Raw genomic sequence first — 70,863 nt, 5'->3', positions numbered from 1 at the left:
GACAGTGTCTTGTGGTTTTGAGCTGGGACATCCAGGTGGATGTGTCCTAGAGGCCATGGGATTTGTGGGGGATGGAAATAAATTTGGGGGTTGTCAGGGAAGAGGTAATATTAAAACAATGAGAAGCCTAAGGAAAGAACCCAAGGCACATTCAATGCATGGGACCAATACTGCAAAATTCCCTCACTCCAGAAGGTAGTCTTGAGACTCTATATATTGCACACACACACACACACACACACACACACACACACCTTGACAGCAGAGGCCTGGGCAAGGTCCATAGGAAGATGCACATGGCATGCTCAGAGAAGTAGGAAAGGCCAGGGAGACAGCGATTTCCTGGAAACCAAGAAGACAGTATTAAAAGGCAGGGCTTTCCACGGGATCAAATGCCACAAGAAGATGATGAATAGGGACTAGAAATGGGTAGATGGCAAAGAAATACAGGGCAAGCTCTGCCCTGACTAGCTGGTATTCTGGAGCCAGCCCCCTGGCCTCAACTACCTCCTACAGCAGGTAAATGAGCTGAGCCCTCGGAAATGCCTGGTACGTGCTGAGGAAATGCCGGTGCGTGCCTTATTGGTTATGGTTGTTCTCTTTTCACCTTCCCTAAGCTTCCTTGACTGCTTCAGCCTGTGCAAACCACCCCCATCTTGGACCTCCCTCCCTCCCTCCCTCTCCAAGCATCCCACGTGACTGGAGATCTCCTTGAAGACTTCGGGGGTGCCCCTGGGTCTCTCATTCAGACCTTATCTCCCCAGTCTCCACTCTGCCTATCATTCTGAAGGTAGAGATGGCCTAGAGGAGCAGATGGGAATAGGAAGTCGCCAAAGCCCAGAGTGCTCCCTGATTGGTCAGTGGCCAGTGGGCAGGGCCGTTGTCTAAGCCACGCCCTTAGCATGAGCTGCCCCTCCCCCAGCCTTCCCAGTTTGCCGGATTTTCCCCAGGGTCCTTGTGTTCTGAGCTCTTCTGGAGCTCTTCTGGAGCCAAAACTTTTCAAAATGCCCCCATGGATTAGGAGAAGCAAACAGTGTTTCCTGTTTGGAGCAGGCATTGGCAAAGATACGTCTAAAATCCTGAATCCTGCACACTTCCGAGTCTCCGTGCCTCAGGAGACTCCGATCCACGTGTCCTGGGCAAAAGAGTTCAATTAGCCGGGAATGGGGGGAAAGTGGCCAGGGGGAGAGCCACAAAGGGGCGCACTGTGTGGACTGGAGGTTGGCTGGCGTCTGCAAGCTGATTTCCTCTGGCTGGGCTAGAGGAACCAAATGCTCATGTCTTCCAGAAGAGGGTCTGCTTTCCTTTCTCCCTAGTCCAAAGGGGAGGGAGACGGGGAGGATTGTCTCCGGGAGGACTTTCTCGCTGCCCTGGGACCAACATCATCCTCCACAACCCCAGGCTCCTCACACATTCTGAGACCCCAGTGAGCACCGAAAGCGGTTCTATCTCGTATGTAGTAGCCCCGCTTTGCCCCTATTTCCAGCTCAGCAGTTGGGCAAAGGAAGGTTCAGGGCAGCCAGGCTGAAGCCACCACAGCCTAGCCACTGGGGAGAGAGGAGTTCTTTTTCAGTCCTTTTGACCCTCCTGGATTAGGCCCAGGAGAAGTCTGGGATTGTTGCAAACACTCGCCCCAAGAGAGCCTCACACCCGCCCCAAGAGAGCCTGGGGGTTTCTAGCTCCAAAGCCCTGGGCTGCCCTAGCTGAGGTGCTAACAACATAGGGATATTTGAATGCCGTTTCTTCTTAGAATTAACTTCTTTCTCTGTTTGCAGTTAGGATATAAACTTTTCCTTTTATGTGCTTTAAGTAACATTAAAGAGAAAGGATTAAAAGTTCAGGTGGACGCGGTGAAGGCAAAAAGTGTGCAGTGGGTCCGTGATAACTCCATTCGGGGAGCCCCCCGAGTGAGGGGCGGAGAATGGGGTTCAGAGAGGCTGGGGCTTCCCGGGAAGGAGCTGGGGGTGGGGTGGTTTGCACCACCCACGCAGCTACAAAATGGAGGCCTAGCTGCGCAGTGACTCCAGGGACCTGAAGCTTCCGAGGCAGATCCCCTGGCGGGTCGGAATCAATTAAAAGCCCCCAGTTCCACTTTCCTGCCTGCTCGCCCCTATACCCCATGCCTCCTAGGGCTGAGGGCTTTGTTTCTTCCTGGCTTGGATGGGAGCCTCCCTACACACACACACACACACACACACACACACACACACACACCCTCTCCCCATCTTCCCCTCCCCTTCTCTCCCTAGGCTGTGAGGCCCCTCCGGGAGCCCCTTTGTAAGGTAATTGGATTTCTCCCCTTGTTAGTTTGCAATGAAAATGTCATCTATTCCAGGCCACCGCCGCCGAGGAGGGGCCAAGCCACCATTCAGCTAGCCTGGCTGAGCTGTGAAGCTATTCAGGAACTCCCTGCCTCCCAGTCGGGCAGCTGGCTGCTTCCCTGACAATGCCCCCCTTCCCCTCCACCCCTACCAGTGTACCCAGCCCACCAGGGAGTGGCCTTGACAGGGCCAGGGCTTGGGACGCTACAGTCTGAGGTTCCTAGGTCACCACCACCCACTTCCAGCAAGTAGGCACTGGAGGAATTTGATTTTAAGCGTATTCTCCACCCTTAAGTGTGGGCACTTGGGAGGGGGCAAGAGAGAGGGAAAGGGCTAGGGGGAAAATTCCAGAAGTTCGACAGACCAGGCCAGAGCCGACCAATCCAAAGGCCACCGTGGAGCTACCTGACCTCAACTGGAAGTTCCTGGGACACAGTGCTCACTCCTTGCCCTCAGGGCTCCTAGTTGGAAACATAAGCAGGGGAAATAGCTCACACCCCATCCAGGCACCTGCCAGTCCTTCCCCCAGAGCTTGCGGACAAAGTGAAAAACCAGACGGAAATGAGATGCAAAGGCAGTCATGTGAATCTGTAACCTGTTCCCCCAAAGGAAGAGAGATAAATCCCCCACCCTCACCGTCACTGTTAAGTGTGGAAACCGAGGTCCATACTGCCTGAGTAACGTGCTCAAAAGGGCACAGACGACAAATGGCAGAGAGGGGTTCAAACCTGCATCTGTCCCATTTTTAAGCCTACTGTTTAAAAAGCAAACCCAATTTTGGATGGCATTGACCTTCCCTTCCCCATCCCAGGAGCCACACTGCCCCTTTCATCAGGTCATGCCGGGACTATTGTTGGGGGGAGGGGTGGCAACAATAGAGACCTGACCGGTCACCCTCCTGCTTCAAAAGCCATCAGTGGTTCCCATCACCCTCCAGTGCAAATTCCAAGGAGTGACCTAGCCCTGCGTCCTGCTCCAGCCTGTCCACTGTCGCCCCTTCCTTCCATCCTATGCCTCAACCACCCACAAACTCTGAATATGTTCTAGTATTTCTTTTTTTTAATTTTTTTTAATGTTTATTTATTTTTGAGAGAGAGAAAGACAGAGTGTGAAAATGGGGGAGGGGCAGAGAGACAGGGAGACACAGAATCCGAAGCAGGCTCCAGGCTCCGAGCTGTCAGCACAGAGCCCGACGCGGGGCTTGAACCCACAAACCATGAGATCATGACCTGAGCTGAAGTCGGATGCTCACTGACTGAGCCACCCAGACTCCCCTGTCCTGGCATTTCTCACTGTCTGCTGTGCTGGAGTGTTCCTTCTCTGCCCAGCCCACTCGTTCTCCTGAAAGATGCCTGCTCAGTGGTCTAGTGAAACTCTCCCAGACTCCCTTCTCTGTCTGAGCAGTGACCTTGGAAGTTATCTGTAGCTCTGACACTTGCTAACTGTGGCTCGGGCAGTTTATTTTCCCTTTCTCTATGTCTCAGTCTCCTCATCTGTAAAGTGGGGCTAACAATAGCTGTTACCTCAAAGGGATTGTTGGAGGATCCAATGAGTTGATGGTAGCTCGTCTCCCAAGATAGCTGCCGATGATCCATGTTCTAGGCAGTCTCCCCCAACATTGAACCTGGGCTGGCCTGGGACTAACAGAACATGGAAGGAGTGTTTCTGTGCCAGTTCTGAGCCTAGTCTTCAAGGTAACTAGCAGCCCCTGCTTTTTCCTTCTTGCAAGGCGTGGCTGTGAGCTGCCACGGAAGAGGTCTAGATGTCCTGATGGAGCAGAGGCCACCTGACCAGGTCATTGAGAAGAAGTCCTAAGACTTCATGGAGAAGGAGTGAGGACCAGCCATGCCAACATTCAAGAGCTGCACTCCAAACGACCTCAGGTCCAGCTGTCACTTGATAGCACCTGCATGAGACACTCCAAGGAAGACCAGAAGGAGAACTGTCCAGCTGAGCCTGCTCATCCCATGGAACCGTGAAGGATCATTAAGCCACTAAATTCTCAGATGGTTTGTCACACAGCTGAAAAGAACCAAAGCAGAGTTAAGCAAGCAGTGTGCTGAGAACGGCATCTGGCCCACAGTAAGCACCGAACGTGTTGGTTCATTGCCACTTATCCTAGAATCCTCATGGCTGTCATCTACACCATGTGTGCTCTTGGGGACAGGTGCAAGAAGCCAAAAGAAGAGAAATGTGGAATCGGAAAATGTACCCTGGTGAAGGTGGTTCTCTTGATATGGGTTTGGCTGGAGAGTGGATGCCTTGATGCTAGATGCCAAACAGCTGGAGTTATCTTCTTCCAAAGTGGAAGCTGGTTTCAAGGTCATTCCCACCCTCACTGGCTACCATGATGCCCTGAGCTTCCCATAATTTCCCTTTCTGAGCCCAGTCCACCATACTCACGTAAGCTCAAGACTTTCTCCTCTGGGGACCATATGCTGGGTATCTCTAGGCCTGGATCCTGTGGGACATGTGCCATGCCAGGCTCATGGGGAAAATAGAAGCCCTTACATCATACCAGATATTCTATTTTATCGGCTGGAGTAAGCTTAGAAAGCAGTAGTTCCTTTCATTTATTATTTGGTTACTCCATGGTAGTATTCGTATAAGAAAATTGCTATAAATGCTTGATTGTTTCCATTGATTGATCAGGCTTTAAGACAGTGAATTGCTTTTCTGTCATCCTTCAAAAGAAACCAATTAAGTGTGTGGGCTTTGTTGTTGTTGTTGTTGTTGTTCAGTATCATTATGAACTTATGGGTCAAACATCCAATAGATCACAATCCATTATCATTATCAACTTCACTGAAACTCAGATTGTCCCATTTTGGCCAGTGGAGGCCTCTCTCAGCTGGCTCTTGGGTCCCTTTGACATAACCTTAGCAGCTTGATAAATTTCTCTCTATCTAATATAGCAAGATGTTCCAGACTCATCTGAGCCGCTTCCTGTCCCAAACTAGGAATCTTCTATTTCTCCAAAACCCTGGTTTCTTTTCACGGGAAGTAGGAAAGATAGTGTAATCTGGGCCCTAGGAATAGTCATTGCTGCTGGTTAGCCATTGTTCCCAGACGTTTTCAGTGGACAGAGATAGAAAATGTAAATGAGAAATACGTAAATACTTTAAGATCAAATACTGCAACCGTTTCATACTGGGTCTTCCAAATCCAAATCCAATATTACAGAGCTGTTATTTTAGCCTCTACTGTATTACACCTGTGTCTCCTTTTTCCATATCAAGATTCCTAGTTCCCAGTACTTGGGAGACAAAGAATTAGAATATCCCATAAACATTTGCTTTACCACACTCTCATATACAACAGTATCAGAATAGTGATACTTATGTTACCATCACCCATATGATTATTGAAAGTGGTTTAAAATATCTCTGCATATGGGGCGCCTGGGTGGCGCCGTCGGTTAAGCGTCCGACTTCAGCCAGGTCACGATCTCGCGGTCCGTGAGTTCGAGCCCCGCGTCGGGCTCTGGGCTGATGGCTCGGAGCCTGGAGCCTGTTTCCGATTCTGTGTCTCCCTCTCTCTCTGCCCCTCCCCCGTTCATGCTCTGTCTCTCTCTGTCCCAAAAATAAATAAAAAACGTTGAAAAAAAAAAAATTAAAAAAAAAAAAAATATCTCTGCATACGCGCTCATATTTCTCCCCCTGCCCCGTAATCTGTGGTGGACGGTGGAGACACAGGATGGAAGGGACATGCAACTTCAAGTTCCAGTGGGAGGCAGCCACCCACCAATGAGGGGCGTCTGTTGGAGTCTCTGTGTGAGTAAAACATAGACTCCTATTGTGTTCAGCCCCTGGGATTTAAGGAGGGAGGTTACAACAGGTAGTATTGCTTTTAATCTTGTAATTAACAGTCAAATTATCCTTTTTTAAGTTTTACCTTTTTAAATTTATTTTTAGAGAGAGAGAGCACAAGCGAGGGAGGGGCAGAGAGAGGGGGAGAGAGAGAATCCCAAGCAGGCTGACAGTGTGGAGCCCCATGTGGTGCCCGAAGTCACAGACTGTGAGATCATGACCTGAGCCGAAATCAAGAGTTGGACACTTAATCGACTGAGCCACCCAGGAGCCCCAACAGTAAAATTATCTTGATCTGATGCATTTCTAATCATACATCTTTTAATAGCTTTTTTTAAAGTTTTTATTTTTAAGCAATCTCTACACCCAATGTGGGGCTCGAACTCACAGCCCCGAAATCAAGAGTTTCATGCTCCTCCGATTGAGCCAGGCAGGTGCCCCTAAGAGCTTTATTGAGATGTAATTCACACACTATACAAATCACTCATCTAAAGTGCACGGTTCAGTTGTATTCTGTATAGTCACAGGGGCAACCATTATCTCAGTCAATTTAGAACATGGGCAACCATTATCTCAGTCAATTTAGAACATGTTTCTCACCTCATAAAGAAACCTCCTACCCCTTAGCTATCACGCCCCTAATTCCTCTGCCCTCACCCCTAATTCTCAGCAACGATTAATCTACTTTCTGTCTGTATAGATTTTCCTATTCTGGACATTCCATATTAATCAAATCACATAATTATGTGGTCTTCTGGGACTGGCTTCTTTCATTTATTTATTTATTTTTAATGTTTACTTATTTATTTTTGAGGAGGAGGAGGGGCAGAGAGCGAGGGAGAGAGAATCCCAAGCAGGCTTCGTGCTGTCAGCGCAGAGCCCGACGCAAGGCTTAAACTCATCAATCGGGAGATTGTGACCTGAGCCAAAATCAGGAGTCCGATGCTCAACCGACGGAGCCACTCAGGTGCCCCTGGCTTCTTTCATTTAATGTGATGCTTTAAAGGTTTATCCATACTGTAGCCTGCGCCAGAATTTCATTATGTTTTGTGGCCAAATAACATTCTATCGCATGGCTGTAACACATTTTATTCATCCATTCATCCACTGATGGGCATTTGGGGTGTTTCCACCTGTTGGCCATTAGGAATAGCGCTGCCGTAAATATTCGTGTACAAGTTTTTGCGTAGACATATGTTTTCATTTCTCTTGGGTTCATGCGTGGAGTAGCATTGCTGGGTCATATGGTAACTCTGTTTAATCATGCGAGGGGAACTGCCACACTATTTTCCAAAGTGGCCGAAGCATTTTATACCCCCACCAGGAGTGCGTACATGTTCCAGTTTCTCCATATCCTCGCCAACACTGAGCCACCCAGGTGTCCCTTGGCCATTTTTAAATTAGATGATTTATCTTTTTATTATTGAGTTGTGCTAAGTCATAGATCTTCATTACCTTTTAATCTTGCGTATTGTTATGGGTCTATTTAATTTGGGGGAGGGGATGAGTTGGGTGATTTATCTTCTAAAAAACTATGCGTTTCTCTAGTTCTTTAAATTTATTGCCATACAGTTGTGGATCATATTCACTTGTAATTCTTTTCGTCTCTTTCATGTGTGTGGTTCTATCACCTTTCTTGCTCCTAATATGCGTTTGAGCTTCTCCCCCAATCTGAGTCAGGCTTGGTAGAGGTTAGCTTTTTTATCTTTGTTAAAAGCTAAAGTTTTGGGGCGCCTGGGTGGCGCAGTCGGTTAAGCGTCCGACTTCAGCCAGGTCACGATCTCGCGGTCCGTGAGTTCGAGCCCCGCGTCGGGCTCTGGGCTGATGGCTCAGAGCCTGGAGCCTGTTTCCGATTCTGTGTCTCCCTCTCTCTCTGCCCCTCCCCCGTTCATGCTCTGTCTCTCTCTGTCCCAAAAATAAATAAACATTGAAAAAAAATTAAAAAAAAAAAAAGCTAAAGTTTTGTTTCATTAATTGTTTACTGTTTTTCTTCTTACTTATTTATTCCCTCTTGACTTTGTAGATATCCCCAATCCTGCCTTTCTATTTTAGTTCTTTTATGGTTATGTATCTTGTTTTAAGTCTTTTATTCTGAAAAACAAAAATGTGAAGGCTATGCATTTTCTCTTGTGAAGAGTCTTGAATGTGTCTGGTAAGTGTTATATAATTTGTTAATAATTTAAATTTTGAGTTTTGATTTCGTCTTTGACACAGTGTTTATTTTAAAAGTGATTGGGAGCATCTAGGTGGCTTGGTCAGTTGGGCCTCTGACTCCTGATTTCAGCTCAGGTCGTGATCCCAGGGTCGTGAGACTGAGCCCCACGTCAGGGTCTGTGCTGAGGATAAAGCCTGTTTAAGATTCTCTCTCTCTCTCCCTCTCTCCCTCCCTCCCTCCCTTCTTTCTCCCTCGCCTTCTCTCTGGGGGCGCCTGGGTGGTTCAGTCAGTTGAGCGTCTGACTTCAGCTCAGGTCATGATCTCACAGTTGGTGAGTTCGAACCCTGGATTGGGCTCGTTGCTGTCAGGCACAGCCCGCTTCGGATCCTCTGTGCCCCTCTCTCTACCCCCTCTACCCGCTCATGCTCTCTCAAAAATGAATAAACATTAAAAAAAATTACAATAATCTTTCCGTTTTTGAGACACCTGGCTGACTCAGTGGAGCATATGACTCTTGATCTCAGGGTTGCGAGTTCAAGTCCCACATTGGATGTGAAAATTACTTCTTAAAAATTCTTAAAAACATTTTTTTAATAAAAATAATCTTTTCATCGTTTAATTATCATCCAAACGAATTTAGATCACGTGAATTTGGCCTATAAAATCTCTACTTTTGGAAATTTATTGTGTATCTTTGTGACCAAGTAAGGAATACATTTTTGTTAGTGTTTCGTATAGTTTTACGCGAGACACAATAATGCGAGATGCATATATATGTACATATGAGGTGCATTTATATATGATCTTGGTGTTTTAATTATTCAGACCCTCCACTTCCTTGCCTAGTTGTGTCTACTGAATTGTCCAATTCCAAAAGCTTTGTATTTGGATCACCAGTGTGACTGTGGGGCCTTGTCAGTTCCTTATTTTTCAGTTCTGTTTGTATCTCTAGAAGTTTTTGCTGTGCTTATTTAACTGCTTTGTGGTTCAGCACATAAAGGTTTCCAACTGTTTTACGTTCTTCATGAGAAAGGAATTTCTCTTTTAGAAGTGCGTGTTGAATTTGATCTGCTGACACGTGGGAACGGAATCTCCTAACACCGGACCATCAAGTGAAGCCATCTTGAACCCTGATACATGAGCTTTGGTTCCTTCCTGTTGAGTGCCCTGTGGTACATATCCCACAGCAGGAAGACATCATCAGGTGTCCTCTCCCTGTCTCGTGGTGGACACCTAGGAGTTTTCCCATTTTCACTATTACAAACTGTGCTGCAAGGAATATCCTTGTAACCACTCCCAGAGCACCTATGTGAGTGTCTCCAGGGCTCACCCACGTGTTGTGAGCAGACCACTGGCCTTTGAGATGCTGGTGCCTGAAGCCCAGCACCTGGGTGTCCTTACTCTTTACTCAGGAAACTCATAAATATTATCACTATTAATATTGAAGAAGAAACACTGAAGAGAACTGGGAAGAATTGTCATAAGGCTTACACATTTGTTTTAACTATTTATTTTCAAGAGAGAGAGAGAGAGAGCACCAGTGGGAGAAGGGCAGAGAGACGGGAAGAGAGGGGGGACAGAGAATCCCAAGCAGGCTCCGCACTGTCAGCATGGAGCCCGATGAGGGGCGCAAGCTCACAAACCGTGAGATGGTGACCTGAGCCGAAGTCCGGAGCTTAACTTACTGAGCCACCGAGGTGCCCCAAGGCTTACACATTTTTAACTCTATTGGATTTTTTTCTTTTTTCAATGAAGAGTTTACTTCTTTCATAACTTTACTGCCTATCTCCTTTTCCCAACTGTGTGTGTGCACATGCATGTGTTATGTGTATGTGTGCGTGTGTGCATCTGGTGGAAGGCAGGGAATGCCTGTCGCACGGGTGAGCCTTCTGTGGCCCTCAGCTTGTCTGTTCTCGGTGAAGCTGCTGCCCTTATGCTTTTCCTTTGCATCCTGGAAATGTTTCTCCATTTGTATCTTTCAGTGGAAATTTACACTTTCCGTTCAACTCTCTATTGCCTCCGAGGGGAAGGTACATCAGCCACTGTATTTTTTGTTCATCGCTGTCTCTTACCATGAATTGCCCTTCTTTCATAGAAGCAATGTGTAGTAGGAACCTACTATGTGTTTGTGAGGTGCTACAGCGACGGTGATCACGAGATGCGGCCCTCGCCCTCGTGTCCTCCTTCCCCCTTTGCTGCACTGTTCCCCACTGGCCCATACTTATCTCCCGAGGACCCCTCCTCTCATGAAGAGTTCCTTCTCTGGCCCTTTGTCGGATGCACGGATTGCCACAGCGTCCGCATAGAACCCTCAGCTCCGATGGAATCTTCCTCACGGACCTAAGGTGGAAGACGTTGGGGTATGTGGTACTCGGCCAGGCCCTGGCCAGTATTCTTCACATGCTGGCTCCCCTTCCGGGTGTGAGACCCTGTGCTAATCCTCCAGGCAACAGGGGCCACGGGCCGTTGGGTGGGATCTGTCTCCTGCTCCTACCGCCCCCCTCTCTGACTGGGCAGCTCTCCTTGTTGGAGTTCTGAGACCCACGTTTGCTGCCACAGGGTCCACATGGGCCTGAAGGGACCTCTCCTGCCTTGCTCCGGAGGCCCCCCGGCATCGCCCAGGTCAGCGTCAGGAGGACAGCCAAGCCAGTCATAGAACCCCATCGGGGACGCCCAGCCCCCACCCGCCCCTCACCAACAGCATCTTAGTCTGGGCCCTTGCTAGAAGCTGCCGCAAGATCTGCCCCGACACAGGCTTGGTCTCTGAAGCTGATACAGATACTGTTCTTATTTGCGGCAAACCCAGGTTTTTCAAGAGATATGGGGAAGGGGAAAGGCAGCCATGACACGTTTACTTTAGAGACGGAGGAAGGGATACAGGAGCGGGGAGTGTCCGGGGACAGCGCGGCCATTGGCAGGGTATTAAAGAGCATGCTTACATCTGGCATGGCTGCTCCCCGAGCCACCACATGTGGAAACCCTTAGGATGTTCCCTCTGGAGAGGAGAGAGAAGCCCTAAGGGGGACATGGCTTTGACCAGGCTGACAGCCCTTGGCCCTTTGGGGCTCGTGGGTGGAATGCCATGCGCCCACTGAGTCCCAGGGGAGCTCCTGGCCATTTCCATCCCCTCAGTCAGCACCTCCTAAGGAGCACCCACCAGGACCAGGCACCATTAGCTTAGCACTGGGGGCGACAGAAGCGCATGAAGCCAAATCAGATGAGGAGACTGAAAACACTCAGATCAGTAAAAGAGGCAATACGCTCAGTGACTGCTATGTTCCGAACGTTGCTTGTTAGCATGGCCTGCTAGGTGCAAGGGGCAGGGGGTGGGGTGGGGTGGGGTGGGGTGTTGAGCCCTCACAGGACCATGGCTCTACACAGTGGTCTCAGTCACCCCCCGCCCAACCCAGTGACCTGGCCAGCTGAGGGTGCTTGTCCTTTTTTCACAGACCAAGAAACTGCCCTCCAGAGCCCAGGTGCCAGCACAGTCTCATTCTGACAGGTAAGTCCCCGCCACCCTCCCCTGGCACATTCCAGGCCCCTCCGTGGCCGTGGAAAGGTGGAGGCTTTGCAGTTGCTGGATGCCGTGGGTGCTAAGGCCGGGCCGCCCGAGCGGGGGAGGGGCCCTTCACCCGGGGTCCTGTTTGGGGTGGGGGAGGGGAGGCACCGGAACTAACTGGCGACCCTGTTCAGATGCAGGCCGCTCCAAGCCCCGGTTCTTCCCTTCATTCCTCTAACTGGCCTCTCCAAGCCCCGGGGTCCTCACCTGCAAAACGCGCATAAGGGAGCACCTGCCTCATTGCTCAAGTGACAGCTAAACAAGATGGAGAAGAAAATACACTAAGCACGGTGGATAGCAATAGTGTTGGCATCTGGCCTCAGCTTCCTAGTCTATAAAGTCGGGTCGGAAAGTGTCGTCTACGCCAGCTTCATAGAATGGTCACTGGTTTAACGACCATTTATTGAGCGCCTACATATGCAGGCATTTGTGGTGTTTTGGGCTCCCTCACCCTGTGTCTCACTCCTAGGGGGTAGGGGGTGGGAGGCTCACTGCAACTGCAGCCCCAGCACCCCAGACGCGGGGGAGGGGGGGGGGAGGGGGCAGGCTCGGAGGGGAGGAGAGGGTGGAGGTGGCGTGCTGGACTCCAATCAGCGGTCCACAGCGCCACCTAGTGGCGACATACAGCCATGCCAGAAGACTTGTGCCTTCTGTCTTTCCGGGCTCTCAAAGACGACAACCAGGCTCCCTTCAAGGGCTCACAGGCTGTGGGGAGCCAGGACTCGGTGCCAGAGCCAGCGACCCCATAATATTTCTGGGCGCTTCCCAGGCTCCAGGAGGGTGGCAGGCAGAGCAGGGGCTTGGAAGGAGCCAGGCTCTGGGGTTGCTGGCAGGGCTTCTTGGCATACAACTTACCAACTAGTCTGGTCTTGGTTTCCTTCCTCTGCGAAATGCGTGATAGTAAAATACGTCCCTCCACACCCAGAATGGAAGCGAGGCCAGGAGGAGATGGGAAAGGGAAACGTGGAAGAGTTGGCTACATCTTTCTCATGAGATGATGGGTAGTACCGTGTGAGCTAGGAATGAACTGGGTAAGTCCAGGGACCTACTGACTGAGCCAGGGTCCAGGGGTGAGGTTGGAGCCGTCGATAGGCCTTCCAGGGCCAGGCTGGCACAATGTGTGGGAGCAGGGGCTGCTTGGGGCTGATTTCCCCACAGAGCGTATCTCACCAGCTCATCCTTTCTTGCCCTTCATTCAACCAGTCTGAGCTGCTCCTGTGTGTCAGGCACTGGGCTGGGTGCTGGGAACACAGAGGGGACCAGACACCTCTATGCTGCATTCTGTCCAGGACTGCCTTACCTCCAGCCTGCCCTGGGCTCCTCTGAGGCCGAGGGTCCGAAATGCCTGTTTTTGAAACAGCCATAAAAAGCGGTGGGGGGGGGGGGGGGGGCACCTGTCTGGCTCATTCAGTAGAGCGTTGCAATTCTTGATTTAGAGTTGTGAGTTTGAGTCCCACATTGGGTGGGGTTTTTTATTAAAAAAAAATAAAATAAAAACTTTAGAAAAGGGGGGCGTGCATCTGGGTGGCTCAGTCGGTTAAGCGTTCAACTTTTGATTTGGGTTCAGGTCAGGATCTCATGGTTGGGATCTCAATGTGGGATTGAGCCCCACATTGGGCTTCTCGCCGAGTGTGGAGCCTGCTTGAGATTCTCTCTCTCCTTCCTTCTCTCTCCTCCTCCCCCGCTCATAAGAATGTCTCTCAATAAATAGATAAACATTTTTTAAAAAGACACAGGGGGGGCGCCTGGGTGGCGCAGTCGGTTGAGCGTCCGACTTCAGCCAGGTCACGATCTCGTGGTCCGTGAGTTCGAGCCCCGCGTCGGGCTCTGGGCTGATGGCTCAGAGCCTGGAGCCTGTTTCCGATTCTGTGTCTCCCTCTCTCTCTGCCCCTCCCCTGTTCATGCTCTGTCTCTCTCTGTCCCAAAAATAAACGTTGAAAAAAAAAAATTTTTTTTTTAAAAAATAAAAAGACACAGGGAACAGATTGGTGGTTGGCCAAGAGGAAGGTGGGAGTGGGCAAAATGGGTGCAGAGGATCAAAAGGTATAAACTCCAGTTAAAACGAGTAAGTCCTAGGGACGTCCTGTAGAGCACAGTGACGACAGTTAACGGTACTGTATTGCATATTTGAAAGTTGCTAAAAGAGTAGATCTTAAAAGTTCCCATTACAAGAAAAAAAAAATGTAACTACGTGTTGTGATGGATGTTAACTGGACTTACTGAGGTGATCATTTTGCGATATGTACAAATAGCGAATCATCTTGTACCTCTGAAAATAATGTTGTGTACTGCTATTTGTATACATGGAATAAATGTTATGTGCCAATTATATCTCATTTTCAAAAAAGATAAGTAAGTGGTGATGGACGTGTTAGTGAACTCAACGGTGGGGATCCTTTCACAGTGTGTATCGTCACATTGTACACTTCAAACACATAATTTTGTCAGTGAAGTGAAGTGAAGTTATTAATAGAATGAAAAAATAATTAAGTGAATCTGAAAAGAAAGAGTGAATCAGAGGAGAGGAATCAGAGACAGAGTATGGACACTCTTTCAAAATGGTTGCAGTGGAAGGAAGGCAAGATATCGGGTGGGGGGCAGGAGGCTATGGAGAAAGTAGGATCAAGAGAGGAGCGCTTGTTTGTTTCCAGATAGGAATAGCAAAGCTTGTTTGTATCCTCATGAGAATGACCCAGCTGGTTCTTTGAAGGGATCAATACAATTGCTAACGCCCTGGCCAGACTCAGTAGCAAAAATAGAGAAAAGTCAAATTACCAATATCAGGAATAAGAAAAATGTGATCAGTACACATTTTGCAGATATTAAAAGGATTATAAGAGAAAGTTCTGAGCAATTTTGTGCCCATAAGTTTGACATTTTGGTGAAATGGATAAATGCCTTGAAGGACTAAGCTGCTAAGCTCTCAAGAAGAAAGAGCCTGATTAGCCTAATATTCAGTAAAGAAATTGGAATTATTGTGCAAAATCTTCCTACAAAGAAACCTCCAAGTCCAAGTAGCTCCACTGGTGAATCCTATCAAACTTTTAGGGAAGAAATTACAACTCCACACAAACTCTCCCAGAAAATTGAAAAGGAAGGAATACTTCCCAATGAATTCTGTGAAGCCAAGACATTACAAGAAAACTACAGCCCCAAATCCCTCCTGAACATTAGTGCAAACATTCTAAACAAAATTCTAGCAAATCAAACCCAACAAATTATTGTTAAAAAAAAAAAAAGTGAGGGGCACCTGGACGGCTCTGTCAGTTGAATGTCCGACTCTTGATTTCAGCTCAGGTCATGGTCCCAGGGCTGTGAGGTGGAGCCCCATGTCAGGCATCATGTCAGGCTTGAGATTCTCCCTCTCTCTCCCCCCGTCCCTCTGCCCCTCTCCCCTGCTACACGCATCCTCTCTCTCTCTCAAAAATAAAAACAAAATGAGTGGAGCTTATTTGAGGAACGTGAGGTTGACTTAACACTTGAAAATCAATCAATGTAATTAGCCATGTTTAGAAATTTTAAAAGATGTAGAGAAAGCATTTAACAAAACCCAACATCCATTCTTGATAAAAATTCTCAGTTAAGTAGAAACACAACAGAACTTCCTCAAACTGATAAAGGACATCAATGAAAAACGCACATCTAACATTATATTTAAGGATGAAAGACTGAATGCTTTCCACACGAGATCAGAAGTAAGCTAAGGACAAGGTGCCTGGGTGGCTCAGTCAGTTAGGCATCCAACTTCAGCTCAGGTCATGATCTTGCGGTTTGTGAGTTCGAGCCCCACATCGGGCTCTGTGCTGACAGGCCAGAGTCTGGAGCCTACTTTGGAATCTGTGTCTCCCTCTTTCTGTCTGCCCCTCCCCTGCTCATGCTCTGTCTCTCTCTTTCAATAATAAATAAATGTTAATTTTTTTTTTTTAAAAAAGAAGTAAGCCAAAGGCATCTATTCTCACACTTTCTGTTCAACATTGAATGAAACAGAATAGAAAATCCAGAATAAACTCACACGTATGTGAACAACTGATTTTCAGCAAAGGCGCAAAGGCAAGTTAGTGGAGAAAGAGCTGTCTCTCAACAAATGATGCAAGTGCAACCGGATATTCATTTACAAAATAACCGAATTTCGATCCCTACCTCACACCATACAAAAAAAAAATTAACTCAAAATGGGCCATTGCCCTAAATGGAAAAGGCTTACATCATTATAAAGCTTCAAAAAGAGGGGCGCCTGGGTGGCGCAGTCGGTTGAGCGTCCGACTTCAGCCAGGTCACGATCTCGCGGTCCGTGAGTTCGAGCCCCATGTCAGGCTCTGGGCTGATGGCTCAGAGCCTGGAGCCTGTTTCCGATTCTGTGTCTCCCTCTCTCTCTGCCCCTCCCCCGTTCATGCTCTGTCTCTCTCTGTCCCAAAAATAAATAAATGTTGAAAAAAAAAATTTAAAAAAATAAAAAAATAAAAAAAAATAAAGCTTCAAAAAGAAAATAAAAGAGAAAACCTTGCAGCCCAAGGGTTTCTTAAATGGGATACCAAAAACACAACGCACAAAAGAAAAAAAGTGATAAACCAGCTTTCGAGTTAAAATCTTCTGCTTTGTGAAAAACACCGGTGAGAGAATGGAAAGACAAGCCATAGATGGGGAGAAAAGACTTGGAAATCCGATATGTGATAAAGGACGTATATCTAGACTATGGGAAGAATTCTCAAGCCTCAGTAAGAAAATGAGCAAGACAATTTTTTGAGAAAGATTTGAACAGATACTTCACAGAAATTAGTGTGTGGTGAACACAGCCGTGAAAAGGTATCCAACATAGTTAATTATTGAGGAAGTGCAAAGTAAAACCACAATGAGGTATCACCACACACCCACACCAAATCCTGGCAAGGACATGGAAGAACGTGGGGGACCCTACATGGCTGGTGGAGGTGTAGAATCATGCAACCACTTGGGGAAATACGCTGGCAGTTTCTTATAAAGCTGAACATACACTTACAGCTTTCCACCCCCGAGTATTTGCCCTGGAGAAATGCAAGTGTGTGTCCATATGAAGGCATGTACATGAATGTTCATAGCGGCTTTGTTTGTAATAACAACAACAGAAACCTGGAAGTAAGACGAGCGTCCATCAGTAGGTGAATGGATAAGTAAGCTATGGTATATCCATTCAGAGGAATATCGCTGAGCAGTAAAAAGGAACGTGCTACTGATACATGCTACAAAATGAGCAAACCTCAAATTAATCATGTTGAATGAAAGCAGCCCAACAAAAAGAAGAGTACATGCTGTATAAACCCATGGATATAAAATGTTAGAAAATACAAAGTCATGTATAGAAATGGACAGCAGATTCACGGTTGCCTGGAGATGGAGCAGGGGTGTGGCGGGGAGGCCGGTAAAGAAGGGATTCCCAAGGCAGGGTGCCTGGGTGGCTCAGTGGGTTAAGCGGCTGACTTCAGCTCAGGTCATGATCTCGCGGTTCACGGGTCTGAGCCCTGCGTTGGGCTCTGTGCTGATGGCTCAGAGCCTGGAGTCTGCTTCAGATTCTGTGTCTCTGTCTCTCTCTCTGCCCCTCCCCTGTTCACACTCTGTCTCTGTCTCTGTCTCTCTCTCAAAAATACGTTTTAAAAAAACATTAAGGAGGGATTCCCAAGGGGCAAGAGGAAATTTTTTCTTAGCATGATGGAAATGTTCATTATCCTGATTGTGGTGATGGTTTCCTTAGTGATGTTTGACACTTTAAATAGGTGTGAGCCCCCCACCCCCACCCCGGGTGGCTCAGTCTGTTAAGCGTCTGACTCTTGATTTCCACCCAGGTCCTGACCTCACAGCTCATGAAACTGAGCCCCATGTCAGACTCTGCCCTGACAGCACGGAGCCTGCTTGGGACTCTCTCTCCCCCTCTCTCTCTGCCCCTTCCTCTCCCTCTCAAAATAAACAAATAAACTTAAAAAAACACGTGGTTTATCTTACCTCAAGTACACCTCAATAAACTGTTAAAAAATAAGTTTGGCGGATATCGTATTTGGAATTTGTATTCCAAGTCAGTCTTCTGGGACACGTGATTGTTTTGTTTCTCTTGGGATTATAGAACAACAACAAAAATCCCAACATTAAAGCCTACACACCTCTCCCCGTTCCGCAGCTATTGCGGGCTGCAATCACAAGGTCATTTTCTTTTCTTTTTTTTTTTTTTCAATGTTTATTTATTTTTGGGACAGAGAGAGACAGAGCATGAACGGGGGAGGGGCAGAGAGAGAGGGAGACACAGAATCGGAAACAGGCTCCAGGCTCCGAGCCATCAGCCCAGAGCCCGACGCGGGGCTCGAACTCACGGACCGCGAGATCGTGACCTGGCTGAAGTCGGACGCTTAACCGACTGCGCCACCCAGGCGCCCCACAAGGTCATTTTCTGTATGTGCCGCGGTGAGGCAACAGGATTAGTCTTGAAGGTCATGCTGCCATTCTTGTGAGATGAGGGGCCGAGAGGATGTTGTCGCTTTGAGCACCAAAAGAGGGCAAGAGCAGAAGCATCCCAACCTCAGGACTGAAAAAGTCCCTCCTTGTGTCCCGTTTTGCTTTCTAGAGAGGTGAGTGGCTGCGGTTTGGAAGGAAAAGAAGAGTGAAGTGTCAGCTGGAGCTCAGCCCTCTGTGGCCACCCACCCCGCCCCTGGTCCCCGTGAGCGGCAGTGTCACGTAGAGGGGCGTCTTTGCGCCTGCGCGTGGTGGCAGAGAGAAGGAAGACAAGGTGACCAGAGGTTTTCAGGTTACAGGGTACTATGACTTTGGATAGACACACTCAGGGGGAGTCCCAAACTCGCTCAGTGCCTCTGCCGTCTTGCTGCCCCAAAGACAGCTGCCTCCCACTCAGCACAGAGAGAATCCTCAGAGAATAGCCAGAGCCAGGAGGCCACCAGCCAGATGCAGGGGGTGACCTGGCCTTGCACGCGTAGGTCAAGATGGGGACCGGGTGGAGGTTCCAGCAACAGCTGCTGTGACCACCCCTTGGGGACAGCTGCAGTATCGGCCATCCGTGCTTTGCACACCCAGGACCATGCATGCGTCTACACCGCGGGGGAGATTGTACCTGGCCTCACATCACGGCTTGGTCACTTACCAGCCCTGTGCTTTGGGCAAGTTACTTGACATGCCCCAGGCTCTCCATCAATAAAATGGAGACAACACAGTTGCAAGACTTAAAGGAGCTAGTAGCTGCCCAAGGTCTAGACGGGCTCCCGACACAGGGCATGCTTGCTGACGCGTTTGCTATTGTTGCGTTATTCTTTTTACACACCCCTCTCCTGCCCTTTTCTACACCCATCGGAACTCAGGCCCGTGTACGTGGCCGACCAGACATCCGACCGCTTCACTTCTGGGTGTGGCGGGCAGTTCCCTAACACACTTAGACCGAGTTCTTCAGGTCTGGGGCTCTTGCTGTTTATATCTACCGCTCTAGCTACTAAGAACGGCACAGGAAACCTGGAACCCACGTCTTGGGGCCGGGAGGCCTGGGCGGGCTGATCCGTGCAGGTCCTGCCATCTCCAGCAGGGGGCGATCGGCACCAAGCTTTGCTGGACATCGAGCGTTGTTCCTCCCGACCCGGGGGGGGGGGGGGGGGGGGGGGGAGGGGTGCCGGGAACGACTCGCTGATTACTGTTGGAGGGAGAGCGGCTCAGGTTCGAAAGCTGCGGGTGGATTTGGGGGCACAGCGCCTCCCCAGACCCCTGGCTTTCCTAGTTCCCATCTGTCCCCGCTTTCTGGAGGAGGAGCCTCTTGCCATAGGTGGCTTTGCCTCAGTTTCCCAGTGTGTAAAACAGGGGTTGTCATCTCTGCCTCCTCCGAGGTTTCCCGCAGGTGAATGAATCGCTAGCAGGAAGGGCAGGTCCGGGAGGCTCCGGGGGCAGTCCACAAACACAGCTGGGAAAAGAAAAGCTATTTCCGTAAGAAGCAACACCAGAGAATGGGAGAGGCTGTCCCAAACCCGGAGCAGGCGGCCTCCAGCCAGCTGCTGATGCACCAGCTGCAGTGTCCCCAACTGTCCCAGATCTTGGCCCCATAGTGCCCTGCCCTTCCCCGCGCGCCCCACCCCACCCCCTTCCCCCGCGTCAATCCTTGCACCAAGGAGGGGCTTTTAAGCCCGAGTTGAGGACTTCCCCACCCCCTCCTGATCCAAACAGCACAAATGAAACACCAAAAAAAAAAAAAAAAATCAAATTTTTATTGTTTGATTAATAAACTGGATTGGAGGGGCAAAAGTGGGGTGTGTGGGGACACACCCAGCTTTGATTAGTCAGAAACTCCTGTTAACTGTGTACAAAATGTTACAAAAATCACGTAAAAAAGAGGGTCAGCAAAGCAGCAGCCTTAGGGAGGGCTCAAGGTTCCTGGGAGGCTGAGAAATGGGCCCAGCCTGGCCTCCGGGGTGTGGCTGTGGGGCTGGGGGCGACTGGGGGCCACCCGCCCTCTCCACCACCAGGCACCCATGCTCTCCTCCCTCCTCGCGTACAAATTGCTACGAAATCGCCTTCAAATGGGCATAAACACCACAGGCCAAGGCACTGCCAGAAATGCCACGGGCCCTGAGCTGGGCGCTGGGCACCCCCTTGCCCGGTGGCCCAGGCCTGGAGAAGGGACGCTCTTGTTGTCCGCCCCTAGAGTGCGGGCAGGCACGGGACCCCGGCGCTGGGGAGGGCCTCCGCTCCCCAGAGAGGCAGCGGCCGTGGGAGGTCCGAGCAGGCCGCCAGAGCAAAACACAGCCGGGGCTTTGGACAGTGCCAAGTCTGCGGAGAGGACCCACGGTCCTGTCCGGCCACTGCGGTGTGGCCTGAGTGGTGCTGTCGCGGCACGGTCCTGCGGGAGCTGCTGCCCCAGGCTGGGGCGCTAGTTGGGGTAGCACATGCAGCATCCTGTGCCTGCCGCCTCCACGCTGGCCTTGGCACCAGGTCCCAAGAGCCCGTCGGTGACAGAGTGCTCCATGATGATGTCCTCTACCCGGGTGATGTACAGGACTGTCAGCAGCACCCCCAGGAACTGAAGAGAAAGGGCAGGGTGGGCGAGAGCATGTGGGGGATCTGTATGGCCCTCTCTGGCAGCCCCCAACCCGGGCCCTCCTCTCCCCCTCCCAGGAAATCCCAGAGACCCTCCGTGCGCCCCATCAGCAGAGGCCCCTCCGCTCTGGGACCCCTGTCTCCACCCCGGCCATGCCCCTCACTATCCAGGGGACCTCGGGCAAGTCACTCAACCTTGCCAAGCCTGTTTCCTCCTCTGTAAAGTGGGCATGATAACAGCATCTACCTCACAGAATTGCAGAAGGCAGTGTCGGCGAAGCACTTGGAAGAGCTTTATAAGCAGAGCTACTGCCATTCGCACTCCCTTCCAGCCCTTTCCGCCCTCCAGGTGAGCCCAGACTGATGGTACAAGAGCGTTCTTCACCCCACCCCGTTGTACCTTTTCTGCTCTCTGTCACCACCAAGCCATGCTTTCTCCGAACCGACACCTTGCCCGCCACCCTACTTCCAGCTCCCCTCCCTGGGTGGAGGGGGGACCAGCCCACCTGGGGGAGCAGGATGCCCAGCAGGAGGCCCGCCATGATGGTGTAGTTGTCCATGAACCAGATGATCACGGCGTTGGTGCAGCCTCGCACGTAGATGACATCCTGCACGCTGAGGCGCTGCACAGGGAGGAGCCTGGCTGACACCTGACCCGGCAGAGCCCCAGCCCCCACTCTGCTGCTCACTCGACGTCCAGGCAAGTCCCTCCACCTCGGTGAGCCTCAGTTTCTCACATGCACTACGAGCAGGTGGCTCTAACCGGCGGGTCTCAGTGGGCAGCAGTGTTCCTTAGAGAGCACCGAGGACATTCTGGTGGCACTTCTGGGTGTCACGGCAGCTGGGGTCGGGGGCTGAGGGACTACGGAGCTAAGGGCGATCCTATCCCACAAACAACGGCCCTGTCTACCTGCCTCTCAGAAGTCCCCCAGGGGCATCTAGACGGCTGGAAACCCATCCATAATTATCTGAGCCAAAAGCCCAACTTCAGGTACTTATAAAAACCACAGTGTTTTCTGTGTGGTTTTACTGTGCACAAATACATAGTATACACACACACACACACACGTATGCTATATATAACTTTGCAGAAATACTACTATGTAGATTACAGAATGATTATACGGTATTTTGTCTGGAATCTTATCAAGAATTGTTCGCCATATTGGAAAAATAATGCCTGTGGTATACACGTTGCCACTCGCCCTGCCGGGGGTGTCAGCTGCCCCTGTGGTACAAACCCGTGACTGCTCTTTTTGAGTCTTCTGTTGTATCTCATGCCTGAGCATTTCCACGTGAAGTATGCTATAGGATTGTGAGTTGTTCTATTTCTCCTTTTATCTCGGATCCATCCCTCGTTCTGCAATTGGGTGTGTCGGTAGATTATATTATCTGTGGATTTCACTTCGAGATAATAACCAGGGCATTCCCACATGATTTCATAACACCTGGGCATCGGGTCTGATGGCTTGAGAACCTCTCCTAGTCTATGGCTCTCCAGCTGAAATGTGTGTCAAGCACCTGCTGGGCTCTGCCCCAGGAACGTGTGTTTCTGGCAAGTTCCCAAGGCTGCTGCCACTGCTGGCCCAGGGAACGCACTCCTCACAGGCACCTCAAGCCATCATGATTTTTAGCTCCCTCCCAACACCACCCCGGTGTCTTTTTTAGTCCCCGGAGTTGCAAGGCAGACTGGTGCTGAGCACGGCTGGGCACGTGGGCGTGCGGGGGGCACTGGCAAAGGCACGCTGACCTCACACCCAAAACCCACGGTAGGTGCTCAGTAAACACAGGCAGGCAGCCCTTCCCAGCCTGGGGGGTTCGTGGCTCCCTGAGTCCTTCTGTATCTGGGCACAGGTGGAAAATCCTGGCAGCACCTGACTCCTATTCACAGCCAGGAGCCCCACCCCCAGGAACCCTTCCAGTCACCCCGCGGGGGGGACAGGAAGAGCAACCTTTCTCAGGGAAAGAGATCCCAAAGACATTACCTCCTTGTCAATAGTTCTGTAGCCGCACATGGTGTTGACAACTTCTGTCTGAAACAGAAATGTGTATTAGCTGACACATAACGGTTACTGTACAAGACGCTATCAGTCTCCCCTTTTACTGATGAAAGGACGGAGGCACAGAGTCCGTATGAATGGAGCTGAGATTCCCTCCCAGGCCATCTGGCTAGAGTCTGCATCCTAGTCTCCCCACCCCCCCCCCCCCCCCCCCCCCGCCCCGCGCCCGCCAAGAGATGCCCAGGAGGAGGGACAGGAAGGTTAGTTCTGCGGCATGTGGGGAAGAGGACGACTCCTCCACCAGGGGCAGCCCAGGAACCCGGAGAAAAGCGTGCCGTCCCAGGCTCCCTTGCCGCCCCAGGGCCACGGCTTTGCGACATGGCCATACTCGGTCTCAGAGATGAGGGCTGGGCTGTTCTTGCTCCGCGGACTCTTACGAGGCAAAACCTCAGATGGCAGCCAGGACCCTGGCCAGCTGTAGTTTACCTGAGAACAAGGCTGAGGCCGCTGACCACACTTCCCTGCCCCTGCAGACCGCCAACCCACCAGCCAAGGCACCACCCGGGTGTTCTTCTGGGAAGAGAGTTGCTCTCAGGACAGGGAAAGCTGGGGTCGGCCCTGGACCCCCTCAAGCCCCTTCTCAGAGTCAGGACTGGCAGGGGCACATTCCAGCACTGTCTATGCCCCGTGCGGCCTCCTTCTCATTCTACAAAGTGACAGAAAGCTAGATGCCCCAGCCCCACCCTGTGACATCCAACTGAGAGCTGCTGTCGCTCAGGGCACTGCAGGTGGCAGCAGTGAGAGCAGGAGAGTGGCCTGGGCAGCCTCTGGCATCATGCTACCTGGTCCGGGTCTTGCTCTGCTACTTATAAGCTCTGTGACCCGTCTTAGATGGCGCTCAATCAGTATTTGTTGAATGAATGAATGAATGAATGAATGAGATTCCTTGGTGTCTTCGATGAAGCAATGGTGATCAGTAAACCCACCTCATGGGGCTGTTTTGACCATAAAGTGAGGTACACCCGTCAACGGCTTATCTCAGGGCCAGCCACGTGGAAGAACAAAAGGGATGCTGGCTGGAGTGACTTTGGACATGATCCCAGCCCCTGGAAGGCAAGGAAGGCTGTCAACTCCCCTTCCAAAAGAGCAGGTTGGACCGCAGGCCTCATCTCAGATGTCAGGACCTGGTTTGTGGGCAAAATAACCTCCCTCAGTCTAGACTGTACCCCAGGCGCCCTCTGATCCCAAACTGGCCAGCATCCACTTAACACAGGTCAGCATTTGTGGCTCCTCCAGGGGGTGAACATGACCCCCATGGAGAGGGTCAGGCCTGGGAAGCAGGTGCATGATAGAATGACGGGAATGATAGAAAATGGTAGAAAACACCTTACTTGTTCATTCATTCACTGAACAAATATTAACTGAGCACCTATTATGTACCAATCAATGGTCTAGGTGTTGGGAATGTAGAAGAACAAAGGAAAGTCCTTGCCTTCATGGAACTTATATGCTAGAAAGGGGGACCCACAATGAACATAATAAGTAGGTCATCTGCATGGTATATGGAAGGCAACAAGATTAACCACTTTGCACGGTGCTCCCAGCCCTGGAGGCATCGCCCCTGCCCTCAGGGAGCAGACATGCACCTGGCAAGGCCTCCTTTGCACCCACAGCCCCGACCCCTCCTCTGGACACGCCTCCCCTGCCAGGAGAGCCCCCTCCCCCGAGGGGTGGGGGGTAAGAGGCTTCCATGGCTCTTTCCAAAGGTAAAGCCTGTCTAGGTTTGAGCACAGAACCAGTATTCTCCAGAGCCTCTGCTGAAGGTTCGCAGGCCATGAGACCAGTACTTGGTGGCCTTTTCCATCCGGCACAGGGCCACAGACAGGAGGTCACGAAGGGGGCTTCTGAGCAGCCCAAAAATGAATGCAGCAAAGTTCACAAGGGTTCTTCCCAAGTGCTGCCTCTCACTCTGGCACAGGGCTGATGAGCTGGGGTACCTGGGGTCTGAGAGGCCAGGGGGAAGGGGGAGAGAGGCCTTGGGGGGACAGGCCCCCTAAGGGTAGCCAAAACTGAGAGGGCGGATATCTATAAACATGGGCCCAAGAGCTCAACAGGCACGGCAGTCTGAGGCCATTTAACGTAGAGGCAGAGTGCCCTCTACGCCAACCCAGGCCTTGGGGACATCACAGCATTACCAAATTTTACCCGAGTGATCCCTGTTGTTGTTTCCAGTCTCCTGTAGGAAGCCTTGTATAAGACATTTCTTTTAATGCTGAGAGCTAGGGGGAGAAAGTGACTTTCCCTGAAGAAGCAGCTCGCTTTCCTCCGTTGAACCTAACAATGTATATTATGTTCACGTCTCCCCTTTTCCTTTGGCTGCCAGGAAGCTCTCAACCACCAAGCATAAGGCTCTGGCTTCTGATTATTTTCAATTTGAGTTTTTTTCTGTGTATTTCCTGTGTGTCCATTCAGACCCGTGGCTAAATGAAATAGGGTAACATAAAAAGATCCATACACGAGTTCACACGCAGATTCTAGGAAGGAAGGAAACACCCTCTTTTCTATCGCGAGAGGAAAATCACGTGGGAGACACAAGGTGAGCCCACCAGTGGTTCTGTAATACAGGACAGAGATAGCCCAGCTGGGTGAGTGTCACCTCCCCACCTCACTGTTCCCGTCCAGATGCGGACTTGACACTTCGCTTCTCTGCAGGGTCTGTGTTGATATGCCCAGCCTGGACTTTTCCCCACACTCCAGACGCCTATATCCACCTGCCTCTTGGACATTCCTGCTGGAATGTCACCCAGCTCCCAAGCTCCGCCTGTCACACTGAACCCCTGATCCCCCAAACCTGCCTTACTGCTGTCCTTCCCTCTCAGGCAACAGTAGCCCCATCTTTCGTGTGGCTCAAGCCAAAATAAGGAGTCTTCCTTATTTCTCCCTTTCCCCCACCTCCCATATCTGAACTGTCGGCAAGTCTTGTGCAATTACGTGCAAAGCAAAGCCAGAAGCTGACCAGGTTTTATCACCTCCGCTATCATCGCCTGACTCTGAGCCTCTGTCTTCTCCCACCTGGTGGGGTGGGTGCTTCCCGGAACCCCTGAAACACTGCGAGCACAATCAGCAGGAGCCTTAGCTGTCAGCCCTTGTGATGATTGTTACGTGTCGTTAATTTTATGTGTCAACTTGACCGGGCCCGGGGTGGGGTGCCCAGATATTTAGTCAAACATTATTCTGGGTGTTTCTCTGAGGGTGTTTTTCAAGGAGATTAATATTTAAATCAGTACACGGAGTAAGGCAGATTGCTCTCCCTAATGTGGGTGGGCCTCATCCGATCAGTGGAAGGCCTGCACAGAACAAAAAGGCTGCCCTCCCCCAAGTAACCGAGAATTCTTCCTGCCCGACGAACTGCCCACCTGAACTGAGACACTGGCTCTTCCTGGCTCTTGAGCCTCCAGCCCTCGGACAGGAACTACCCCGTCAGCTCTCCTGCTTCTCAGGCTGTTGGACTCAGACTGGAGCTAAACCCTTGGCTCTCCTGGATACTCAGCTTGCTGACTCGTCCTGCAGACCTTGCTCTCGCTAACCAGCAACGCAGAGCCTGCTTCCCGGACAGCCTGACCTGTGACACACGGACCGCCCCTAATCAGACTCCCCATGTTCACCTCTGCCCTCCCAGCAGTCAGCGTGATCCTAGTAAACCTGAAGTCAGATCTGCCACTTAGCCACTCAAGCCCTCCATTTGACTCCTTGTCCCTCCAGGGAAAACCAAAGTCCTGACCGTGGTCTTCAGGGCACCCATGACCTCCCCAACTTGATCTGCTACTGTTCTCCCCCACACTCACTCTGCTTCAGCCACAGTGGTTTCTGTGCTGTTTCTCAAATGCACCGGGGCAATTCCCACCCCAGGGCCTTTGCATGTGCACTTCTCTGCCAGGAAGTGCATCCTCCAGATATGCATGGCTTACTCCTTCACTTCCTTCAGGGTGTTATGAGAACTACCTTCGCAATATCTAAAATCACAATCTTTCACGCCCCTGCTTTATTTTTCTCCTTAGCATTTACCACCTTTGAGGGTACAATCTGGCCCATACTTTATTGGTCCAGAACGTCAGTACCGTGCAGGCAGAGTTCTCCATGTGTCTACAGACCCCCAGGACCTCGAATCACATCTGGCACATAGCAGGTCCTCAACAAATATATGCTGAATGAATGAACACACGTAGGGCTTCCAGAGCTTGACGTGGACATTCAGGTGCCACTGCCCTATGTGACGAAGTTCAGGATCACCGCCCCCCCCGCCCCCACATACACACACAAACACAGGCTTCTCTGAAAATGCTGGGCTCTTCTCCAGCGCTCCCCCTTCCCAGAAAGCTACCCTAAAACGGCAGCTAAAATTTCCAAAAAACCTTCTCTCCTGGTCCAGGTTCTTTTTAGGGCCGATGCACTTGGCACTGACTCCCTGACTCAAGGGTGAGCCCCCCCCCCCACCCCCCACCCCCCGCCCACCGGCAGCTGCTTGGTTTACAGAATCCAGCACTGGGCACAGAATGGTAGAGATGTTCGAAAAGACATTTTCCATGACTGTTCAGGCATGAGTAATTGCAAAGCTCTCCACCTCGTTCCAATCCAGAAACCGAGCAGTTGGGGGACACGTTAGTCAAACACAGGATTGAAGAAGCCCTTCGTTTATAAGTGGCGACTACACAGGACAGCCTCCCACGAAGGCAGGCCTCTGATGTTTGGGTGCCTCAATTTCTTCATCTGTACAGTGGGTAAAATAACAGGACCCACCCCAAGTTGTTGTGGAAAGGACTGAATAATCCAAGAGAGCCTAGGACGGGCCTGCACGTGAGAAGTGTTCACTAGCTGCTCATGATCACTGCTCTTAAAGACCAGCCTTCCACGCCCCCACCCCCAGATGCACCCCTGTCAGTGGCCCTGGGGACTCGGGAAGCCGTGGCAACGGCCGCCACCTCCTGCCCCACCCCCACCCCCTTCCTGAAAGACGAGAGGCACCTGGCCAGCCCGGGAGGCCAGGAGCAGCGGGTACCGTGTTTCTGACGCAGCAGGTGTAAGGCACCCCGCAGGCCAGGGGTCCGGGGGCGTCGCAGGCGTGGTACTGGTTTTTGCTCCAATCCCGGTAGTCTTCCCCGCCGCAGCACTTAAACTGAGAGAGAGGCCAGCAGAGGGGTGCCATGTCACCGCCGAGGCCCCAGGCACGGACCAGGAAGGGGCCCTGCCGGGAGACCCTGCGGCTTATGATGGGTCTCCTGGTAGGGGAGCACCCGGGGCGGCGGTCGGCAGGTTGTCCTGTGCTCTCCCGGGAGGCAGTGAGCACCCCATCGCCGGAGGGGCACGCAGGCCAAGGCTGGGCAGCCTCCCAGGGTGGGTATGGGGAGGGTACCAAACACTGGAGGGAAAGTTCTCTTCGACCCCCATCTTCACGTCCCCAGTGCAGCAGCTCAACCCTGAAGGTCCCAGAGACTAGGGCTCCATGGACGCCCCCACAGCCCAGTGGCGTTATGCCACAGCCACCCCAGCTTGGCCTGGGGGTGTTCCTCAGCAAAGGGACACACACACGGCCTGCCAAGTGGGCTTGGGACAGAGGGTGGGGACAGGGCAGGCCTCCTTTCCCCCTGGCTTAGCTTCTCCGGGCACCAGCCCCTGCACTGGCACAGATCCGAGGAGGCAGTGGCTCCCTGGAGGAGGAGGAGGAGGAGTGAGTGGAGGAGGGGGAGCGGGGGAGGAGCGGCCGTACGTTGGGAGGTCAGGGAGGCCCCTCTGAAGACATGACATTTAATCTGAAACACGAACAGCAGGGAAGAGCCAGTCACCAGTGCACAGGCCCCACAGAATGAGCCAGTGGTATGTGGGCAGCGGGCACAGAGGCCTGTCAGGAGCAGGGGGAGTGAGAGGGGAGGGATGAAGGGGAGAGGCCGGCCTGGGCCGCACCACGCAGAGCCTACTGAGCCAGAATGAGTAGGGAGCTGAGATCATATTCTGAGTGATGGGGAGTCGCTGCAGGGTTGACTAGGGGAGTGATGATGCCAGAGAGACACAAAGCAGACACCCTTCCGCAGCCCCCCAGGGAGCCCTTCCGGCAGTTTTTAGGACCTGGAAGTGCCTCCCCAGGGTGCGGTTAAAGGGCATTTGCTTTGCAGTCCAAGAGACCAGAGTTCAAATCCTCAGGCTACCCCTCCTAGCTGTGTGACTTTGGGCAAGCTGACCAGCCTCTCTGGGCCTCGGATCCTCATCCGCAAAGCAGGAAGAGCAATGCCAGCTTTGCACAGCTGAGCTGAGGGTGACAGAGCCAGGCCATACACGAAGCACTCAGCATGGGGCCTGGCACCGAGCATAAGTCACCCCCACACCGCCCCACCCGGGGAGAAATGAAATCCCCAAGCCAGTTGAAGGCTGGTTCCAATAAAAACATCATGCTTCACCCGACGGTCAGAGCTGGCCGCCACACCCCTGGCAGAGAGGGGCCTCCCGGAGGCTGCACCTGTTGTGACCACAGTGAAGGCCTGAGCCAAGGGAGTGGCCACTGCGGGTGGCCCTGGGTGCGGTGAGATTTGGTTCTCACTGACGGCTAGCACGGGAACCAGGTCCCAAGGCCATGTCCCCAGAAGTGCAACGTCAAGGCACAATGACATCAGGACATCAAGAGCGAGGGGCCGTCCGTATTCCCCCCCCCCCCTCCCCGATGCAGATGAGGAACCTGAGGCTCAGGACTAAATGAGACCGAGGTGTAGAAGCCACTGAGGGCTTATCATTGCATCGACAGACTTGGGTAGACGTTGTGGGGAGAAGGACAGTGTCCCAAAATGACAATCGTCGCGTTCACAGAAGTGCTATGGGGGAAAAGGGGACGTCGTGTTCTGTTCCCCAATGCAGGAGGATGTGGGATCAGGGACGAGCTCTTTCCACATCAGGGCTGTCCCTGACTTGACAGGGAGTGAGCTCCCCGTCACTGAACGGACTCTGAACTGGGTGGCTTGGAGGTCACTCCCACCTCAAGGAAGGATGGTCTTTGCCCATCAGAGAAGGGTACCCTGGGACCCTGAAAGGTGGCTTGTAGTTTTACCTGACCTTATTCTTTTTGGGGGGAGGGGAGGGTGGTAACTAGGAGAGACAAGAAGAGTAAGGACGTTCTGGGCCAGGCACGTGGGCAGAGGACTGGTTGAGAAGGTCAGGCCCTACACTTGGTGGCTGTCCATGGCACACCATTGCCTCCCAACGTGGCCAGCTACTTGCTTTGGGAGCGGACAAGCCCCTGCTCCGTCACCCTCACCCTCTTGAGCAGGGTCCCGAGTCGGGGGGGCAAAGGGCATGGCAGGTGTGTCTGACCACGGCGCCTGGCTCACCTCCTTCTGAACAAAGTCCATGATGTTTTTGAAGTCCAGATCGTCATAGTAGTTCTCGATTCCTCTTCGAATGTTGTCATTCAGAAAGTCGATGGTCTATTTAGATGGAGACAGTATGAAAGAAACAGACCTCCCCTCCCTGAGCCCAACCCAAGGTCTCCCAGGACTCGGGATTGGAACAGAGTGCCCACGTGCCCAAGGAGCTCCCACCCCGCCTGCACGAACGCCCCACCACATCCCTGCCCACACCCTCTCCATGCCCCCCGTGCCCATCTGATGCCTTAGTCCCTCTGCCATGTCTAAGCAGGAGTGATTCACACGCTTTCCCATACAGATCAGATAGGCCAAGACCCAAGAGATGGGGCCCTTCCCCAGGGAAGCAGCCACGCCACGCTGGGACTGGGCTGGCTCTGGTGCCTGCCTGGTGCTCCTTCCACTGTCCAAACACAGGCCTGAAGTGAGTCTTCCTTTTGTCCTCCAGACCTCCTCTCCACTCTCGGCTGCTATCCAAGCTCTTGCGTTATAGATAAGGAAACTGAGGCCCAAAGAGGGGCCTGACTCTGCCAGGGCACAGAGCAGGCAGGCTAGGGGTCTGGCCAGGACTGGAAATCGGCTCTCCTCACTTCCCCAGCGGTGGTTCTTCGCTGCGGGGCTCTGGCCTGAACAAAGGGCCCACCCCCTAGCTCGGACCGGGAGGGGTGCTGGCACATCGCCCTCTCCCGGTCACACTGGGCCTTCTGGATCAACAGCTCGGCTGTTGTGCTGAAATCCAGGAGCACAAAAGGCCCCACAGCGGGCAGGGGTGGGGGCAGGAGTGTGGGCAGCCCAACCCCAAGCTCAGAGCAACAATCAGGGCTTTCAGAGCGGGGAGGCCCGCATATCACCAGAGATCGTGCTGGCACAAAGGGGGCATTCTTGGCTCTGGAGCCAGACGATCCCCAGGGGAGGCGCCTGTGGGCGCCCCTGGGAAAACCGGGCCCTGGGTCCCAGGCCTGGTCCTGGGCTGCAGGCCCCACCACAGCCACTTCTCTTCTCTGAGCCTGAGTTACCCACTGGTGAACCAAACCTGCAGGCCCGTCTTTAAGGTAACTTCCAGTTTCGAGGCCCAAGGACTAAGCTGAGAGATGCTGTCGAGGCTCAGAGTCAAGAACAGGCCCCCGCAGCCAGCCAGGCCACGGACGCTGCATTTAATACCCGAGCCTCCAGTTCCTTACCTGCAAAATGGGGAGGACGGTCCTCAGCCTGACAACACTAAGAAGCCAAAATAAGAACTCAAGGTTCAGTTTGGGGTCATCTCCTCACATCATCTCCAGTATCAGGAAGAGAGGAACAAAGGGTACATCAGCCACGTGCTTCCCGACACTCACTGCTCAAAGCCAAGACAATAAAGGAGACCGGCTCGGGGAAGCCTATCTCTGTGGCCAGAAGGAAAACCCTCTGCTGATGAAGGCCAGCTGCTCAGAGGCAGACCTAGGAGCCGACAACCTTGACGGTGGCCTGCGGGGGACGTGGGGCAAGTCCACTCACGGGCGCGCCAACGACCATGCTCTCACCAGCCCTCAGCCCCTGCGCTGATCCCGGGGCAGGGGCCGGCTGGCCACACAACCCGCGCAGAGCAGGGACCCGCCTGGCCTCAGGCCCACGCTTCTCAGAGGCCCCAGGCCATGAAACCTTTCCAACCTTGGGTGCCCGCCCCTCTGGGTGATGAAGGGACAGGCCAGCCAGCTGGGACACTGTTGGGGGCACCTAAGAAACAGGACACTAGGGTGGGGCCGGTCTGCCACCCAGGGTAGGGCAAGGGAATGAGCTCATGGCATTGAACGGCACGCTGCAGGGGGCCCCTGGGTGAGCGGAGATGCAGGGGTGATGCCAGGGTCAGGGCCTGTTTCAGTCAACTCTCGAGGCATTGCAGACACAGTCCCCCATGTCCCCCTGGACCTACCCCAGTCCAGTGGCCACCTCCTCACCCCTCTACTGGGTCACACACTGTTGGGACTCCCCCAGGGCTAGAGCTGGGGGGCAGGGGATGAGGGCAGGAGGCCCGGGGCAGGGTCAGCCGAGGGGAGAAGCCTCTCCCTCCCTCTTTGGTGAGCCGCTCTGACCTTTCTCTCCAAACCATCTCAGTCTCTGGGCACTTTCCAAACATGCTGACTCCGAAAAAGGCCTCTGTGAAAATCAGGCCTCCCATCTGGTAAGCTGAGCCAGGCCCCTGCAGGGAAGGGAGGCCCCGCCAGAGGTCCTTGGAATGGGCAGGAGGAACAGATGTCCCAGGCTGCGTGGACCGTCCCCAGTTCCTCAGGGACCTCTTCGGATCACACTTGCTCTTGTGCTCTTGTGTGCATGCGCTGCCTGTGGCACCGTGAATATGTGGCCTCAGGGGCCACGTGGCCCTGGCTAAACTAAGCAAAGAGTAAGCAAACATCAAAGGCCACAAGATTTTCAGAGCACAGTGTTTAAACCACCAGAGGCAAGCTACAAAGAACTGTCCTTTCTAGTTCTTTCTTTTAAATCTAGTGTTAAAGTTATCCAAAGCCTCCACAGCAGCTTCCCCAGTAGAGGTGCTTTCTGCTTTTAAATGGAACTGGGGAGCCCGAGGAATCGGGGAGCCTGGGCCGCTCAGTTGGTTAAGCGACCGACTCTTGGTCTTAGCTCAAGTCATGATCTCCGCTCAGGTCATGAGCTCATGGTTCGTGAGTTCCAGCCCCACATCAGGCTCTGCACTGACAGCGTGGAGTCTGCTTGGGGTTCTGTCTCTCCTTCTTTCTGCCCCTCCCCTGCTTGTGCTTTCTCTCTCTCTCTCTCTCTCTCTCAAAATAAATAAATAAACTTTAAAAAACCGAATGAGGAATCAAGGGAGTGGGACCCGTGGCAGCCGCAACCCGGGGCTGGGAGGCTGGGAGCAGGCGGAGAAGGGAGGAGGGGCAGGATGTTGGCAGGAGCCTCCTGCCTGGCCTCTGGGGATGGAGCTTCCGCTGCCTTCTCCTCAGCTCCCGAGACCCCAGGCTGCGGTCCCACTGCCACCAGTACCAGCCCGGTTCCCACAGTGTGGAAGGGGGTGCTTGGCCTAGGACTTCCTTCCCTTGCACCTGGGCTGAGCCGGCACCTCCGGGTTTCCCTCAGTGCCCCAGACTGTGGGGACTTGTCCTCTTGCCTCCAGTCCTGAGAGGGGGCCCAAATCTAACAAGCGAGACCAGAAGAGAACCCAGGAAGCAAGAAAAAAGGAGCAGAGAAAGCTACAAGGTTCTCCGGAACACGTGCTAGACCCTTCCTCAGACCTGGCCGGACGTCACGGGTTTGATCCCAAGGGAGAGGAGGCCATGCTTCAGCTTCGCAGGTGTTTGGGGCTCCAGCTGTCCCTCCCACACTCTGTCCACAGCGGGGCACCCCGGCTGTGAGGGTCTGGCCAGAGCTCAGCAGAACCTTCTCTACTTGGCTCCAGATGGGAAAGTTATATACGTTTGCGTGCTCAGCCAAGCGGGCCACCGTGCCTTCTCCTTTCTCCCTGCCCCTGAACTTCAAGGGCATGTCCAGAACCAGCTAGTGCCGGGGCCGTGATAAAAAAAAAAAAACAAACAGGCTGGGTGCTGTCCACCGTTCCCTGGCCCGGTGTTGGGTGTGACCACAGCACCCTCTGGTCAAGGCCAGGAAAGAGGCCACTCTTCACCCCTGCCTTGGTAGCAGAAGGAAGGTAGAGGCAAGGGGGCCTGCGACAGGCATACAGGTGTACCAGCTACAGCCCGGCACCCTCTGGGTGTCCCGCTCAGCTCTGCCTGACTGGGAACACATGGGCAGGAGCTGCCCTCCTTCCACACCCCTACACCCTTGGGAGAGGTCCTGGAACAAGCTGGAGTACTAGGAGGTCAAGGTGAGACGGGAACCATTGTGGAGGTCACTCAGACTCTCCTCCCATTGGCTGGGGTCAGGACACTGCACTTCAGATGCCCGGGCCCTCGGGTCTCGGTGCCACTAGGCTCTGTACAAACAGAGAAGCCACTTCAGCCTGACCACCAGGTCATGCCTGACAGCAGAAACCCCACCCAGGGTCAGGGATGGAGACTTTCTTCCTTATATTCAGGAGCATGTTTATATATTGCTGCCTGGCTGGAACCATGGCCCGTGCACCTTCCTGGGAACCCAGCGTGAGGTCGTTAGCCTAATTTGTCCTCATTTGTCACCCAGAGCAACTTAGACTTGACTGGTAGCCCGTGGGGCCAGACTTGGTAACAGTGTGTCTCAGAGAAATATGTCTTCCCCTCTTGGTGAGGAGAAATGGAATCGCGAACTCACCTCCTCCTGGAAGCGGACCTTCATGGCTCCTCACCTTTTGCTCCACCTTACACCGCCCCTTCCTACTGCCATCAACAGCCAGGCTGTTTCCCTATCCTCACCATCGGCCAGTCTCATATTTTACATTCGGGTTGGAAGGGACATTGTTTTTTTTTAGGTGGTATTTTTCCCATGATTTTAAGAAAAAGAATATTTGGGAGCTAGGGAAAAAATACAAAGAAGAAATAAAAATCACCCTAGCCCTACCCCTCAGAGGATATAAAAGTTAATATGATAATATTTCTATTATCTTCCAGATTTTTCCAGGTCTAGTTTTTTCATGGTGGAGATCTGACCGCATTTATAATTTCCTGTCTCATTTTTCAATGATTTTGAATTCTGCATCACAGGCATATGAGAACGTGGCCCACGATGAGCCTCCAAAGAGCTGAGAGCCCTGACGGTGAGGGTCCTTCCTGGGTTGCACACAGAGACCCTCCCCTGACAGGCCCCATGAAGGGACACACCATCCAATCCTCAGGGTTTGGGGATAATGAGATAATGAGAAACTCTCAGCCCTGACCTTGACCCACGGCGTCCTCAGCTGTGAGGTCTAGGGGGTGGAGGTCCTTCGGTGGAAGAAGGAGTGATGGGTGTCATGGCCCCTGTTGAGCTACAGGGCACTGGGAAGATGGCTGATCCGGCCGCCTCTGTGAGAGTGCTCTGGAAACCAGAACTGCTGCTCACTTAGGGTACCGTTTATGAAAACAGTCGATGCTGCTGACCACAACCTGGACCTGGCTCTAGCCAGGAAAGCACTATTCCGTAACCTCTGGAAAGCCACAGGCTGGCTGGGAGCCCAGCGGCTGCACAGAAACACATCCCCACGGACGAATGGAATAAACCTCTCTCCCCTCAGGCTGCTGAGAAATGAACCAACACCCCGATCTTCCAGCTCTGAGCAGACAGTCTGAAAAGCAGAAAAGGGGGAAAGGGAGGAGCAGGTAGTGACACCAGATCGAAAAGATAACTGATGAGGCAAAGAAAAAGGGAAATAAAAGAATATTTTGAGACAAACGAAAATGGAAACACAACATACCAAGACTTTGGGGATGCAGCGGAAACAGTCACAAGAAGGAAGTTTATAGTGATAAACATCTACCTTAAGAAAAAAAGAGAACAACGTCAAATAAAAAATCTAACTTTACACCTCCAGGACGCAGAAGGAGAGGAGCGAACCAAGCCCCAAGTTAGTAGAGAGGGAAGGTAGTAATGAAGATCTGAGCAGAAATAAATGAAGTAGAGACTAGAAAGTCAATTAAAAAAATATCTACAGGGGCACCTGGGGGCTCAGTCAGTTAAGCATCTGACTTCGGCTCAGGTCATGATCTCACAGCTAGTGGGTTCAAACCTTGCATCGGGCTCCGTGCTGACAGCTCAGGGCCTGGAGCCTGCTCTGGATTCTGTATCTCCCTCTCCCTCTATGCTCTCTCTCCCTTTCCCAAAAATAAAATAAACATTAAAAAAATTAATAAAAAGGGGCGCCTGGGTGGCGCAGTCGGTTAAGCGTCCGACTTCAGCCAGGTCACGATCTCGCGGTCCGTGAGTTCGAGCCCCGCGTCAGGCTCTGGGCTGATGACTCAGAGCCTGGAGCCTGTTTCCAATTCTGTGTCTCCCTCTCTCTCTGCCCCTCCCCCGTTCATGCTCTGTCTCTCTCTGTCCCAAAAATAAATAAACGTTGGGAAAAAAAAATTAAAAAAAAAATAATAATAAAAAGACAAAAAATGAAAAAATAAAATTAAAAGTTAAAAAAGAAATAGAAAATCTGAACAGACCAATCACGGGTCAGGAACTAGTAAACTAGTAAATGTCCAGGGCCAGACGCTTCACTGGTGAACTCTACCAAACACTTAAGGAATAATTAATACTAATCTTTCTCAAATTCTTCCAAGATATTGAAGAGGAGGAAACACTTTGAAGTCATCACGAGGCCAGCATTCCTCTGATACCAATGCCAAGCAAGGAGACTATAGGAAAAGACAAATATGGGCTAATATCTCTGATGAACATAGCTGCAAAAATCCTCAGAAAAATACCAGCAAACCAAATTCAACAGTACATTAAAAGGATCATACACCATGATCAAATGGGATTCATCCCTGTGAAGCAAGGATGGTTCAACATCTGCAAATCAATCCATGTGATAACCACATTTACAATGAAGGATAAAAGTCACAGGATCATTTTAACAGATGCAGAAAAAGTATTTGACAAAATTTGACATCCTTTTCTGATCAAAAAAACACTCGACAAATTAGGTATAGAAAGAATGTACCTCAACATGACAAACACCATACATAATAAGCCCACAGCTGACATCATACTCAATGGTGAAAAGTAAAAGCTTCTCCTCTAAGATCAGGAAGAGACAAATGTCCACTCTCACTACTTCTATTCAACATAGTCCTGGAAGTCCTAAGCCAGAGCAAAGAAATTAGGCAAGAAAAAGAAATAAAAGTCATCTAAACCAGAAACGAAGAAGTAAAATTTTCTGTTTGCACACGACATGATCTTACATATACAAATCTTCAAGACTCCAGCAAAGATCTGTCAAAATTAATAAATGAATCCAGTAAAGTTGCAAGATACAAAAATCAACATACAAAAATCATTTGCATTTCTATACACTAACAATGAACTATCCAAAAAAAAAAAAAAAGAAGAAATTAACAAACCCATTTACAATAGCATCAAGTTGAATAAACTATTTAGGGAGAAATTTAACCAAGGAAGTGGAAGATCTGTATACTGAAAATCATAAAACACTGATGAAAGAAATTGAAGACAACACAAATAAATGGAAAGTTATCCCTTGTTCACGGATTGGGATAATTAATATTACTAAACTATTCACACTACCCAAGGTGATCTACAGATTTAATGCAATACCTATCAAAATTCCAATGGCCTTTTTTCACAGAAATAGAAAAAATAATCTTAAAATTTGTATGGAACCATAACAGACCTCAAACAGCTAAAGCAACCTTGAGCACAAAAAGTAAGCTGGAGGCATCACACTTTCTGATTTCAAACTATATTACAAAGCTATAGGTATCAAAATAGTATGGTATTGGCAAAAAAAAAAAAAAAAAAAGACAAGACAAGACATACAGATCGACAAAACAGGATAGAGAGCCTAGAAATAAACCCAGTCATACCCACTAACTTTTGATAAAAGCACCAAGAATACACAACGGGAAAAAGATAGTCTCTTAAATGGTGCTGAGAAAACTAGATATCCACATGCAAAAGAATGAATTTGACCATCAGCTTACATCATACACAAAAGTCAACTCAAAATGGATAAAAGACCTAAACATAAGACCCGAAATTACAAGACTCTTAAAAGAAAACATAGGGGAAAAAGTCCTGCACATTGGTCATGACAATGATTTTTTGGATCCGACATCAAATGCACAAGCAACAAAGGCAAAAATAAAGAAGTGGGACTACATTACACTAAAAGGTTTCAGGGCGCCTGGGTGGCTCCGTCGGTTAAAATCTGAATCTTGATTTCAGCTCAGGTCATGATCTCACGGCTTGTGGGTTCAACCTCCACATCAGGCTCTGCGCTGACAGCATGGAGCCTGCTTGGGATTCTCTCTGTCTCCCCCCGCTCTCTGTCCCTCCCCTGCTCACACTCTCTCTCTTTCAAAATCAATAACCTTTTTTTTTTAAGTTTCAACAAAAGAAATAATCAAAAAAAACGCAAAGACAACCAACAGAATGGGAGAAAATATTTGTAAACCATATATCTGATAAGAAGTTAATATCCAAAATGTATAAGGAAACCTTACAACTAAATAGCAAACAACAATGACAACAATTATGATCTGATTAAAAATGGGCAGAGGAACTAAATAGATGTTTTCATAAAGAAGACATCCAGGGGCGCCTGGGTGGCGCAGTCGGTTAAGCGCCCGACTTCAGCCAGGTCACGATCTCGCGGTCCGTGAGTTCGAGCCCCGCGTCAGGCTCTGGGCTGATGGCTCAGAGCCTGGAGCCTGTTTCCGATTCTGTGTCTCCCTCTCTCTCTGACCCTCCCCCGTTCATGCTCTGTCTCTCTCTGTCCCAAAAATAAATAAACATTGAAAAAAAATTTTAATAAAAAAAAAAAAAAAAAAGAAGACATCCAGATGGCCAACGGGTATATGAAGAGATGCTCAACATCACTCATCATCAGGGAAATGCAAACTGAAACCTCAATGAGATACCACCTCATGCCTATTTGAATGGCTATTATCAAAAAGACAGGACGTAACAAATATTGGAAGGGAGAAAAGGAAACCTTTGTACGCTGTAGGTGGGGATGTAAATTGGCACAACCATTATGGAAAACAGTATGAAAGTTCCTCCAAAAATTAAAAGTAATGGTGCAATATATCCTTTGGCTATATATAGTACAGCATTGTTCACAATAGCCAAACTATGGAAACAACCTAAGTACCCATTGACGGATGATGGAGATATATATGTATACATTTTTTAATTCATATATTTTTATTTTATTTTTTTACAGTTTATTTATTGATTTTTGAGAGAGAGACAGTGAACAAGCATGAGTCGGGGGAGGGCAGAGAGAGAAGGAGACAGAGAATCCGAAGCAAGCTCCCAGCTGTCAGTGCAGAGCCTGACACGGGGCTTGATCGCACAAACTGTGAGATCATGACCTGAGCTGAAATCAAGAGTCAGATGCTTAACCAACTGAGCCACCCAAGAGCCCCTATATATTTTTATTTTTATATTGTATTGTACGTATATTCGTCCATTGCATATACACACAATGAAATATTCTTTAGCCATAAAAAAAAAAGAAGGAAATCTTCCATTTGTAACAACACGGATGGACCTAGAGAGCATTATGCCGAGTGAAATAAGCCAGACAGAGAAAGACAAATACTGTATGGTATCACTTATACGTGGAATCTACAAAAAAGTTGGGCGGGGGGCAGGGGGGATAGTGGAGCCTGGGTGGCTCAGTCAGTGAAGAGTCTGACTTCAGCTCAGGTCATGATCTTATGGTTTGTGAGTTCGAGCTCCGTGTTGGGCTCCGTGCTGGCAGTGCAAAGCCTGCTTAGGATTCTTGCTCTCTCCTCTCTCTTCCCCTTCCCTGCTCATGCTCTCTCTCTCTCTCTCTCTCTCTCTCTCTCTCTCTCAAAATAAGCAAATAAACAAACAAATAAATAAATAATTTTTTTAAGAAAGGGAAACCCATAGAACCAGGGAGCAGAAAAGGAGTTACCAAGGCCTAGGTAGGAGTGGTGGAAGAGGGAGACGTTGGTCAGGGGTACGAACTCTGAGTTATATGACGAATAAGTTCTCGGGATCTAATGCATGTCGTGGCGACTATAGTTAACAACAGCATATTCTATACGTGAGATCTGCTGAGAATAGGTCTTGAGTATTCTCACTAAAGAAAAAAAAATTACTGTCTGAGGTGATGGATGTGTTATTTAACTGGATTGTGGTAATCACTTCACATTGCACAGTTTGAAAATATTACAATTTTACTTGTCTCCTATACCTCGGTGAAGCTGGGGTCGGGGAGGAACAAAGAACTGAAAAAGAAGACTGAGCCGACTCGATCTTGCTGTGTGCTCTCAGTTTTCCCAACCTCTCTGTGCCTCACTGACTCCACTGAGATGGGAATCTCCCCTCCCCTCTCCTGGAGTCCATAAAATGGAAAGAAGGCCCCTGGATTCTGGGGGTCAAGCCTGTGATTAAGGCCCATCCCTGCTCCCACCCGGGCCAGGATCCAGCTGCACACATGAGGAGCTTGGTAGGAGTCAAACACCGGGTCATTTGAGGGATCCGGGATAGTGATGCTGCCTTGGGCTCAACTTCTGATAAGAGCGACAACCTGACCGCAGTCCTGATGCAACTGCCCCGCAGCAATGCCCAGGAGCGCCAGGGCCCAAGCTGTCTGGGTGGGGAGGGTGGAGGCAGGGGGTGGACAGACAGGGCAGAGGTTGTGCAAACTTGCCCTGCTCCTCAAGTCCCACCTCCGACACCAAGGCCAGGATGAAGACAAAGGAATGGGCTATGGGAGAAATGACAGAGCCTTGAGTTGGAAATCAGCCCTGCACAGCCACCAGCTTCTTGCAGGACCGTGGGCCAGTCCCTTCTCTTCTCCAGGCTTCAGGACAGAGGAGCTAATGTGTAGCAAGAGTCCAACGGCGGGGGGGGGGGGGGGGGGGGGGGGGGGGTCATTGCCACGCCAGTTTCTCACATGCATTCTCTCATCAACTCCTCACCCCACATGCCAAGAGCTAGGAATGATAACGCCTTGATATCCTGAGGATCTGAGAGGCTAAGTGACTTGCCCAAGGTCACACAGCCCGTGTAAAGTGGCCCCTAAACCATGGCCTACGAGGACCTAGGGGGTCTGTCTTGGTGGCCCTTGCGACTTTTCCTTCCATGCCTCCCCATCAGTTACCCACTTCAGCCCAGTGGCCCGCACACTGGTCCACAAAACTGCCAAGCTCCTTTCTGCTTCAGTGGTTCCCTCTGTCTGGACTTCTGTTCCCCCTGTGCCTTGCCTACCCCAGGCACTCACCTGTCACCTGTTCTGTTTTCTTGTTCTCTGGTTTACTTGTTCAGCGCCCGTCTCCCCGGCAGAATGGACGCTCCACAAGGAATGATCTACCCTACTCTCTGCACACCCCTAGTTTACAGCCCAGGGCATGCACAGTGGGAGCTCAGCATACACATGGCTGATACATGCACCAGAGACCCACCTGGTTCCGGAAGATCAAGGCCACCACACCACCAATGAGCTCAATTATGAGGCAAATCCCAAGGATATACATAAACTGAAAAACAAAATTCAGAGATTCACTTAGAGGGACAAGAAAAGCATCCTTTGCCCCAAGGTCAAGTGCGATAAGGAGAATCCTCTCTGTTGGAGCTCCTCTGGCTCCCGGGCCTTTTCCTCCTTCCTCCTGTGAGGGCACGGGATGTGGACAGATATTCCCCGGGAAAACCCATCTCTGGGGCCAGTCAGTGGTCAGGAAGTGTGACTCAGCTGTCCAGGCCAGATGGTTATTGAGGTTTATCCCACGGTCCTCAGCAGAGTCCAGGCAGAAAAACACCCCTCCTACCGCCACCGCCACCAGGAGAGCTGACCCAGAGTGGGCAGGCCTGGCTAGATGGGCAGCCGCCACAGCATTTCCAGCTCTGCCCGCAGAGCCCCTCAGAAGTGGCTTCCCAGCCCCCCCCCCACCCAGAGTGGGTGAGAGAATGTCTGAGGCTTGAAGGATATATCCCCCCACCCCTGCCCCATCACAAAGCAGGTATTGTCCAAACTGATGCCAGCAACTTCCAGCCTCAGGCAGCACCAACACACTGCTTATCAGGGCTTTTCGGACCTTCCCACGTGAGAGGTGACAGTGAGGTCAGACACACACGTGGGTACAGAGTGAATGGATCTGCCTACCCAGTACCCCCAGCTTTGGGGAGCCATCCCTCACTGTGCAGAAAGGGGGGCAGGTAAGGCTGGCGCCATGGCAGGCACTTACTTGGCCCGGGCAGGCCCATCAGAGTCCTGGGACTTCAGCCATAGGTTACCAGGAAACGCTCTCTGGGATCAAGGGCCATAAACCCTCTATTGGCGTGAGGTGCCTAGTGACAATTGCAAAGAGAGCCTGAGGACCCAGCCTGGCATCCAGCTGGGAGGTGGCGAAAGAGCAGGAGCCCAGGGGTACCATCTAAAGCGTGGTACCACTGTGGTCTCAGTGTGGGCTTGCTGATTACGTGAGCCAAGGACTCACCACCAACATCTTTGGGGTTTGCTTGCTCTCGTTTGAGTATGGTTTCTCCCACTTGCAGCAGAGAGTCTAGACCAACACAGGGTTTAAGTAAGAAGAATATTCAAGTCAGCCTTTATATACAAAAGTGGAGGTGGCCTGGTGTCTCTTGGGCCAACGTAACAGAGAGGTTGATCCAGGAAACCCTCTAGAAGGTGTGGTTTGAGGCAAGGACTGAAAAAAAAACAAAAAACCGGGCTGCCCAAAGGCCCAAGGGCAGTCTCCCCAGTTCTCTAGGGACTCCAAGGACCGCCCCCACCCACCGGCTGAGGGGTGCGTGGGGCCAACTCACCGCTTGGAGAAGGCACAGGTTGTCGCGGAGGGAAGCCAACACTCCAATGAAGGACACGAAGAACATGATGACCCCCAGGAGGATGAGGATAATGGCTGGGGCCAGAAAGGCACTTTCAAGGGTTTTATATTTCTGCCGCTCAACTTCTGCGTAGATCCCCACCGACAGGATCAGGCCCCCGATCAGCTGCAGCAAGAAAGCAAGGAGTGAGAGCGAAGGACTGGCAGTCACTTGATTTTCCTACAAAGAGTTCGTCTGGGGGTTATGGTGCCCGTCACTGGGGGGCTCACCCCGGATGACCACAGATGAGGGAACGCGCTATGGGCTGAACCGTATTCCCCCAAAGTTCATACGGGGCACTGCTAACCCCCAGGGCCTCAGAATGTGACTGTATTTGGAGACAGAGCCTTGAAAGAGGTAATTAAGGTAAAATGGGGTTATACGGGTGGGTCTTAATCCAGGATGACTGTTGTCCTTGTAAAAAGAAGAGATGAGGGACAGACACACACAGAGGGAAGACCACGTGAGGCCACAGGGAGAAGGCAGCCACTTACAAACCAGGGAGACAGGCCTCAGAGGAAACCAACCCTGTGAAACCTTCACCTTGGACTTCTAGCCTCCAGAGATGTGAGGAAGTAGACTCCTGTGGTTGAAGCCACACGGTCTGTGGCGTTTTGTTACAGCAGCCGTAGCACGCTGATACAGGCTCTGTTTGGAAATGCCGCGTTAGAGGCAAATACTGGTGAGTCGGGAGAAGGGCCACTGGTTGGGGGGTCAGAGGGCCTGGGTTTGAGTCCCAGCTCCGCCGTTGCTAGCCGTGGGCCTTAGGCAGGTATTTGAGCCTACGGTTCCGTGTTGCCTCTGAAAAGCGGCAGGATGACGCTTGTTTCTGCCCTGCTCCCGCCCGAAGTTTCCGCAAGGCTTTCGTGAGATAAGGAAAGCGGAGAAACAGAAACCTAAACGCTCGGGGCCGCTGTAAGGACTGCTACCCGGGCAGGTCACCCCGAGGACGTTTCAGAGCTGCTCAGGGGGACGGGCACCGCGCAAGCCCCGTAAATATGGACTGTATTTGCAGAAGGACCGTCAGGAAGGCCGAAGGTTGGAGCGGGAGGAGTTTTGAGAGGATCTTTAAGTCAAATTCCTTGTTATCAACTTTCCCAACAGTGGAAAGACGACTCTTATAGCACTCCATCAGGAAAATTCAGGTGACAAAGCCCCCTTGGAGGGTTCCTCCTTTCTCTCAGCCTGAAAACTCGCATACTAAATTTTCAGGGATTTTTTTTTTTTTTTTTTTTTTTTTTTACTTATTTTTGAAAGAGAGAGAAAGCACGAGTAGGGGAGGGACAGAGAGAGAGAGGGAGAGAGAATACCAGGCAGGCTCCACGTGGTCAGCACAGCACCCGATGCAGAGCTTGAACGCTGGAACCGTGAGATCGTGACCTGAGCCGAGACCGAGAGTCGGGCACTTAACCGACTGAGTCACCTGGGCACCCCTAAATTGTCAGGGAGTTTTATCAGCTGACGCCACTCCCAACCCTCAGACAAGTCTGGGGCTCCCTCGCCCGGGATCCCGTAGCAGTGTCCTGACTGACCCCCTCCAGCCCATTCTCCACACCAGAGTGACCAGGCAAACCCTCATCAGAGCAGGCTGGTTCTCTGTAAGAATAAAAACATCAACCTCGATCACAGACGATAGGCCCACATGACCTGTCTGAGCTCACCACTCCCTCTCCTCCTTCTTCTCTCTGCTTTAGCAGCACTGGGTAAAACACGCTAGTGTATAATCCCAGGGCCTTTGCCCAGGCTGTTCCCCCTCCCCAGAATGCTCTGCCTCCTGACATCCACATGGCTCACTCCCTCACCTCCCTCTTGTCTTTGCTCAATTGTCAGCTGCTTTGTGAGGCCTTTCCGGGCCATCTGATCTAGAAGGAGAAAATCCCTCCCCCTGAAAGTCCTGACACCATTCTCCCTTTTATTTTCCTCCTTTGCGCTTACCAGTATGTAACAGGCAACTTTTTTCTGTTACCTTTTAATTGCTTGTCTTCCCCCGTAAGACTATAAGCTCCAGGTCAGGAGGGATTTTCCAACTCTTCTGGGCATCCCCAGCACCCAGAACAATCCTAACATTTAGGTACCACCAGTGTTTACAATCCACGTGCATTGAATGGATGCGAACCGGACTTTCCAACCAACCCCCTTGGGTTTGAGGCCAACGCTGTCTACCCAGTCTCCTGTCTGTCCAAGGACCCTGACATTCCATGCTACACACTGCTGGGGGCAAGGACACATCATTAGCTATGCTGCACTTCCCCTCCAAGGAGAAGGTGGTGTGAGAGAGTAACCAGAGCTGAGGTGCGGCCAGCTAAGGTGCCCGGAAAGGAAGTGAGGGATCATACAGACGGGATGTTGGCGAGATACGCCACGAGCATAGCTACCCTAGAGTCACATCCAGAACACCGAGGAGGCCGCCCCTCCTGTTACTCACCGGTCTTAAATTGGCTCAATGTGCCTTCAAAATAGATCTCCGTGACTTCCTTCTAAAGAGCACTAAGACTGCATCCTGGGTAAAGGGAGGTCCCTGTTTTCCCCTCACTTTTGACAAGTAGTGAGGATGCCAAAAGTCAAACAGACCAAGCTTATTTAGAACCGCCCCCCCCCCCCCCCCCCCCCCCCCCCCGCCATCACAGAGGATTGCCAGGAAGCCATCTCCCCCTGGGGGTCCACTGTATTTGAAAAGATAATCCAGGATTACTGAGACCCACTTCCCCCCAGCCTGAAAGGAAGAACTTTCCAGCACAGGAGGTGCTAACCCAGCTGACAGACTCAGCCAGGAGTCACTTATTAACAAGTTGACCATATCAGGAAAACCAGGAGTGAAACGATGTCATCGAAAGTACCCACTTGGGTAAATGTTTACATTTATAAGGCAGAACACACACACACACACACACACACACACACACACGGGAAAACTTCTATAGGAAATAAAATCTACCTTTAACAGAGCAAGGTTATCTGGACAGTTCACGCTCCAAAAGCCAGAACAAGGTAAAATGATTGTTCAAGGCCGTCCTGAGCCCTGTGGGTCCTCTGGGAACAAGAACAATCATTTTAAAAAGCCCAGTCTCCCCCTTCTGAATTACTGGACTGCTAAGGAATCGCCCACTGAACCCTAACCCTGAATCAGACCCAGAGCCCGGAGATCCCTCCACCCCAGAGCTGAAGATCGTGCTTAAAGAAGACTGCACAGGATGGAAGTCTTCACAGCCCAGGCAGGGAGTGAATTAAATATGCAAGGACACAGTGTACTTGAGGGCTTCAGAGGTGGGGTTTTATCCTCTGTCTTGATGAAAAGTGAAATTCTTCTACTGTGGCTGACCCAACAAGATAACATCTAAGTATTTTCAGAATTGCTTCCACATACTTCTGCGAATTTTGTGTTTCCTGTTTTAAAGATTTCTTTTAAGTTTATTTATTTATTTTGAGAGAGAGGGAGAGAGCACACGAGCAGGGGAGGGAGAGAGACAGAGAGACAGAGAATCCCAAGCAGGCTCTGCGCAGACCCCGATGCGGGGCTTGAACTCATGAACCACAAGATCGTTTCCGGAACTGAAACCAAGTGTCGGACACCTAACCAACTGAGCCACCCGGACATGCCACTGTTTCCTGTTTTAAAGGAAAACAGGCTCTTCTGGGCTGGGGGGACCCAGGCCCTAACATCTAGGCTGTCCCTCATTCCTGCCTAAGGCCATGCTTCTGGGTTAAGGTAGCCTGCTTTGGAAACCATCTCCAAAACAGCAGAGCAGAACTGACCCCAGCCCTCTCCATAAAGGCAGTCAGTGGCTTCTTCTATTTTTACAAGCTCCCTAGAGCCCCGGGACCCACTCCAGAACAGCCTTGCCGGCAGGAAACAAAACTTCCTTTGGTCTGAGCTCCCTCCTGTTGCAAAGCATCGCATTTTCCCTGCCGGTCAGCCTTACAACATTTCCAGACCACCAAAGCCCTAGGAAAAACTCCTGTGGCAAACTTAACCCAAGCCTCCTGGCTCCACGAGCACTGTGCACTGAGTCGTCACACGCATACTTCTCCTGGCCCACCCGCTTCTCCTGCCACCCCAGCCCCCCTAGCGGCCTGGCAGACAACCCCTGAGGCGGCTCCCAACTCAGCACAGGCCGCTCTGGTTTCCTCATTCAAGTGATCAAGGGGCAGTGGGCCTGGGGAGAGGCAGCCATACCCCCTTTCCAGGAACTTTAAGATTTCCAGTGATATTTACATATCCAATGACATCGGTTTATGTTTGCATTTGAGTATAAAACTAACTGTCATTGTAAGCATGCGATCCCATCCAGTCCTCTCTGCTAATTATAGCCTTTCCCCCAAGGCTGCTGGGGGACCATTCCAGCTCCAGCCAGAAGCAAATGGCCCATCTGTCATGCAGGACATCTTCAGCTACAGACAGCTGGGGGGGGGGGGGGCAGGGGGTGACCACATGGCCATGCCCATGTGGGGCCCAAAGCGGGGTGGGGGGGTGGGGTGGGATGCTGCTGGCAGCCACAGGCCAGGCCCAACGCCCCAGGCTTTGCAAGCCCTGTGGCATCATCAACAGGCTGTGCAGGAGCCCCGTGGTCCAGCATCAACTGGGCCTGAAGGTTCCCGCTGAGCCCTGCAGCTTGGAACCAGTTTCCTTCTCGGCAGGGAGAAACCCAGCTTCACACAGCTGCCGGGAAGCAGGAGGCCCTGTGACATTCCAGCCCCGGCGTCTCCTCCTTCAGGAAGCATCTGGTCACCAGTCTGCCAGCTCACTCCCAGCTGACGCATGTCTGCACTTACAGACCCGTTTCACCCCCAAAGGCACATACCAGGCACCTAGTATGTCCCAGGTCCTGAGGTCACAGGGGTCACAAGACCAGATAGGGGTCAGATAGGGGTCAGAGAGGTGGGAATTGACCTCTACAGTCCACTGGATGGAATTCAGCGGGTCTTTGAACTGGGGTTGGAGAAAAGGTCATACCTTTACTTTTGTTAACCTCTAGCTGAAATGTTTCTGGCACAAAAAAAGTTGACGATTCCCTGGTCCATGGGAAGCGAGCTGCGATTCTTACCATGGAGAGGCACAGGGGGCTCTGGGAATTCCATAGAAAGTAATGGGGAGAAACAGAATGTCAGGAAATCAGGATGGGCTTCCTGGAAGAGTCAGTGAGTGTTTCCTGGAAGATCCCAAGAACGGCTCCATTCTGGAACTGTTTCATGAGGCCACTCAAGGCTCCAGAGTTCTCTGTTGGGCCCAAACAAAGCACTTTTCTGCGCTTCCGGCTTTGAAAGGATGTGAAGGGTAGCTAAACCCCAAGGCCCAAGAGAGATTTTAGATAAGATGGGGTGAGCAGGGCCCCTGCATCCGGCCAAGCAACCCTGAACCTCACATGTACCAGCCCTTCTGCCCCGGGTCAGTCCTGCCTGGCCCTGGCCACACAGCCCCTTCCTCCACAGGCTTCGTACCAGCTTCTCTCCCGTACAGACAGACGGTGGTGCCGGAAGGAGCGACAGAGGGGAGACAAGAGGTGGGAGCTGGCGTCCTGGGCCTCCATTACCAGCTCAGTGCTCCTGGCCACGTCATGTCTCCTCTTTAAGCCTCATTTTCCACCGGTAAAATAGTGAAGCCCGCTGCCGCTTACAGAGCGGTTACGCTTACCAGCAGCCTGTATGCGCTATACCAGGTCAAGAAGGCTGGTCTGAGATGTCCTTGCAAAATACACCGGCGCCCATAGCGGGACAGCGCTGCGTTCTAGGATGACGCTACTGTCCAAGATCGTAGCCACTTGTCACGCTCTCAAAGTGTGACTCGTGTGCCTAAGGAACAAATTTTTCGTTTTATTTCATTGGGCTTAATTTGAATTTGACCACGTGAAGCTCGTGGCCACCATAGTGGACAGCACAGCCCTAGAGTGTGCCCCTCACCACTCCCCCGCAGTGGTCCTTTCTGAAGTCACAGAGGCCAGCCTTATTTAAAAACCATGTGCCCCAACCATCCAGCCACTAGCTAGAGAAGGTTCAATTAATATTCACTGACCTCACTCAGCAGAAAACAGTCTCTTTGCCCAGTTGCCTCAAGAAAGCTCAGCTCGTGCTGGCCCACTCCTCCTGCCCCTAAGGAAAGCAGGACAAGCAGGATCCAGAAGGTCCTGGCAGTGTCCCCAACCCAAGCTGACACAGGGCCCATTCTGTCTCCTCCGGAAGACTGGCAGCCCCACCCCAGGACCACTGAGCAGTATTCCCCGCCCTTGGGTGCTCGACCCGGTGTCCCGCCCTGGCCCCAGCCCTACCCACAGTCAGCCCGTGCTTGGGGAAACCAAACCAAAGCCAGCCCTTGGGGAAGCAGCAGTGGCTGTCCCCTCCTGCCGGCGAAGGATCCAGTCTCTGGTCTTCATCACCGGACTTTGCTGACAACTCTGCCTTGACCCTGGACAGGACTTCTTTAAAACAGAAAAACTAGACATCAAGTGCAGAGGACCTGGTTAATTGCAATCCTCGGTCCGTGACATTCTCTGACACAGCCCGCTTTTGCTTGCAATGTAATAAGCACCACTTATTATCCAGTTCTCCTGTCCCCGCTGATTTGGCACGACCCTGTTGTCACACATTAAGGTTCCACATATGCTTAGGTCTGTTTCTGGCTCCTTATCCGGTCCATCGGTCAACCTGGCTATCCGCAAACAAACCTCCCCATCCCAGCGACTCCCGATTGGTAACACATCTGGGCATCTTGTAGGCCAATTGCCTCCTTTATTCTTCTTCCCAAGTGGCCAGATTATCTTTGGACATTAATTCTTCCATATACGTTTGAGAATCACTTTGTCAAATTCCACAAAAAAAAAAAAAAAAAAAAACAAAACACATTGACTCCATAGATCTCTTTGGGGAGGATTGACATCTTTACTCTGTCAGGGCTTCTGGCCCATGGGCATGGTGTATTCCTTCTTTGTGTCTTCTTTATTATGACTTCTCTATACACAGTGCTCTCCATCCTCCTCCAGGCAGAAATGGGGAAAGGCCTCTAGAAGGCTGGAGGGCCCGCCAGCTAGGTCCAGGGGTGGAAAACACAGAAAACAAACCTCTGGGAAGCAAGGTGGGCACCTCAGTCTGTTTTGTGCCCCCTCCCGTCCCTAGCAGTCAGGTAGAGGCTCGATTTAGAAGACCCCTCCACGGACACAGAACGTTCCAGGCTACGAGGGAGCTAGGCTGGGAGGTCTGGCAGCCCCAGCTACTAGAGCCAGCCATGGCTGAGAGCGGAATTTCTAATTAAGAACCCCCACATGTACTGAGCACTGTGGGTAAGAGCCGACCCAGCTGGGCCTCTCCTTAGGAAAAGTTGGGGGGGGCAGACATGTGGGGAGTGGCAAAACAGATAACCAATAAGGATGTTCTGAGATAAGAGACACAGCAATCAGGTCCTCCTGGGAAATCAGGAAAGGCCCATTGGGGGTTCCCACTACTGGACCCTCCACGAGGGCAGGGATCACCGGCCCAATGCACCTGTCGGAGGGATGAATCTGAGAAATGACCTTGCTTCGGATGCCCAGAAACCCAAAGAAGAAACCCTGGGGATCCCATTCTAGAACAGAACGTTCCACGGCTTATGGATCAGAGTGATTTATGGTTAATCTGAAACCCGGGGAAAGAGCCAAGGCAAAAAAGGAGAGTCCAGGGCAGATCCCCTCCACCCAACACACTCCTCTCCCTGGTTTCCTTTTCCCTCCCTCTCCAGATCTCTCCCCCCGCCCCCACGCCTTCACTGTGTCAGAACCAAGAGAGCCAGAAGCCACATCCTCCCGGGGCTGTGTTCCCATGACATCTGAGTGATTATCTCAGCCCCAGGTGGGTCCCAGCCAGGCGGGCTCATTAGCAGAAGCCAATCTGAACAGAAGCCACTGAGCCCTGGAATGCACCCTGGACAGGTGGGCCTGGCAGTGGGGACAGGAAGCCCCCCAGCTCTGGCCTCTGCAAGCAGCACCCTGGGCTCAGGGCTGTGGCTGTTGGCGGGAGTGCGTCAGGTGGCCCAGGCCGCCCCACCTCTCAGACCTTTTAAAAGGACACACAGGCTCACAGAGGTGATGAAGGGGCTTTGTCCCAGACAACAGGCCCCAGCAGCCTTTCAGAGCATACACATGTCTACCAGATACTGGGCCAGACATCCCCGATTCTTCCACTGGCCTGGGGCTTTTCCCAGAGACAGCATGGGAATCATCCCTCAGAACCCGAAGCGAAGGCAAGAGGAACTTCAGGGATGGGTTCGGGGAGTAGGCGGGGGTCTCCTGCGACCTCACTTCTCCCTGACTCTCCAGGCTGCTGGAAGAAGTTCCAGTAAAGGAGGCAGCTGCCTGGAAAGGACTGGGCAGGGCAGGGCAGGGCAGTGGTAGGGGAAGGAAGAGAAGAAGGGCTTCCCAGCATCAGCGCAGAGGGCATTGAGGCCCCACAGCCAGGCTACCGCCTCCCAAGGGTCACGTGGCTGGGTTGGGCATATACAAATTCGGTGTTGTCTCTAGGCTAAGTGTTTCATGCTTCTTATTTTTAACGTGAGGTATAGTTTTATATCGAAGAAAAAAAAATGAATCAAATTGCTTTTTATATATACGCGGCCCTCGGCTCGTTCTGTCCCCCTCTGCCCCTGAACTAGAGTTGGAAGGCGGAGGAGGCATTCAGAACACAAGTGTCAGTGCTGGGTGTGTGCGGGGCCTTCAGAACTGCCTCCACGCCAAGGGCTCGTGACTCCAGAGACACGAGGAGAAAAGGGGAGAGCGTCACACACTGAAAGGAGCCCTGGGGGTAAGGGGAGACTGTAATCCCAGCTCTGCCGCTGACTCCCATGTGACTTTGGGCAAGCCCCTTCCTATCTCTGGGCCTCAGTTTCCCTGCTCCAAAAGGGAGGGCGTTGGCTACAAGCTCTAGAATCCCTTCACTGCTCTAGAAGTCCAAGAAAACTCACAAGAGAATAGCCCCGCCTAGAATCCCGGCCACTAGCAGACAGAATGTGGCCCGAAGTCTCCTCTCCTGGGGTCCCCTGCTCTCCTACCTGGTCCAGGATGTTACATTCGGCATGAAAAAAAGCCCTGCAGGGGACAGAGGTCCCCCCACCCCAGCCTCCACCAAGGCATGCACCCCAGGGCTGTCTCCTACAGCAGCAATGGAAAGGAGATGAGGTGTTTGGAAATAGTAAAGGTGTAAGGGGCTAATTAACACCCATCCTCCAAAACTCAGCTCAAAGCCCTCCTCCCCTGGGAAGCCTTTCTGGATCACCCCAGCAACAGGGATCTCTCTCCACTCCCGATCCCCTGTGAAACCAACAATGGGAAGCCCTCACTAGTCCTGATATTTACAGTATGAATGATGCCCATTGAACAAATAATTCCAGGTGTTTATTCCCTACTGCACACAGGCCACGACGGCAGGACCCCGCAGTACCCATGCCGTCTTTGACCTCGACAACTTCAGAGTCTTCACACACTACGCCGAATCAGTTCCACGGGTTCGCAGGACGTGTGGTGGCTTAGCTCCCAGACCACACCCTCCCCACAGAAGCCACATGACAAGCGGGTAGGGCCCACACCGGCTCACAGTGGCCTGATGAGCCACAATGTCCCTGAAGCTCCTGACACCCAGCAGGTGTTCAATCAATGTTATTTCTCCTTCCACACTAAAGATATAGGACTGTTCTTTGGTTGCTGTGTTTTTTTTTTAAGTTTATTTATTTTGAGAGAGAGAGAGGGAGGGGCAGAAAGAGGGAGAGAGAGAGAATCCCAAGCAGGCTCCTGGCTGTTAAAGCCCAGTCCAAGGCAAGGGGAGGGGGTCAATCCCACCAACCGCGAGATCATAACCTGAGCTGAAATCGAGTCAGCCTCTTAACCGACTGAGCCACCCAGCCTCCCCAAAGGTATAGTACTCGTCTAACACTGACGTTTCAAAACTCAAATCAGATGCCAGAAACCACTTCCCCTTTTAGAGACACTTTGGTTCACGGATAATTCGGGGAAAGGGGTGTCCCTACTCGGAAATCCAAGGCAGCATTCACTGATTCAACATACATTTCTTAAGTACCTATTATGTACCAAGCCCTGGGAATAAAAAGAGAAGACGTAGTTCCTGCCCTCAAGAGACCTGCTCACCAATAAATGTAGCAGAGTTAGGGAAATACAATGCGGGAGTCGAGTGTGCAGAGGGGCCAGGGAGGAGCAGATGCTAAATCACAGGAAAGACCGGTGAAATCTAGGAAGGCTTCCCGGAGAAGGTGATGTTAATGGACTGAGTCCACGTAAGGCGTGTAATAGACAAGCAAAGATTTCTGAAGTGGATGAGGGGTTTCGGATACCCATGAAGGTGCCATGGAAACAGCAGGTCGGCACAGCTGGAGTCAAGCACGGGTAGATGGACGAAGAGAGGAGGCCAGGCAAGCCCGCAGCCGCCAGGCCACCAAGGCCAGCCCTCTCTGATTAAACCCAAATGTCCATTCACTCAACATCTCTTCACTGAGAGGATTTGTAAGCCAGCGGTTCTCAACATTTTTCATCTCAGGACTCCTTTTCACTCTTTTGGAGTGGAGGCTCCCAGGGCTTTTATTTTTATGTCCATAAAAATCTATCAATCAGTTACTACCTAAGAAATTAAAACACATATTTTAAATATGTATTAACTCGTTTAGAAATACCAATAGATTTACGTATTAACATACATAGCATGCTTTTTATAAAAGATTTTCCAAAAACAACGGAGGGAGAAGAGGGGCACGGGCTTTACATTTTTGCAAACAGCGGGGGCTGATGGGAAGACGGCCGCTCCCCACTCAGTCCGCCGCCACGTCACCACGCTGTGCCCTGAAACGCTCCGCGGAACACCCCCCAGGATGAGGGTGTGGGAGGCCAGCAACATCTCAGCGTCATTATAAAAATGGTTCTGACTTCGCGGACCCCTAGAAAGGGTCCCCGCAAGGATCGCTGGAGGCCACACTCTGAGAGCAGCTATTTGGGGAACGAGAGGCGGTGGGGGACGCAGCTATAGCAGCGACCCAAACACAAAAGTCCCCGCTCTTGGGAGCGGGGGTTCACATTCTAGCTGGGGAGAGACAAATAAGAAAAACGCAGTATGCCATGGTTATAAGTGCTATGGAGAAGAAAACAGGAAAGGCCAGGGAGGCTGGGCGGTGGGGGGGGGGGCAGGGGGGGGGGTGGAGACTGCCAGTTTAAATAGCTTAGTCAGGGAAAGTGACATTTGAGCAAAGACTTGACATAGGTGGAGGGCTCTCTACCATCCACGGGGATGTATGGATGAACGGTCAAGCAGCTACCAACACCTTGGAATGTGCTCCCGTGCTCACAGAAGAGCAGCCACGGGGTGACAGAGGGGGAGAGTGTGGGAGAGGAGGTCAGAGGGCAGGGGTGGGGCAAAGCAGCTGCGGGGAGCCTTTGAAGCCCCTAAGAGGACTCTGACTTTTGCTCTGAGTAGGTGGGAGGCACACAGGTTTCTAGAGGAAGGTCTGCCTGACTTTGATTTTTTTTGAATGATTATTTATTTTTGAGATGGGGGGGAGCGAGGGGGAGGAGGGGCAGAGAGAGGTGGGGACAGAAGATCCAAAGCTGACCCTGTGCTGACAGGAGAGAGCCGGATGTGGGGCTCTGAGTCTGAGCCACGCAGGCACTCCCTGACTTTGATTTTTAAATGAGTTACTCTAACTGACTGCTGGGCTGGGAAGAGACAGAGTAGGTAGGGGTGGGGGGTGGGGGGCGTGGGGGGAGGGGTGGAGGTGCAGAGGGAGAACAGTCAGGAATCTCCTGCAGTCACGCCGATGCCAGGTGGCAGTGGCCGGGACCACGGTGGGCAGGGGGAGGTGGCGAGAAGCAGGCAGACTCAAGATAGATTTTGAAGTTGCAATAGGGAAATAGCTGAAATAACTTAAGCAAGGAGTCACATGCTCAGATTTGCTTTCAGAAGTTCTCTCACTGAACAGAACATTCACATGGCCCGAAGAGCCACCTCACAGCCCATTTGCCATCGAGGGGGAAATGCGTGTTAGCAATAGAGGGGGGCTGGCCGTCTAGCTTGGCACGGCTGGCGGTACGGCGGCCAGACATCATATGCCTCTGAACACAGCATCCCGGACCTTCTGCCACATCCCCTGTGCGGCGCTTATACGGGAAATGTGTGTGGCCTGAGCCCAACGACAAGGAACCTGTGAAACGAATCCAGAACGCTGGTGTTCTGCAGATCAACAGCCTGGAAGGCATCAAAAAGTCAAAAGCAGTGGGATTGAACTAGATTGGGGGATTCCAGAGACACGCCACAGCCAAGATAATGTGTGAACCTTGAATGCATCCTGGTCGAGTCAAATATCTGTCCCAAAGGACATTTGAGGAACAACTGGGACATTTGTGGATATGACCTGCAGATTAGATGAGGTTTTATTTTACAGTGATTTTTTTTTTTTTTTTCAGATGGAGAGTGGCAGCGTGTGGGAGAATGCCTTTTTTGGAAAGCTGAATGCTGGAGTATCTAAGAGTGAGGTCACAAGGCTGCAGCTTCCTTTCAGCTGGGTTGGCAAAAAAGCATTGCACGGAGAGAGAGAGAGAGAGATGAGGGAGAGAGAGAAATGTTAAGACAAGATGTTAACAATTGGTAACCAAAGGCATGCAGGTGTTCTTGAAACTCTTTCAACTTTTCTGTGGGTTTAAAAAAATTGGGGCGGAGGGGGTGGGCGGCCCTGGGTGGCTCAGTCGGTTGAGCATCTGCCTTCGTCCAGGTCAAGGTCTCGCAGTTTTTGAGTTCGAGCCCTGCGTTCTGAGAGCTCAGAGCCTGGAGTCTGCTTCAGATTCTGTGTCTCCCTCTCTCTGCCCCTCCCCGGCTCATGCTCACTCTCTCTCTCTCTCTCTCTCTCTCGCTCTCGCTCTCACTCTCTCTAAAAAATAAATAAGTAAACTTCAAAATAAATAAATTTTTAAGTTCATTTCCCCTTTCACAACTCGATCGTAGGACTACTGATTTGAGACTTCTCTGGCAACCAGGGTTCTCCAGCTTGCAAAGGAGAAAGGGCCTCTCCTGACCCCACCCAACCACGCCCCAGGCATCAGAACCAGGGAACAAAAGAGTGCACCCTACATGCCCCTGGACACGTGGACTTCCTGAAAACCTGCTGTACGCACTGGTTGTTTGCGGAGTGCCCCGTGATGGATGTAGCAACGCCAGGGCATGTCGGGTCTGCCCAAGGGGACTGTGGACAGCCAGCCCGGGGGGGTTTGCAGCAACTTGGAGCCCCTCCCCCAGTGCCTGGCGCAGGGCCCAGCATGTGCAGCTGGTGATTAAGGGTGAACGCTCAGGGAGTCCCCAGCACGGCTTCCAACAGGAAGAGGGCTCACGCAGGCCCCCTCCACCCCTGCATTCCACATCACTACCCAGGCCCAGCAAGCCTTGCCCTAGCTGCGTTGTGAATTTCCCTAAACAAGCAGAGAGCAAGGCCCCAGTAGGTCTTGGTGGATGGGGCAGGCAAGTAACTCACGACCGTCCTGCCGGGATTCCAGAACATACAACCTTCAGGGATTCAGAGGCACTTACCCTCATGTTTCAGGTGCACCGGGAAACTTTTTTTTTTTTTTTTTTTCGCCAAAATGAGATTTGATGCAATGCACGAACTGTGGTGCTGTAGCCTGATTATTTTTAATGCAGTTCTTTGTATCGTCCTTTCACCATCTCTAATGTTTTAATCTTTTCACTATAAACCGTTGAGAAAGCGGGCAAAGAGCCTTCTCTGGCCTGGAATGAATGCGCTAACCAAATGTATCAGTAACTGCTAACCAGAGCTAAATATAGGCTATAACAGGAACCTACCTATTATGCCTCCAAGAAAGCTGACTAGAAAACAGGCCCCCGTGGGCTCCGGGACAAGCTCCTGCCTATGTAGGAAGAGAGGCCTGGAGGAAGGGAGAAGGGGGTCACTCTTCACCTTCAGTTCCTCCTCCCCTGCTTGAAAAAAATTAGGACCAGAGAACACACGCAACGAACCATCACGACGCAATCCTGGCGCTCCAACTGCCAGCTGAGGGAGGAGGTGAAGGTCGCTCACCACTCGATGAGGCTGGCCTGGGGCCACCTGGCAAAGAGTGCAGCCAGCCGGAGGCCCTCGGCCACTCAGGAGCTGTGTGACCTTGGGCAGGCCACTTCCCTCTCTGAGCGCTAAACAGGAATGCTAACACCAACGGTCACTCAGAGGACCCCAGGAGAAAGAGAAACTCCCTTGTAAACTGTAAGGTGCTATAACACATCATGAGAACCCCCATTTTTTTCTTTAAAAGTCAGCAGATACAAAGACCGTGTTAAGTGCCTTCACCTGACCAGGAGGTACCTACTATATTTCTTTCAAACAACTGCCGTTTCTTATTAAAATAAACACGATCCTGACCTAACCTACCGATGTGCATGAAATCATAGACTTGAGATACAAATTATTTTCTTACACACATATTACACTTCAAAATGTTTCCCCAGGGACCACCTAAAAACCTCTTGTGAACCACCAGGAGTAAGCAGATGGACGCTGTTCTGGCCGAACCGCCTTATTTTGCAGATGGGAATCTGAGGCCCACAGAGAGGTTATCACTCCCATGAGGTCGCACAGCATATTAGCCGCTGGACGGCAGCTGTGACCCGGGTCCCCAGACTCCCAAGCCAGTGCTCTCGCCACCACAAGCTGGCCTCTCTTGTCAGGAAAGAGTTCTCACGCCCTGGCCTACCCTCTCCCGATGGAAAAGTTAAAAGGACAGGGATGGACACCGAAGGATAGTGATGCCAGCTCCATTTCTGCCTTCCTGCACTTCCATAACCAATCATGACCTGAGCCTAAATCAAGAGTGGGACACTCAACCGAGCCACCCAGGAGCCCCGATTGTTAGCTTTAAAAAGACAAAACAGTAGGATCCAGAAGAGATGACCAGATTAGACAGCGGGCAGCATGGGGGGACTTCCCGACTGCAAAAAGGAAAGTTCAGTTCTAAGAGAGGCCAGCACCAGAGGAGACCACAGTGGAGACAGAAGACAGAAACAGGCCCTACTCCTACCACAGGGAATGTAGGTCGCTGAACAACCCCTGTCTTCATCTTCTTTCTGCCCTGATCATGAGTCCCCCACTCTTGGGGATGGAAAGAGTCAAGTGGCCACTGCCACCCCTTTGGGAGCCCAACTGTTTGTCCACCGCTAAGTGTCCCCGCCAGAGCCTCCTGGGAGCCGCTGGCCGGCCCCGCCCCCATCACAGGCTGTCTGCAGCTGCCCTGAGCTCTCTGCTAGGACTCCGTGAGTGACAGCCTCTCAAGGGACACGGACAGTGCTGGCTCATCTCTCCCCCCCAGCCCAGCGCAGGCCCAGCCAAACAGTGAGCCTGGGCCAGAGGCTGGGCAGAACCAAAGTCAGAGGCCTGAGTTCCAGGCGGCTGCCTGAGTCCTCTCTGGCCCTGCAGGGACCAGCCTTCCCTGCTGCACACAAGGCCACACATGAGGCCTCTGTCCCCGGGCACAGCAGCAGTCCCGTTTACGGTGTGGACACCGGTACCCCAGATGGAAAGGGTAATACCGAGTGAAATCACCGACTGGTGCCCATCGTCCCCTCTGAATGCTCAATGGAGGTTGTCCCATTGGCTGAAGAGTTTTAGCACCAGAAGCCGTTGCTGTGTGGTCTGGTGTATTTCCTCCCCTTTGAAAAGAGCAGGTCGCACCAGATGTCCTCTCTGGCCTGGGCCCCGAGGGGGGAAACAGAGAAGACTAAGGTGTCATTTTTCCACCTAGAGGGTCAGCCCTTGACAGAGATGGAGCTGACCTCCGGCAGACACAGCCAGAAGTGATGTGTGGTTTCCTGTCCCACTGGATGGCCTGGATTGTAGAGGAGCTTCGGGGATAACCTTGAGGAGGTAGGAAAGGGGCCTGAAGGACCAGGAGGGGGCGGGGCAGAGAGGAGTGCAGAAGGGAGCCTGCAGGAGGGAGGGCGGGACCCTGCAGAGGGTGACTGCTGGGCCTGGACGTGGAGGTCAGACACCCCCTCTGCAAAGGCTGGGCCTGGAGGCAGCACGTTGGAAGAGCGCTTCTCGATGGATGGGAGAGGAGAGAGTCTGATTGGCTGCATGACCACGGACACGTCACCCTCGACTCTCTGTGCTTCAGATTCCTTGTCGGTGGGAAGCGGACACCGTTGTACCTCCCACAGGGGCCTGGCAGGTGGGGCGGTGCCTGCTGGGCTCCGAGAGGAGCATCTCATGCACGGGGCATCAGCACAGGTGCCCGGAGCAGGCGTCCCTGGGCAGGAGCCCTGCGCTCACAGGGTGTGGCCCAGAGGGAGGGGTGCCATCTTGCGTCCTGCCTCACCAACACTGTTTCACCTCTTTGGATCCTCAGAACAACCGCTGTGAGCCTGGCAGACAGGGGCACTTGTCCAGTTCTAGAGCTGAGGAGACTCAGGCCCCCATGAGGGGAAGTGACTGGCACAACCTACCATTTGCAAATCGCCCCCCTTCCCCACCAGACTATTTCACTGTGGAAAAGTGCCTGCTGTGTCTTCTTTCGTTTTTCCCAAAGGGGACTTTCTCATCAAGGCAGGCATTTGCATCTTGGCCTGCAGGAAATAAACATTTGCTTGGAGGGTAGAAGGAAAACCGCTTTGGCCTGGTCAGGACTCCGGGGGACTCAGAGCCCTCCTCCTTCCTGCTGGGAGAGCCGGAACCACCTACTCTCCCCACTGCTGGAAGCCCCTCCCAGGATGCCATGTGTGACCTTGGACAAGTCACATCGGCTTTCTGTGCTCCTTCCTGTCCCTTACCAAGGGATGGGCTGTGCTGGTTGCAGCACAGTGGGGCCACGGAGGTGCTTGGGGTCCCGCAGTCAGTTCCTGCGCACCCACAGTGAGCTGGGTGCTGTGCTGGGTCCAGTGTGCTTGGCAGAGGGCAGAGGCCAGCCCCCAGGCCCTCCCACTGCAGACGGGGGCCAAGTCCCCTGCTCGAGTGGAGTCGGGTGCTGGCTTCTGGGGCTGGTGCCAAATTCTGAGCCTGGGTCACTTCCTGAGGTCCAAAGGACCTTGTCGATCAGTGGGCCTCACTGACTGTGTCTGGAGGCTTCTGATCCTGGAGGATTTTACAAGTACACACCAGGCCCCATCTTCAGAGTTGATGCAGTGCGTAGTATGGGGGGGGGGGGGGGGGACCCAGGCACCTATCCTTTTTAAACCTACCCAGGTGATTTGAGCATGCAGGTCGGCGTGGAAGATGCCGCTCTGATGGTGCCCGTGAGGGAATTCTGATGAAACCAGCCAGGTTTCCAAGCCAACACTCTCTCCGTGTGAATCCAGAGTGACGCGCTGAGCCTTCCCCAGCCTCCTGGACCATCTGGACAGCGTCTGGGAAGTTAGCGCACCACGCGGGAGAGGCTTGCTGCTTCAAATGGTGAAGGGAGAGCTAGGGGATGTGGGAGATCACCTGGGAGGCCAGGCTTCTCCAGGGGACTGGGATGTGCCCAGGGGGGTGGTCGCTGAGCTCTAGAATTTTGTTTTCCTTTTGGTTATCTTTACAACGTTCTTTTATCTGTTCTAAAGGTAACCCTTCTCTGTAGTTAACTTTGTAACTTAAAGAAGTTTCTATAGAACCAGATTTGAGGGGTCTTTCTGAGTCGGGAATTCACACTTGGGGAGTCGAGCTATGATTTTTCCCCCCTTAAATTATGTCCTCAGCTTGAGAACTACTGACACCCGGGCATCATGTTGGAACACTGGTTGTGATCTCGCTGACCTGCAGCTCTGTCCCCGGGAGGAGAGATGTGGCAGGAGGTGGCCTAGCCCCATTTTCCAGATGGGGAAACAATTCCAGATAGGCGAGATGTACTTGTTTGGGGTCATGGTGATTTTAGTTAGTGAAAGGATGGGGACTCCATTTCTGACTCTGACCACTGAGCTCTGCTGTGGATTGAATGCCCCCTCCCCAAACAAGATAGGTTCATGTTTGTGAACGTGACCTTATTTGGAAAAGGGGTCCTGGCAGGTATAATTAGGTTCTGAGTCTTGAGATGAAACCATCCTGATCACCTGGGTGTGCCCCAAGTCGAATGACAAGCGTCCTTACAAGAAAAGGCAGAGGGAGCTTCGAGACAGAAGAAAGACACAGGCACAGAGGGAAAGACCACGTAAAAGTGGAGGCAGAGGCAGGCAAGCCACCAGAAGCCTGTAGAGGCGGGGAAGGATTTCCCCCACAGCCTCTGGAGGTAGACGAGCCTTGTGACACACTGGATTTAGACTTCAGACCTCCAGGATGGCGAGAGCACATATTTCCGTTGCCGTAAGCCACCCAGTTGTTACGGCAGTCCCGGGGAACTTGTGATTTGTGGAAACAAAACACAAGCCCCTTCTTTCGGCTGCACCAGGCGGTCTCACTAGGGAGAGGCCCAACTGAGCAGACAAAATCTCTTTGCCTTCTAGTGGGCTGTGCTGAAGCCTGAGAAGACCCGGATAGGGTTTGGGGGAGGAGCAAGGCCGGCTTGGGGTGAGGCCTTTGGCCCTGCCCCTCCCTCGGCCCCGCCCCCTCCCTCGGCCCCGCCCCCTCCAGGTCCCTGCCTGCCCCACAGGCCAATGGCTGGGCTCTACATCTGCTTTCTTAGGGGATTCCGGTCTTCAAGGAAAGCCCGGATGGAAGGAGGGGAAAACAGGGGAAAGGAATGTGAGTTAGCTCTCAGGAAGGACTTCCTGGTTGTAAAAGCAGTTTAATCGAAATTGCTTGCCAAGCGGGGCTGTAAAACATTTAGGATTCTCTTACAGACTTTCAGAACAGGAGTGTCACCTGTTACTTGGCAGTTAGAAGGTGACTTGGACTGCCATTTGGGCCAAACTTCCAAGGACCGTGGAGGGCATCTGATGCAACCCCTGCCTTTCAAAGGGGGAGGAAATACACCAGACCACACAGCAACGGCTTCTGGTGCTAAAACTCTTCAGCCAATGGGACAACCTCCATTGAGCGTTCAGAGGGGACGATGGGCACCAGTCGGTGATTTCACTCGGTATTACCCTTTCCATCTGGGGTACCGGTGCCCACACCGTAAACGGGACTGCTGCTGTGCCCGGGGACAGAGGCCTGATGTGTGGCTTTGTGTGCAGCAGGGAAGGCTGGTCCCTGCAGGGCCAGAGAGGACTCAGGCAGCCGCCTGGAACTCAGGCCTCTGACTTTGGTTCTGCCCAGCCTCTGGCCCAGGCTCACTGTTTGGCTGGCCCTGCGCTGGGCTGGGGGGAGAGATGAGCCAGCACTGTCCGTGTCCCTTGAGAGGCTGTCACTCACGGAGTCCTAGCAGAGAGCTCAGGGCAGCTGCAGACAGCCTGTGATGGGGGTGGGGCCGGCCAGCGGGTGGACAAACAGTTGGGCTCCCATAGGGGTGGCAGTGGCCACTTTTTCCATCCCAAGAGTGGGGGACTCATGATCAGGGCAGAAAGAAGATGAAGACAGGAGTTGTTGAGGGACTTTATTAAATCCTAGCTGGGTAGTATGGTTTATATAGGCTGTGAACCTGAGTTCTATCTGCCACCTGCCTGACATTCCTGGGCCGAGGAACGCCCTGCGCCTGGGCTCCTGGAAGTGCTTCTCCCAGCCCCACTTGTCCAGCTCTCAGCCTTGCGGGACACTTCTATGACGGCCTGCCTGGACCCACGTGCCCATCAGGTGGCACACGGCTTCTGCCGATAGGTACACCACTACAGCCCAAGAACTAAGGGGTGGGAAGGACCGGGTTCCTGTAAAAGGCCATCTGCACTCCCAAGGGGTCAGACTTCTCCACCTAAGAGTATGGCCACGTCCATCTGCTCTAAGCAGACAGCGCATCACCAGCAGGAAGTGGCCTCCTCTAATAAGACAGACTCCGGAAGTTCTCACATCTTCTATCCCAGCCCCCCTGAGCTCTGCAAGGCCCCAGTGGACACCAGGCCCTACAGTGTGCATGGTGCCTTGGCATCTCTCCTCTTGCAGAAGCCTCCCCAAGGCCTCTCGGGTATCCACAGATGAGAAGTCTAGAGGCTCAGAGAGTCAGTCCTCTCTAGCTAGGGTCACACAGCAGAACGAGCACTTGATCTGTCTCCAACTGGCCCTGCCACTGGTCCTGACAATGAAACCTCCCTTTCAGTCACTCAGACCCCATACTCCTTAGAGAACCAGGAGCCACCCTCTCCACTCACAACATGGCCCTTCTTAAGCTTCCCCATCTGCTTCAGCCATACTTGCCCACCTCAGGGCCTTTGTACATACTACTCCCTCTGTCGGCGATGTTCTCTATAGGCCTTTTATATGGCTGGCTCCATCTCATTCCTTGGGCATCAGCTGAAATGTCAGCTCCTCACAAAGGCCTTCCTTGACCATACCATCCCAAGTAGGAACTCCCATCTCCCCCCACTTGCTCCCTAATTTCCTTTTTAGTACCAGTCACAAGCTACACTTATTTACTGGTTTGTCTGTCTTCCAAGGCCTGGACTAAGTCTGTCTTGTTCATAGCTGTTTTCCAGTAAACATCACAGTGCCTGGCATAGACACTAGGCATCAAGTAACTATTTGTTGACTGAATAAGCAAAGAACCTTCTTCACCCTGGAGAGAATGGCAGGTCAGGACCAGACTCTCCCACCTTCCACTAAGATGGAGGTTCAAACCCACTCACAGCCACAGGTTCTCTCTGGAAAAGGTTAATCTTCTCAATCTTGTGTGTCCTGGGCTAACCCAGAAGACATCTTTCCCCTGTCTGTGGAGCCAGTTGGGTAGAGAAATTTCATTATCAGTCTCTTATCTGGTTTACTCTGAGCCCCACCCCAGGTTGGCATTGTGAGTCACCTGGAGAGAAGAGGCGCCAGGCAGGGGCACGAAGGAGGGCGGGTGGTTACTCCTGCTTCTCAGCTTCTCAGGAACAAACAACCAAAGATGGCGAGGTCCCAATCCAGTCCCACAATTTAAAACAATGCCTCTCCTACAGCGGGAGAAGGGCTGGTGCACCGAAGCCTAAGCTAAGAGCAAAGGAACTTTCTCGAGGCCTTAGTTTGCTCATCGGTAAAAGGAGTGCATTGGAAGGCTCTCCAAATCCCTTCCAGGTCTGCCTTCTTGATTCTCTGGATTTTTAAGGCCCCTCGGCCAGGCTGGGGGAGGGGACCCCAGTCCCATTGCTTCCAGGTCTTCTCTGACAGCCTCTCAGGCATGGTGGCTGCTTCTCCAGGGTGAAGTCACTTTCTGCTTGAATTTCACTATTTTCTCTTTGAAATGCTTGCCTAGAACAAGAGGAAAATGGACCTGCCTGAGGATTCAAGCACAATGATAAGTAATAATTCAGGAAATAAAGTAGGTACACATGCGTACAAGGAGATGTCCAAATGAGTGTTTGCCAGCACCTAACAGTGGTTCTCTCCCAGTGACAGAGCAAAGGTGACTTTTACTGTCTTCGGTGTACTTACCTGAATTGCCTGAAAGGTTTTTAACTATATGCACATATTATTTTCACAAAAACAATAAGGCTCTTTTCCAAAGTTGGAAATTCCTGCTGGAAACTAAATCTCCTTTCTTTTTCGTCTGGCTTCATCTAGTGCATAACTGGGAGGCCAGGTACACGGCTCCTTCCAGAAATGCTACCCTCCACTCACACCCCGAGCCCTGACAGCAGGGGGAGACCACGGGTGTGGGGGGAAGGGAGGCAGCTGGTGAAGGTCATGGTGACCCAATGAAGAAACTTCAATCAGGCAACTCCGGTCCTGTTCTTGGTCTGTCACAAACTTGCTATGGGGTCTAAAGCAACCTACTTCCTCTCTCCATGCCCCTGTTTTCCTCAGTAAAGTGAAAAGCTCACTCTAGAGGTGCCTTTAAGGACCCTTCTATGCTCAGTCTTTGGCTTTTGTGTACCTAAGAAAACAGAGGTGGGAAAAGATTGGCTAATCCTTAAGTAGTTGACGTCATGTTTATCACGTGCCAGGCATTGTTCTAAGCTCTTCCTACATACTCATCCATTTCATGGTCCCAGCAACTCTCTACTATCACCCATTTTACAGATAAAGCAATTGAGGCACATAGAGTGACTTGAGGCACATTAGTGCCCAAGTCACTCAAATTATAAATGCTAGAATTGGGATTTGAACCCATGCAGCCTGATATAGAGTCCACACTCTTAAACATTAAACTATAGGAAATACAGGGGTGCCTGGGTGGCTCAGTCAGCTGAGCATCTGACTTCGGCTCAGGTCATGATCTCACGGTTTGTGAGCTCGAGCCCCGCATCGGGCTCTGTGCTGACAGCTCAGAACCTGGAGCCTACTTCGGATTCTGTGTCTCCCTCTCTCTCTCTGCCCCTCCCCCGCTCATGCTCTGTCTCTGTCTCTGTCTCTCTCTCTCTCTCTTTCTCTGTCAAAAATAAATAAACATTAAAAAACGGGAAAAAAATTAAAAAAAAAACTATAGGAAATATAAAGAATCACAAGCCAAGCTATGATAACGGCGTCCATCCTTGGAGAAGGCAAAGAATTAATACTTCCCGTGGCACTTCTTACCTCCCCCACTTAGCCATGCCCACTTCCTTCCCACTCACCCCCCAAGTCCTTTTCTTCCTGGTTAGTCAACATTCCCCAGCCCTGACACCCTTTTGTACCCGACTGGAAATTCTACCGCATTGTCAAGGCAACAGGCTCATGCTTTCTAGATGGCCCGTGTCTCCATGATCAGCCCAGCCCACTCTGCAGATTCAAAGCCTCAGCAAATCTGACCACCGCTGGCTACACACCCAGCTCAGCCCCTGATCCAGGTGCCCCCACCTCAGGTCCTTACAAGACACAAGTTCGGACCTGACCACCTTAATGCAACAAGCTTTCCCCGAGCACTTCCTGTGTCCCCAGCCCCAAGACCAGCATACAGAAAAGGATATGAATGAGCTGCGCCCCTGACTTCTACGAGCCCACAGTCCAACAGGGAAAAACAGTCGTGTAAATGGATCTCTAGGATACCCTGTGGTCAACGCTAAAATTAGAGATGTGTCCCCAGTGGGTTGAGGGCACATGTGTCAGAATGATTCACACTGCATGGTCGGAAGAGGAGGCTCCAAAGTGCCTCTGGGTGAGCTCATTCCTCACGGAGACATGCTCAGAGACCTACCGGAAGGAGCACTGAACTGGGGATATGGAGATGTGGGGACTCACACCAGCTTTGCGGAGGGACCCTGAAACACGCCCTGGGCCCCGAGGTCCCCATCTGAAAACAAGGAGGACCCCAGGTGTGGGACAGGAGCTCCTGTAAGTGATCAAGGTCATATTCACCTTGACTCATAGGCTGAGAAACGTCTTCATGGCTCACTGCCCTTCCCATCCTGCCCGCCGCATCCGGGAGCAAATCTGTCTTGGTGTCAGTTTGTCTTTCCGCCTCTCAAACACTTGCCAGCCTGCCTTTTGAACACAGAACTCAGGTCCACAGCCTACATCACCCGAAATATCTGGCCAGGATTTAATAACGTTTTGTTTTCCCTGCACTATTTACCATTACAGTTACATGCTATTTTTGATGATGCATTTTGGTTTCCCATTGGCAGTGATGACATACATAAAGCCTCCTTTGGAAAAAATTTTAACATTAAAAAGTGAGTCAGTTTAAAGTAATATCGTAGATAACACCATAATTGCTATGAACTCTATGTAGGGCAATTTAACAAACATCAAAATTTTAAACACACATACAAAAACAGGCAAAGCGGTTCTAGGCTATTTGATATTCTGACTGTGATTGCCGCCGGAGGGAAGGGGTGGTGACGGGGGTGGGAGCAAGTGGGGGGCTTCTGGCTTCTGCTTCCCGTTCTAGCGGTTGACCTGGGGGCTGATGATACATGTGTGTTCACTTAGTAAAAATCCATCAGGCTGTGTCCACTTATCATCGGTGCATTTCTGTACGTCGATTGTACGTTCACATATACCTCAGGCCAGTTCTCCTTCTAGAAACTACCCTGCAGATAGACACACACGGGTGCAAAATGACACATTCAAAGCTGCTCATTGCACTGCTGTTTGCAGTAACCAAAGATTGGAAACACCCCGAGTTCCCCAGCTGAGGACTGATTGAATGAGTTTGGGCACAGCCTACAGTGAATTCTATCTCGTCATCAGACCGAATGAGGCAACCACTCCCGGATTCGCTCCCGAATTCGCATAGACTTCAATTTAAGTGAGAAGGGAAGGGCAAAACTGTGTATAATGTGCTACCTTGTATGGGGAAAAAAAGAATATATAATACATGCACATGTTCATGCCTAGGGCATCCCATGGCTAGAGTATTATCTTAGAAGAAAGTGACAGGAAACTGACCAGGGCAGAACAGGGGAGAGGGGCGGGAGAGAGGCTTATCACCAATGACTGCTCTTTGATAGTATAAAACTTTGCACAGTGTCCTCACATTTCCTATCTGATAATAAGTTCTAAAGCAAAAAGTCTTACAGAAGGTGCCTGCCTCTGGTGAAACTTATGGTCCCTTCCAGACCTAAAGACTGAGTTGAAAGTGTTACTACTTTGAGCTTATAAAACAAGTAACCCCTGACCCCACCCACATCCCAAGGGATGGTACCAGAGCTAATGGGCCTTCCTAAATGGGTCTCCGATTAACAGCAAGGCCAGTCTAGGACAAATTACTCACTCACACTGGCCTCCGCCCTGCAGAGAAAATCTGGCACCTGGAGCTGCCCTGGCACAGCCGGCAGGTGGCTGACCTCTTGGCATGGGTGGGGGAGGTTTTTAAGCAGAAACACTTCCAGGAATGGGAAGTCAAGGATTTAGTAAGGCAATCTCAGTTGACTAGAGAGGAAAGATTCTGACTTCTGAGTCCCAGCTGGCCCCAAGAGAAGCAAAGCAAGGGCCATTGAGTGGTCTTCTCTCCAGGCTACAGGGACAGAGACAGAACAAGGCCTTGAAAATTCGAGTTCTGGAGCACCTGGGTGGCTCAGTTGATTAAACATCTGACTTTGGTCCAGGTCATGAGCTTGCAGTTTGTTGAGTTCCAGCCCCGCGTTGGGCTCTGTGCTGACAGCTCAGAGCCTGGAGCCTGCTTGGGATTCTGTGTCTCCCTCTCTCTCTGCCCCTCCCCTGCTTGCACTCTCTCTCTGTCTCTCTCTCAAAAATAAACATTAAAAAAAATTTTTTTAGAGAAAATTCGAGTTCAATTGTACCTGTGTAACTTTCTTTTGTACAGCACTAGTCACACCCATATGTCACTATCTCCCCATATCACGAGTCCTAAAAACAATCCAATGAGGTGTGGGGCAGGGTATCAATTGCCCATTTTATAGATAGGAACATGGAGGTGCAAAGGAGGTTAAGAGTAAGAGACTGGTCAATGATTACATCTGGAGGGTGGCAGTGAAGCCAGAAACACAGCCCCCACCTTCTGGCTTCTGATCTTCCCACCTCCCCCCCACCATCAACCTTAGCCTTCTCTCAACTGTGACCTTCAGAGAGTAGAGCTCCTGTGGCCTGACAAGCAAGGAGCAGGCAAAGAATCCAAGAATCAGAACCAAGGGGCCTATGAGACCATCTGGCCCCGCAGTTTATAACCCTGACTACAAATCAGAATTACCTGGGGAGCTTAAATAGTTTAAATAAATATCTGTGCCATGGCCCAGGTATCCGTAGAGTTTTTAAAAATCTCTGGTAGGGGCGCCTGGGTGGCGCAGTCGGTTAAGCGTCCGACTTCAGCCAGGTCACGATCTCACGGTCCGTGAGTTCGAGCCCCGCATCAGACTCTGGGCTGATGGCTCGGAGCCTGGAGCCTGTTTCCGATTCTGTGTCTCCCTCTCTCTCTGCCCCTCCCCTGTTCATGCTCTGTCTCTCTCTGTCCCAAAAAAATAAATAAACATTGAAAAAAAAAAAATTAAAAAAAAAAAAAAATCTCTGGTTGGTGCTGATGCACCTTTGGGAGAGAATGACCCCTACCCCAATCCCACATACAACCTTCTGCCTCCCTGGAGCTTCCACCTTCCTCTGCTCCATCCTCTGGCCCCCAAATGTACTGCTCATCTCTCTTCCACATTACCTAGAACCAGGGAACCGGATTGGGAATTGGGCTGAGCCTCGTCCTCCAGACAGGCAAGTATTGAACAGCTGAGACCCCAAACGAGGAAGTGACTTGCCTAAGATCTCCCAGTGAGTCAATAACAGAACAAGACTAGAATCTGGATCTCTTGACCACCAGGCATCATCATATCCATTGAGGGGTCAAGTGGAAAGCCAGACCTGTTTGCTATCAGGCAGATCTAGCTGTTCCTGCTAGGAGAATATATCCAGCGAGGGGCCCCAAGAAGAGAATGGGGTGTGCATATATTTCAGGAGGGATGGGAGTGAGCGATCTCCCCTGCAGTCCCTGTAGCATAGTGTAGGGGGGTGGGGGGCAGGAGACTATCCTAGAAAGGCAAGGTTCAAGCTGGCCTCTAGAAAGAGGTCCTCGTTTCTAGGTGAGGGTCCAGCCTAGTCTGAAATCTTCATGAAGAAATCAGTCTCTGGGGACAACTTACCAGGAGGGCCCAGCTTCCCAGGCCACAAGAGTAATAATGGCTCACACTTGAGCTTTTCACTGGTCCCTGGGCTCAGCACTATAACTTGGCCTATTTCATTTAATCTCCACGCCCATCCTAAAAGTTAGATATAATTACTGTGTCTGTTTGCAGATGAAGAAACCATGGCCTAAGGAGTTTAAGTAACTTCCCCAAGATCACTCAGCCAGAAAGTGATAGTGGCAGGGTTTGAAGCCTGATTCATGTCCGAGCACTAACACCCTGCCTCCCAGCAATACACAAGAGGAGGTAAAACTCAGTGGCTGCGGGAAGTTACCCAGCATCCAGGAGCTGCTGGAGACCTCCCCGGACGTGGTCTGGTGGAATCCTCCTAACCACTCCTCACCAAGGACAAGTCACGCCCATTCTACTTCCACCGAAAAAGGAAACCGAGGCACAGTGGGGAAACATCTCGCTCTGGGGCATCTGCAAGAAGCTAGTGCGGACAGGACCGGGAGTCCAGGTTTCCCGCCCAGTCCGGACCACAAGCTGATCGGGAGGCAAAGTCTAACACTGGCCGGGCGGGTGGGCGCGGCCAACCAGCTAACCGAGGCCTAGCGCACCCCATGCGCAACAGACGCGGAAAACCAACGCTCTGGGCAGGTGCACACAGGTGAGCCAGGTAGCGCTCCTTCGTTGTAGTCAACTGTCTCTAATGCTCTGGTCCCACCGGCTGCTGAAATTCAGGCTGAGCCGGGTGCCAGAATTTCCTGGTTCCCAGTGAAAGTGAGACGAGAAACTAGGCGTGCCCTCCCCGCGCCCTCCCTGGAGCAGCCAGGTCTGGACCCAACCCCGATTCGGCGTGGGAGCGATCCAGGGAGTGTCGGCAACCCCTCCTCCATCTCAGGACCCCTGTGGGGTCACTCACCCAGAACACCGTGGAGTAGATGACCAGCGAGAACTTGAGCCAGAGGTAGGAGAGGCGCGCGCAGTAGCGCACCTGCTCCGAGTCCCCGCGGGGCATCCTGGATACTGTCCGCGGGGCTGCGGGGCTCCGGGGCTCCCGAGTTAGGTCCCTCGCCGTGAGCAGCCCCACCTGCGGCTGCTAGCCGGGCCGCGCGCCCCGCCACCGGCGCTCGCTCCTGGACTGACATCTGCTAGCCGCAATCACAGCCCCGGCTGGGACCAGCCGGCCCAGCGGCCAATGGGCGCGAGGCCCCGGCCCCGCCCTCTGGAAGGGGGCGGGCAGGGGGCGGGGCTGAGGCCGGGGCCCACCCGAGGCAAAGGGAGCGGAGGGGACGAGGGTTAGGCCAACCGGGTCCCGTGCAACTCGGGTGAAGCCTGTGCGAAGTGAGCGGAGGGGGCCGTAGGAGAGCGTGCACGGTTGGACGCTGGGGAGAGACCAGGCGTACCTAATTCGGGGTACAAAGAAATGCATGCTTCCCACTGTTGTCAGGAGAGAAGACTGTACGGAGAGGGCAGGAACTAAACGCGAAGGTGTTAAAAGTGTGCAAATGAATGTGCAAAACGTGAATGGAATAAGGCAGTGGAGGCGCTCAGCCTGAGTGGGGCGGAGGACAGAAATTAGTTGGGAAGGTGCGGCAAACCAGGGTGGGACTGAGGGGTCCTCTCGGAGCTGGGGCCACGAGTTCACCTTT

At 51.9% G+C, this 70,863-nt stretch overlaps 1 protein-coding gene across 1 annotated transcript; it reads right to left on the bottom strand.

The window, feature by feature from the left end:
- Nucleotides 1-20,043: 20,043 nt before the first annotated feature.
- Nucleotides 20,044-70,370, bottom strand: TSPAN15 (tetraspanin 15). The gene is made up of 8 exons (XM_025918218.2): nt 70,134-70,370; nt 42,686-42,871; nt 41,326-41,400; nt 30,263-30,358; nt 27,949-28,065; nt 22,878-22,925; nt 21,399-21,515; nt 20,044-20,875 (listed from the first exon to the last, which is right to left on the bottom strand). The coding sequence occupies exons 1-8, from the start codon at nt 70,227-70,229 to the stop codon at nt 20,726-20,728; spliced, it is 885 nt and encodes a 294-aa protein (XP_025774003.1). The 5' UTR covers nt 70,230-70,370; the 3' UTR covers nt 20,044-20,725.
- Nucleotides 70,371-70,863: the final 493 nt, after the last annotated feature.

Source organism: Puma concolor, chromosome D2, assembly GCF_028749965.1.
Source record: "Puma concolor isolate L17-30 chromosome D2, mPumCon1.1.hap2, whole genome shotgun sequence".
Lineage (NCBI taxonomy): Eukaryota > Metazoa > Chordata > Mammalia > Carnivora > Felidae > Puma > Puma concolor.
This window is presented reverse-complemented; position numbering and strand designations above follow the sequence as displayed.

Bases quoted from the DNA above. Each gene is read 5' to 3' on its own strand.
- TSPAN15 (XM_025918218.2), bottom strand. From the start codon at position 70,229: ATGCCCCGCGGGGACTCGGAGCAGGTGCGCTACTGCGCGCGCCTCTCC. The intron at 28,066-30,262 runs GTGAGCCAGGCG...CCTCTCTCTCAG, and splicing joins TGGACTTTGTTCAGAAGGAG to TTTAAGTGCTGCGGCGGGGA. The intron at 22,926-27,948 runs GTACCCGCTGCT...TTTCTGTTTCAG, and splicing joins CCTGCTGCGTCAGAAACACG to ACAGAAGTTGTCAACACCAT.